We start from the raw sequence: 72,089 nt of genomic DNA on the forward strand, positions 1-72,089 counted from the left end.
GGTAGCATGCCGCGACAGCGTGGACGTGAACCGTATGTGCAGTTGACGGACTTTGAGCGAGAGCGTACAGTGGGCATGCGGGAGGCCGGGTGGACGTACCGCCGAATTGCTCAACACGTGGGGCGTGAGGTCTCCACAGTACATCGATGTTGTCGCCAGTGGTCGGCAGAAGGTGCACGTGCCTGTCGACCTGGGACCGGACCGCAGCGACACACGGATGCACGCCAAGACCGTAGGATCCTACGCAGTGCCGTAGGGGACCGCACCGCCACTTCCCAGCAAATTAGGGACACTGTTGCTCCTGGGGTATCGGCGAGGACCATTCGCAACCGTCTCCATGAAGCTGGGCTACGGTCCCGCACGCCGTTAGGCCGTCTTCCGCTCACGCCCCAACATCGTGCAGCCCGCCTCCAGCGGTGTCGCGACAGGCGTGAATGGAGGGACGAATGGAGACGTGTCGTCTTCAGCGATGAGAGTCGCATCTGCCTTGGTGCCAATGATGGTCGTATGCGTGTTTGGCGCCGTGCAGGTGGGCGCCACAATCAGGACTGCATACGACCGAGGCACACAGGGCCAACACCCGGCATCATGGTGTGGGGAGCGATCTCCTACACTGGCCGTACACCACTGGTGATCGTCGAGGGGACACTGAATAGTGCACGGTACATCCAAACCGTCATCGAACCCATCGTTCTACCATTCCTAGACCGGCAAGGGAACTTGCTGTTCCAACAGGACAATGCACGTCCGCATGTATCCCGTGCCACCCAACGTGCCAACGTGCTCTAGAAGTTGTAAGTCAACTACCCTGGCCAGCAAGATCTCCGGATCTGTCCCCCATTGAGCATGTTTGGGACTGGATGAAGCGTCGTCTCACGCGGTCTGCACGTCCAGCACGAACGCTGGTCCAACTGAGGCGCCAGGTGGAAATGGGATGGCAAGCCGTTCCACAGGACTACATCCAGCATCTCTACGATCGTCTCCATGGGAGAATAGCAGCCTGCATTGCTGCGAAAGGTGGATATACACTGTACTAGTGCCGACATTGTGCATGCTCTGTTGCCTGTGTCTATGTGCCTGTGGTTCTGTCAGTGTGATCATGTGATGTATCTGACCCCAGGAATGTGTCAATAAAGTTTCCCCTTCCTGGGACAATGAATTCACGGTGTTCTTATTTCAATTTCCAGGAGTGTATATTGGTGGGGAGAAAAATCTGTATTATTGTTAGATGCTTGGGGTGGTTGATGTAAACAGTTTACGGGATTATACCTAAACACAAGGAACTTGTTCATCTGGTGATCCCAAAGGACATTGGAGGGATATGGTTTTTGATGTTGGTAGAATTTTGTGAGAAGTTTTTCAGATGTAGTTCTGTTGAATGATTATCATGTTGATCTCCACTTGAGAAACAGTGTAATCAAGCTGCAGTCACTCGCACATAATCACATCTCTTCACTAAATCTTACCATTGTACTGAAACATGCCTGATACAAATAGGGATATTCAGAAGATCGCCCACAACAATCTGAAGTCCTGTTGAATTTTATTCAATATTGCATTCTCCATAATATGTATTACATGAAGAAATATCCTTTGTTATATGTGTACAGTGTAAAAAGACCTGATGTTGTAAGCATTTATTTGCAGATTATCATTACTGTAATGATTTTGCGTCATAGTAACCGGTTACTTACTATTTTCAGTTGACAAAGTACACATATGTGAAATGATAAACTAAAAAATAGTAATCGTGAATGTAAAATAATGGTTAAAACATAAAACAAATATAAGTGAATAATTAGAATATTAATGAATATTTAGATATATTCATTAGTTATTTTGTCAATACTCCAACAGCACATTGTATACAGTTTATTTTCCAAAAATGGTATTGCAGAAACCAGCTTTATTACACATGAATATGTAGCTTGAAAGCCTCTTTAATTTACATTGTAAATAAGAATTTCATTTTTCGAAATTAATCAGTGGTAATGGGTGTTCTTCAGTATTTCAAATTATTACAAAAGTTAATTATACAGTTTTCAAGAACATTAATTGCATATCAACTTTTAAACAGAAAAAAAATATTTAACATATCGCCATTTTGAAGTACTCACCCCCTCTAAACCTAATACATAAATTATCTTCTGCGGTGTGTTTTCTCCCCTTTAAAGTGAATCTGGAACACTAACAAAAATAAATATTTCATTGTTCTGACCCCTCTAAACACCTGCCAAGTTTCATCAGGAACATTTATTTACACTTGGGAATGTTCCATTGTGAGTACTGTACTGGAAATCAGCCTTTAGATTCATGAACAGTCTGGGGAAATATTCTGATAGAATTTGCGAATTCATCTTTCCAGATACAGTCTCCTGTTTGCGGCTACTTGCAGCACATTAGCTTGAAGGATATAGATTTGTAACCATTTCTTCATTTCATAATGTTAAGACTGTGTTGTCGCCAGCTGCAAGCGATTATATAATATTGGAATCCGTTATTTCAATGCAAATAGGCAATCCTCCTGCATTTCATAATCACATTTTCCCCAAGTGAGCTGCAGTTCCTTTTTACAAACCAAAAGCAATAACAAACAGTCCTGGACGAAAAGATCGTCTTAAAGCTCAGGTATCATGATTGTGATTTTTTTTAAACCAATAGAAGTTGTTATTAATCGATTATAGTCTCTATGTTAATATCACTGGTTCCATCAATTAATAAATTAACTTTCATTTATGGGCATTGTGCCAGTTCAATCAATTAATCACACTCTACTGCAGTCTTTTAGACATAAAGTGAAGCATATCCCAATCTTACTATTTCTTAAAGTCACTTCGAAATGTATTTATATGACACAGTTAGCCAGTGAGTGTGTTGACAGTCACTAACACCAGAACTCCTTTCTCCATAAATAGTTGTCATTCTCTCTACTGTTTAGCTATAAATGTTTACTAGGATTAATGAAATCGATAGTATATTGACAGCATCTTTTACTGAGGTCTCATCAAAGTGGCAACACTAAAACTCTGATCACCAATTTTGTAGCTATGTATTACTTGACAGCACAAATGAAATTCTCTCATACAGTCAACAGCATTGAATCATTATTACTCTAACACATCATCAAAACATTTCGTAAGTAGAGTAATCTCCAAAGTCACATGACAAGTTACATATCTTTCACAACAGCAAAATTCAGTAAATTCATAGATATTGCTTTATACTTCAAACTCAGAACTTGTGCCTAAGAATGTTCATATTACCTGTAAGATGTTAGTATGAGAATCTTCATTTAAATTTGCAAACTGTCCATCTTCCTTGTGAAAATTAACTCTTAAAGTCCTTTGAAACTAAATTTTTTTTCATTATTTCCGCTCCGTGCTTCGAATCTCCACATTACTTCTCTTCATAGCCCTCTCCAATCACTACTAGTTATAGGACAAAGAGTTTTTATGGAGAACAATTTTTAATGATGTCCTGACTGGCTTATACACAATAGTACCATATTAGTAGCATTTTTACATTTCATTTTATTCACTTTTAAGAAAGGACTAGCATGACAATGTTTCCAGCGTACTGTTAGTAGGAACTCCCTGGCCTCCTGTCAGACTGAAATATCGCCCAGCTTCCTCTGAACACAGTACCACACATAGCTGGCTGGAACAACTTATCGTCTGTCATGATGGATATGAAACAGATGAAGCAAATACACTAAACCAATTCACAAATTGCAGTAACACTAACAATGTAACTATGCAAACATACACAAATATCAATATTTAGCTGGTGGCACTCGGTGGAAATTGATTACTTAATGTGAGCCACGGATGTTTCATTAATTTTGTAAACATTACAAATTATATCACAAGTTACTCGTTGATGACAACATAACCTCTGCAATACTTTTGTAATTTTGAACACATCTTACACAGACACAAAATTTCAACAGATCTATTCAGATTACACTGAGGTGACAAAAATCATGGGACAGCGACATGCAGATATACTGATGGCTGAAGTATGTATACACAAGATATAAAACGGCATTGCATTGGCTGAGCTGTCACTTGTACTGAGGTGCTTCATGTGAAAGGATTTCCGACGTGATTATGGTCGTACAATGGGAATTAACAGATTTTGAACCCAGAATGGTAGTTTGAGCTAAACACATGGGACATTCCATTTCGAAAATCTTTAGACAATTCAATATTCTCAGATCCAAAGTGTCAAGAGTGTGCTGAAAATACCAAATTTCAAGCATAACCACTGACCACATACAACGAAGCGGCCGACGGGTTTCATTTAACGACCTAGAGCAGCAGCATTTTGCGTAGAGTTGTCAGTGCTAGCAAGCAAGCAACTCTTGGTGAAATAACTGCAGATGTCAATTTTGGATGTATGACGAACGTATCCATTAGGACAGTGCAGTGAAACTTGGCGTTAATGGGCTATGGCAGCAGACGACTGATGTGAGTGTCTTTGCTAACAGCATGACATCATCTGCAGCTCCTCTCAAGGGCTAATGACCATATAGTTTGGAACCTACATGACTGGAAAACTGTGGCCTGTTCAAATGAGCCCCGATTTCAGTTGGTAAGATCTGAGTGTAGTGTTCAAGTGTGGCTCAGACCCCAAGAAGCCATAGACCCAAGCTGTGAACAAGGTACTGCGCAAGCTGATGGTGGCTCCATAGTGATGTGGGCTGTGTTCACAATGAATGGAATGGGTTCAGCGGTCAAACTGAACCGGTCATTGACTGGAAATTGGTATTTTTGGCTACCTAGAGATCATTTTCAGCCACTCGTGGACTTCGCGTTTGCAGACATCAATATAATTTTTATGGATGACAGTGCTCCATCTAACTGGGTCACAATTGTTTGCAACTAGTTTGAAGAACATTCTGGACAATTTGAGGGAACAATTTGGCCGCCCACATCACCTGACATGGGATATTATAGAAATATCTGTTCGTGCACAAAACCCTACACTGGAAACACTCCCACAATTATGGACGGCTGTAAAGACAGTATGGCTCAGTATTTCTGCAGGAGACTACCAACGCCTTGTGGAGTCCATGCCATGTCGAGTTGCTGCACAATGCTGGACAAAAGGAGGTCTGACACAGTTGTGGGAGGTTTCTTAAGACTTTTGCACCTCAGTGAATAGTAAAATAGATGAATATATTGTAATGCACAAGTGTACTTGATTCTCAATAATAAATTTACGTATTAGACTGCTAAATACACTGGAGAGCCAAAGAAACTGGTACACCTACCTAATATCGTTTAGGGCCCCCATGAGCACACAGAAGTGCTGCAACACGATCTGGAATGGGCATGACTAATATCTGAAGTAGTGCTGGAGGCAACTGACACCACGACGCCTGCTCGGCTGTCCATAAATCCGTAAGAGTACTAGGGGGTGGTGATCTCTTCTGAACAGCATGTTGCAAGGCATCCCAGATATGCTCAATAATGTTGATGTCTGGGGTGTTTGGTGGCCAGCACAAGTGTTTAAACTCGGAAGAGTGTTCCTGAAGTCACTCTGTAGCATTTCTGGTCGTGAGGGATGTCGTATAGCCCTGATGGAAATCCTCAAGTCCGTTGGAATGTACAATGGACATGAATGGATGTAGGTGGTCAGACAGGATGCTAACGTACGTGTCACCTATCAGAGTAGTATTTAGATGTATCAGGAGTCCCATATCGCTCCAACTGCAAATGCTCCAAAACATTAAAGAGCCTCCAACAGCTTGATCAGTCCTCTGCTGATATGCAGGGTCCATAGACTCATGAGGTTTCTCTCTATACCCACACATGTCCATCCTCTCAATACCATTTGAAACGAAATTCATCCAGCCTTGCAACATCTTCCCAGTCATTGACAGTCCAATGCCAGTTTTAATAGACCCAGGTGAGGCATAAAGCTTTGTGTTGTGCAGTCATCAAGGGTACACAATTGGGTCTTCAGCTCCCAAAGCCAATATCAATGATGTTTCGTTGAATGGTTTGCATGCTGACACTTGTTGATGGCCCAGCATTGAAATCTGCAGCATTTTGTGGAGGGGTTGCACTTCGTCATACTGAACGATTCTCTTCAGTCTTTGTTGAGCCTGTTCTTGAAGGATCATTTTCCAGCCACAGTGACGCCGGAGATTCGATGTTTTACCGAATTCGGAATATTCTCGCTAGACTCGTGAAATTTTCATATGGTAAAATCCCCTCTTCATCGCTACCTCAGAGATGCTATCTCCCATCGCTCGTGCGCAAATTATAACACCATGTTCAAACTCATTTAAATCTTGATAACTTGGCATTGTAGCAGCACTAACCGATCTAACAACTGCATCAGACACTTGTTGTCTTATATAGACATTGTCAAGAGCAGCGCCGTATTCTGCCTGTTTACATATCTCTGTACTTGATTACGCATACCCATACCAGTTTCCTTGGCGCTTCAATGTATATGCAGATAATTATTGCAGTCTTTGGACAGAATATATTAAGAGAACCTACTTTCAGATGAGCCACATCAAGTCGTATTTTGCAAATGTATCAAAAATTTACAGCAAAAGATTTGCAGAGTGGAATAAGTTTATAGTCAAATTAAAACATTTCCCATTCAAAAGCATATTTAGCTTTAAATTGAAAAATTTGGTTCATGCTAATACTAACCCTATATATATATTTTGGTGGACATAGCTGTACACGTGCTCTATATATTGTTTAATCTGTGAAGTAAGTGTTGTTGCTGTGCCTATTTCAGATACATTAATATCGTCAGGAACATTCTCAGTACAGCAAGCAGAGACAGAGTTCTGACAGCTGCTCATTACTAGTATTTTATGATTACTAAAATTGAATCATTGGTAAAGTACTAACAGTAGTGTTTAATTATTCATTTTCTTAAAATTCTGTTCAGTGGAAGGGAGGAAGGAGGAAGGTCACGATTTAACATTCCACTCACAAAAAGAGATCAGTATACATTGTAGTTACACTTGGATCAGTTGGGAAAGAAATCAATTGTACCCTTTTCAAAGACATCACTCAGGCATTTAACATTTACAGAAAATACAGAAAACTAAGAATGAAAAGAGAGAAACATTCTACATAAAACTAAATAAATAAACAATTAAAAACTTCCAGAAAATGGCTGAAAAATTATATAGTTGTGACACTTCAAACTTTCCCAGCGAGTATGTTGTAAATAGCCTTCACGGGTTTGCCACCCGATCACATTGTGCGAATTCCATAATATTTAATTGGAACAACTGTCCGACATCTTCAGGTGGTTCAACCTAGCTGGTGGCTAGGTACGACTGATGGTATCCACAAGGCGATGGCCCATTTCTAGAACATGCGCGTGAAGAATGTGCAGGGGCGGAAATCGCGCATGAGCAAATGATTTGCAGATAGATGGTGCCATATTCAAACGCCCTCTGCCCAAAATCGCAGAGTGGCTCTCCTGCATGTGCGCTGTACGCTGCGTTTAATAACAGTGCGGCCAGATGTTACTCACCAAAGACCGTACTAGACAAATGTTATGACGGGTCTGTTATTGAAAAATCTTGATTTTCGCGTCGTGATTTAACAGCAGCCAATTAAGGGTTCCAGGCTGTGCACAGTTGAAATTCCATATCCCTGTTGATGAGAATGTTGGCTGCATGGATATGTATTGCTTCCTTAATGATGCAGTCCCAGAAACATCATGGGGATAAAACTTCCGTCTTTCCATAAATCATGCAATGTCCCATATTCAGTCAGTGTTCAGCAATTTCCGACTTTCTGGTTGACGGGGCGTGTATGGCGCTGATGTTCATCATAGCTTTCTTGTACTGTACAACATGTTTGGCCTACATATGCTGCCCCACACTGACAAGGAATCTTGTACACACCACATTTCCTGAGTCCAAGATCATCCTTAACCAAACCCAACAAGTTTCTCAGTTTTGCAGATGGTTGAAAAACACATTTACTGCGATATCTTCCTAGGACTCTTCCGACTCTTGACGACATGGTACCAAAATACGGAAAAAAGGCCAGAGTGGTGGGTGTCTTCGTATCTTCATTCTGTTCCAGATATTGAACTCGCCTGATCCTAAATGCATTGTGTATCTGTCTCTCAGAATAACCATTTTGTCTGAACACTGTCTGCAAATGTTGTATTTCATTCAGTAGGCCTACAGGATCTGTGTCCCAAGGTTCCATCTGCTTTGCTTCGTACCAAAACATCAAGAAAAGGTAAAGTACGTCTTTTTCCACTTGCATTGTGAATTTTATATTCGGATAGAGCGAATTTAGATGCTGATGAAATGTAGATAGAGTATCAGTCTATGTGGCCACACCACAAATGTGTCATCCACATACTCCAGAAAACATCGGCGTCATACACGCCTTCGTTAACTGGAAAAGTCGGCAGTTGCTGAACACTGTCTGAATACAGGACATCGCATGATTTATGAAAAGATGGAAGTTTTATCCCCAGCATCATCTTTCTGGGATTGCATCGTTAAGGAAGCAATACATATCCATACAGCAATTAATCTCATTAACAGGGATATGGAATTTCAACTGACACAGCCTAGAACCCTGCATAGGCAGCTATTAAATCACCACGCGAAAATCTAAATTTTTCGATAACAGCCCCTTCATAACATTGGTCTAGTATGGTATTTGGTGAGTAACGTCTGGCCACACTGTTAGTAAACACAGTGCACATGCAGGAGAGCCACTCTGTGATTTTCAGCAGAGGGCGTTTGAATATGGCACCATATACACTCCTGGAAATGGAAAAAAGAACACATTGACACCGGTGTGTCAGACCCACCATACTTGCTCCGGACACTGCGAGAGGGCTGTACAAGCAATGATCACACGCACAGCACAGCGGACACACCAGGAACCGCGGTGTTGGCCGTCGAATGGCGCTAGCTGCGCAGCATTTGTGCACCGCCGCCGTCAGTGTCAGCCAGTTTGCCGTGGCATACGGAGCTCCATCGCAGTCTTTAACACTGTTAGCATGCCGCGACAGCGTGGACGTGAACCGTATGTGCAGTTGACGGACTTTGAGCGAGAGCGTACAGTGGGCATGCGGGAGGCCGGGTGGACGTACCGCCGAATTGCTCAACACGTGGGGCGTGAGGTCTCCACAGTACATCGATGTTGTCGCCAGTGGTCGGCGGAAGGTGCACGTGCCCGTCGACCTGGGACCGGACCGCAGCGACGCACGGATGCACGCCAAGACCGTAGGATCCTACGCAGTGCCGTAGGGGACCGCACCGCCACTTCCCAGCAAATTAGGGACACTGTTGCTCCTGGGGTATCGGCGAGGACCATTCGCAACCGTCTCCATGAAGCTGGGCTACGGTCCCGCACACCGTTAGGCCGTCTTCCGCTCACGTCCCAACATCGTGCAGCCCGCCTCCAGTGGTGTCGCGACAGGCGTGAATGGAGGGACGAATGGAGACGTGTCGTCTTCAGCGATGAGAGTCGCTTCTGCCTTGGTGCCAATGATGGTCGTATGCGTGTTTGGCGCCGTGCAGGTGAGCGCCACAGTCAGGACTGCATACGACCAAGGCACACAGGGCCAACACCCGGCATCATGGTGTGGGGAGCGATCTCCTACACTGGCCGTACACCACTGGTGATCGTCGAGGGGACACTGAATAGTGCACGGTACATCCAAACCGTCATCGAACCCATCGTTCTACCATTCCTAGACCGGCAAGGGAACTTGCTGTTCCAACAGGACAATGCACGTCCGCATGTATCCCGTGCCACCCAACGTGCTCTAGAAGGTGTAAGTCAACTACCCTGGCCAGCAAGATCTCCGGATCTGTCCCCCATTGAGCATGTTTGGGACTGGATGAAGCGTCGTCTCACGCGGTCTGCACGTCCAGCACGAACACTGGTCCAACTGAGGCGCCAGGGGGAAATGGCGTGGCAAGCCGTTCCACAGGACAACATTCAGCATCTCTACGATCGTCTCCATGAGAGAATAGCAGCCTGCATTGCTGCGAAAGGTGGATATACACTGTACTAGTGCCGACATTGTGCATGCTCTGTTGCCTGTGTCTATGTGCCTGTGGTTCTGTCAGTGTGATCATGTGATGTATCTGACCCCAGGAATGTGTCAATAAAGTTTCCCCTTCCTGGGACAATGAATTCACGGTGTTCTTATTTCAATTTCCAGGAGTGTATCTGCAAATCATTTGCACATGCACGATTTCCGCGTCTGAGCATTCTTTGTGCGCATGTTCTAGAAATGGGATGTCGAAGTGCAGATACTATCAGTCAGCCAGCCCGCCAGATACAGTTAGTGTCAGTTGTTCTCATAGTGCACGAGACTGTTCAGACTTTGGCTCAGGTTTAATCCTTACTGCTATGTCATGTCCAATCCTTGGACTGCTCTCTTTTTTGGTTCCAGGAAACCAAACATAGAATAGATTTGGTGACACCTTCTCTGGTGGACTGTTTGAATTTGTGTGCACAATAATCTGATTGGCGAACTTCAGTGCTAATTAACTCAGAAACAGCATAACATAACTAATTTTTTGTTAACAATTATGTATCACCACAGCCTACACTGCAACATCCTTAGAGGCCTTTCAGACTGTTTCTGACTACCTTGTAAAACTTCATTTGGCCCTTCCAAGAGCATGTAGAACCATTACGTAGCTTTGGTCTTGTTGTTTTCCTATCTTACCATTATCATGTCAGTAGCTGTAGTTCCATGAAGTTGCTTTTTGATTCTGATATCTTCATTTCTTCAAATCGTGCTTCAGATTTAACAGATCTTAAGAATCTCACTGCAGACATGTGTATATGTTGTTACTTCTTTTTCATGACTTTACAAGTCCCATTTCCATAGTTGAATATCAATGTGCCTATTCTTTTGTAGACTTTTGTATTAAAGTGCTAGTCTTATTTTTATTTTACTTGGCCCTTTGAAGATTGATCCATTGGGTAGCTCAGGCTTCGTGGTCTTCTTATCTTCCCATATCTCAAATCTTCTTTATCTTGTCATTATGGACCTGTTGTCTTTATGTTACCCATGACTTTTTCACTTTCAGATGCCTTACTGCTTGTTGTTTTGATATGTGTTTCTTAAAGTTTTTATCTTGTCCACATAGTTTCCACTAGGTCAACAGCAACTTCTGTAAGATCATTTTTGGTCTTGGCTAGCCACTGTACTTCTGTGGTAGTGTTCCATTTAAGATAGCCAAGATTATCTGGGATAATCATGAGTCTTCCATTAGTGTTGTGTAAATGTATTTCCTGTGCAATGCAAACTAAATTATTCCATCAGGGAATACATCTCTTCTCAAATCTTCTGCAACCAGGCACCTTCTTCCATAGTTTCCATTCCATCTCATTTGAATTTCTTGATGGCATTGACACTGTGGTTAACAATCATGTCTCAGCTTCACAAGAGTTTCTTGTTATATTGTGTTGTATTGTATATATCAGATGACTGTGTGGACTCACAAAATATTACTGCATGAGTTTTATTTGTTGTCTTAGAATGTCACAATTGGTCTTTGCATTCATCTTGAGTGTTCAGCCAGGTGGCAGACATGTGTACTATGTGTTTTTTAGCTTGCTAGTTCACCCCTAAATTTCGCTTGTTCTGTTTGAAAGTTACTGTCGATTTCTTCCATTCTATTGGAGTAGTATATGTGTTTAATTTGTCTGGTTGTTTTGATTTTTTATGTTTTATTTTAAAAACTTTTGGGAGTTATTTCAGTTTTTTTCATGCTTGAATGTGGACTTCGAGGGCCCTATCATATGTATTTACAGTTTTGTAGAGAAACGCTACATTTCTTTGCTCATACTACAATGAGCTCGAAAAGAGCCTCTGATGTTTGCCTGTTTGTCTGAATTTATGGTATACATTCCTGAGCATGCTTTTTAAGCGCTCTGGATCACAAATGATATTTTATGTGCCTCATATTTTTCCAATTAGTTCTGTAACTAACATTGTGGAAGATGATGGTCAGACCCTTATGTACCCTTACATTCATGATTTATAGAGCGAGTTTTCTAGTGATTGGTGCATTGATGTGGTATTAGCCCATGTAGTTGATCGATAATTACTGTGTGAATATTTTCTATGGAAGTTTCTTATAGAGTGTGGGCAGTTTTGAATGATGACCATTCTACATGTATTTATTAGATGCTCTCTATTGGCATGTGCATTGAGAATTTTCTGATGATGTTGCCTATATTCCCATTATCTGTTGATTTGGGCTTCAAAGTCACCAAATCTTAAAATGGTACTGGTCTATCTTGAATGTATCAATTATTATTTTTCAGGTTCATTGCATCATGTGCTTTCATTAGCATACAGACACCATTTGTGGATTTAGCTATGAGAAAAGAGAGGTGCTCTGTAGGAGACGTCAAATGAGTTGTCGAGCACTAGACACTAGGCCTATTATGTTCCACAAATGCAAATTTGTAAATTATTGTTTTGAGTTTTACTGCAGGTCCTCATTCGAATATGCAATATCGACTTGAAGCGAACTGATCAGAATAACGAGAATGTCTTTATTGTACTGTTAGTATCAGAAACCCAAATCTATCATTAGTATCCATCAGTACTTTGAGTTTTCCTGTTTTAGTTAATGTCACTATATTAACAGTGTCAAGAAATTTGTTTCTTGTTTTTTGCAAAGTTTTAGGAAGTTCTGATTCTTCCTTGCATGATAATCTGGTCCCAAAATCTGAATGATGAGGTGCACTTTTGTTGAACTGTCATGTTTGACTGAGATCATAGTTCTGTTGCTTGTGTTTCCACTGTGCTAAGTTTATGGTCGATTTTAGCTGATGAGCATGAGCCCAGGGCTACTGAATCAGTGGCGTCCTATACACTCCTATTGTAAAGTACATGTGCCCTCTTATGATATAAATAGATGGAAATACTTCCAGATTCTACATGATATTTATGTAATAAGTTGAATTGAGTTGAAGTGAACACAAGTGAAACTGCACAGTTGCCATTCATATAAAGGATGTAAATATTTACATGTGATATTTAAAAAATATCATTGAAAAAAGAATAGAATATGTGTAGGCATATATACTAGACTTAAAAGAACAGTTTTAAATTTTATAGTACTATATGTTCATGTACTGCTAAAACTTTTTGATAGTTAATTTACGTTGTAAGTATCTAAAACAGAAGTTAAAAGTATAAAATTAACAACTGACAGAATAAAACTGGTATCTTGAGAACAATTCTGAACAAGGAAGGAAAACAGTATTGACTGTGAATTTACGATATCTATGTGTGTTTTATTAACTTCCTGTTTATGTTTGAATGAGTGTTACCCAAAAAAGATCAGAACTTGTTTATATGGCTGCCCTGATTTTAAACCTGAAAAATGACTGTAAATAAATTATAACGAATATTAATAAGCGATATTATACTTCGCAATTAAAATTTACAAATGTATGTGGATGTAAGAAAACTATAAGCACAGTGTGCTGAAGTAACAAGACATCTAACTTTCATTAAATGCTTCAGTAAACTAGGCGTAGGTATTTTCAGTCCGGCTAGCTTCGGCTCATACCGCTAATGTTTCGATACTTCGAGATGAACACAGTGGCCATCTCCAGTGTTTGTTCTTGTATAAGCTCTGTGGATACTCTTTGCATTTCATATGTTTTGATAGTAGTTGGTGTTTAGGTTAGAATTTTATCGTCATGGGAGACGGCGTGACTTGTAAAATAGGACCATCTGTCTTAAACGCTGATCTTGCGAAATTACATGATGAATCGAAGCGTCTTGTTGATGCTGGTGCAGATTATTTACATTTGGATGTTATGGACGGTCATTTTGTCCCCAACATAACCTTTGGTCATCCGGTAGTCAAATGCTTAAGGGCTAAGATTCCTAAAACATTTTTCGAAACACACATGATGGTTTCGAATCCTGACCAGGTGCGTTTGTTACTGATTTCCTCATTAATGTGCTTGCAGCTTTGTCTATTGGACATATCTCTGAAAGTTGAAGGTCCAAACTTTTTCAGTGGATAGATCCTATGGCAGATGCAGGAGTAAACCAGTACACATTTCATGTTGAGGCTTCGGAGGACGTAAATGAAACGTGCCGAAGGGTAAGAGAAGCAGGCATGAAGGTGAGCAACATAGGTGATAACTTACAAAATCAATGATACACAGAGCTTTCCGCTGTAGAAGTATTTAGCAGATGGTAATGCTGCAGTTAAACATGTCTAGGTTGGAGTAGCCCTGAAACCAGGCACGTCAGTTGAAGCTGTCAAGGAGTATGTTGATGTCGCAGACATGATTCTAGTGATGACTGTGGAACCAGGATTCGGTGGCCAAAAATTCATGTCTGATATGATGGAAAAAGTCAGATGGTTGCGTGAAAATTATCCTGCACTGGACATAGAGGTAGATGGTGGCGTGGGACCGTCTACAATACAGCAGTGTGCTGAGGTTTGTTGAATTAACGGTATTTGTTATAAATTTTACATTGTTTATTACGCAAAATAACATGAAATGCTATCAGAGAATCTGTTAATAAAAATTTTAACAGAACTTTGCATTTATGGAAATGTTTTCCAATGTAACTCACCCCAGCTAATAATAGAAATCTGTTGCCACTGCACACATTTTCGTAATTATGGAAAATAGCATTCTGTTCATGAACAGAGAAATGCAGTAATGCCTGAATTGCGGTATTTTTTGGGGTTTGAGAGATGCACTGTGGAATGAAAAAGGTCTTGAAAACAGTGCATTCTGTTTTAGAAAAAATGTCAGCAGTAATTTCTAGAAATGTTACCATGTGTCAAGTTCATACTGTAATGATCAAAAATGTTTATTTCTGGAACCTCCAAGGGAGGCTAATATCTGAACATTTTAATTGTAATTTCTTGCATGATTTATCCTGTTTGACCAGATATTTTCTTATGATATTTCTGAAATTGATCAACCTTGAAAGATAAAACTGGGAGAAGTTTATTTAAAATTTGCGGGGCAAGAGTGAGTGATATTCAAACATATTTTAAGCCAAGAAGATTGTCACATCGCAGGTTACTCAGATTTCAAATTTAAAATGAAATCTACCTGTATAGCTGTACATAGTAATATCTATACATTTCTAAGAAAACATACAATTTAGCTGAAAATTTTACATTATTGTAAGAGCAATGCTGAAAACTGTAGTGTGGTTGACTCAGTTCACATTCTGCACTTTTTCCAGCATGGCAGTACACTCTTGTGACAGTTTCTAGGAGTTTTTGATACAAAATATGCCACAGTTCCTTAATTGTTCATGATAATGTTAAGGAAGTGTTAGTAAATGAGGGAACAAATCTCAACAGGTTGAGAGATGCCACTTTTTGAAGCTGTGTGTTGGAGCATATAGTTGCTTGTGCTGCCTGTGAGCCTGACACGTCTGTGATAGACTTTGTTAGGCTGAAGAGGACACTATTTGCAGATGCACAGAGTAAAAAATGAATACAGAAAAGTATATTTCTGCTCAAACATGACAGTAAAGGACTTAATTTTTTTCTGATTGCAGTTATGGTATTTTTTGGCACAAATGGATATATCTTCCAAGTGAAGAGCATGCTGATTAAGCTGTTTGTGGAAGAGAGCACACATTTTCAGTGGGAAGGCTGATTGGCCTGTGGAACAGGTAGCTGCCTCCTTTAGGCATTACTCTAGCGAGTAAACTTCCATGGTTCCTTCACATACTGATAGATGTAATTTTTCATCACTGCCTTGCTTTATCAGACTCCTTTCCTGTGTTGATACGTGTTGCATGTTGTCACCCATCCCTCCTCCTCTTGTACAGTAACATGAAACAGGACTGCCGCACCGAATGGGGGACTTAGCTGTTGAGCATATGTTGAGATGTGCAGACATCACCTTGGAAAGAGCTGTAGCAACTACTGTTGTAAATGTAGTTGTATTGAGTACTATATTTGGGTACCAGTCCCAGAATCACTTTCATTTGAGATGACTCGTATATTCAATTTTAAATATATTACGTATTGGGCAACTTTTTGCAATATTTATTGCACCATTACAAGTTAAAATAGTTTTACTCTGACAAAGTATTTCAGCTACATGGTCGCCATTGGATGGTACTAAGGTGTCAAGAATTTATGAAGGGCCTTCATTACATAATTAAACACTTTTTCTCTTGGCCAATTTTGATTGAAAAAGTGCAGAATTTGCTGTAGGGCATTGTGGAGTATACCCGCTTCAACCCCCGTAGTTTCAAGAAGTTCCAGTAGGTGGCAGCATTATCCATAGGCTTAAAAATGCTGTCTCTAATAGAGATTATTCCAGGTAGAGCGCTGTCATTGAGTTTCTTTTGGCAGAAAACCAGAGCATTGTGGATATTCATAGGCATTCACAAAATATCTACGTATACCTGACAGTGAACAAAAGTGCAATAGGTCTTTGGGCAATGCATCTATCATCACAACAAGGTTCAAGGTTGCATAGACATGTCTCATCTCCAGCATTCTGGCCAGCTGTGATTCCTGCATTGCTGGAACATGCGGACACTTTAGTTTTGGATGATAGATGGATCACACTCAAACACCTCGCTAAACAGTTTGACATCTCTGTTGGCAATTCTAACTCCTTTGTCCACAAGTTGGGGTACTCAAAGGTGTACGACCACTTGGTTCCTATCCACTTAATAGAAGACCATAAAGAGCAACGAAGGACCATTTGTGTAGAACTCCTTACACACTGAGGCTAATCGTGACAATTTTTTGTCAAGTATAGTCACAGGTATGAAAGACGGGTTCATAAATTCCAACTGGAAACAAAACGGCAATCCATTGAGTAGCCCCACACCACCTCTCCTTGAAGAAATAGTTCAAAGCTTCATTCTCAGCTGGTGAAGTCATAGCAGTAGTCTTGTGGGACCCTGTAGAAGTTATTCTATTTAATGTCCTTCCTCATGGTTCAACGATCAACTTTGAAGTGTGTCGTGCTACCCTCAGAAAATTACGTAAATGACTTTAGTGTGTTCATCACCACAAAAATGCAAACAAAATACTCCTCCTCTATGACAACGCAAGGCCTTGCAAAAGTCCGCCCACCTGAGAGGAGATCACAAAACTTCATAGGACCATTCATCATCTCCCCTACAGCCCAGATCTTGCACCTTCTGAGTTCCATCTGTTTGGCCCAATGAAGGCTGGGATTATCGGGAGGCAATGTGTGGATGACGAGGAGGATATTGATATAGTAAGACGTTAGCTGTGATGTCAACCACTAGCGAGTCTGAGCATACAGGCCATCCCAGTAAGGTGGTATAAGGCTTCCACATTGAAGGAAATTATGTTGAAACTTGGGTTTTGTACCCAAAAGTATGGGGAATGATACAGTGTATTGGAGTCTTGAATAAAATTAACCTACTTTCAGAAGATAATGTGTTGCCAGAGTTACATCTCTCAAACTCTGTGCTTATACAGTGGTCAGTCACATCTCTGTGGGTCTTTCTCTATTCAGTACACTTGTTACCTGCATGCAATCCCTATACAGTTGTTCTCATTGGAACACCTGATGTTCTGTGCATGACTTGTTTCTTTGTGCACTCAGTTTGCTCTCGTAGCTGACAATGGTATCCCAGATATTCATATTTAAACCCACTGAGGAACTTCCGAGGGTTCTGTAGAAGTCTACTTCCATGAACATGCCCATGTCCAGTACTTTTAATCATTTCTTGTTTAGAATGGACTTTTGTTAGCATCTCACTGCAAATATTGAGTATTCACATCAGTAGCACTTTCTTCTTGATCTGTTTCTAATTTCTCCCAAGTCTCTTACCTTTTGCTTGAAATATCAGACTTCCATGCCTCTACTGTGGGTGGTCATTTAAGTTATTGCCTGCTGAACAACAGTTAACTCAGTTGTTAATTTTTCTTTACGTTCCTTTATCATCAGTCTTTGCACTGCTTTACTTTGCCATTTCCCTAGTTGTCTGTACTTGTGTGGTTTCTAGTGTGTGTAATCCTTTTAATATTTGGCATGCGCAGTTAAATTTTCTTTTGAAGTATCCACTTGCATAGTTTTTACTTTACTTGAAAGTTGTCACAAAATCATCAGTAATGACCTGTGAGGGGCATTGAAGTGAAACTGTTTGTGACCCACATACTGTTCAGCACTATCAGTCATTATGTACCATTGTTCATCACTTAGACTACTTCTTTGGTAGGTTGAGGAGGGAGAACATTGGTTCATATCCCTGCCTGGCCATACAAGTTTCCCATGTTGTAATTGACTTTGTATGAATATGAATATGCAATGTTGTTTGGATGAAACACTGATCTCTAGTGGAGCTTAAGCTGTAGGTCACATTCCAACCCAATATTTTGATTTAGTCGGCTAAGCCACAAAATATGACTAGAAAATGTCAGGTGTGGTGTCATAGCATAGCCTGAGGTCTGCATTAGGTTTAAAGGGGATAAAAATATTTGCCATGAACTACACAATTTTAGAAAGAATCTTTCACTCTGCTGCAGGGTGCACTCTCTTTTGAAAGTTCCAAACAGGTTAGTATCAGACCAGTACTTGAACTCAGAACCATTCCCTTTTCAGGCAGTGCTGTTACCAACTGAGCGATAGATGTGATTCACTATCCACCCTGACAGATATGACTTCCAGTACTTCTCTCGTACCTACATATTTTTGCTTACAAACAATACTTTTTCCCAGTCTGATTACTACTACTTTACATTACAAACTTGTGGGATGGGGCTTTGTCACTGGCCTCTGCTGTGTGTGTGTATTATTTTTGTTCATATAGACTGTCTGATTAAAAGTATCTGTACACCTAATGTAATGCAGAATATACTGCTAGATATTACAAGAGATGACCTGCCATTATAAAAGGAAGTGGAGAGAGTTATGTAGTTAGTGTAGAAGCAGTAATGTAACATTAAAATTGATCAGTCAGGAGGGCTCAGAGACTTGGAATGTGGATTAATCATTGGATGATGTCAAGTGACAAATCCATCAGGGACATCTAAACCCTTCTACAGCTGCCCCTGCTTACTGTTCATGTGACTGAAGTGGAAACTAGTAGGAATTAGATTTGGCAAATGCCTGTCATCATGTGTAGTACCAAGAATGAAGCATGGAGAAGGTGTTAAAGTATAGGAGTGTTTTTCATGATTCGAGCGTGGTCCCACTATTGCATTTAAGAGAACACACATGGGGTAGAATATGAACATATTTTATAGCAGTGTGTACTGCATATAGCAGGGGAATAATTCAAAGACGGTGATTGCATCAGCGTGACAATGCACCATGTCATAAAGCAACATTTGTGACACAGTGGCTTTTGGACAGTAAGATTTCTGAAATGGACTAGCTTGCCCAGAATCCTGATGTGAACTCGGAGGAACACCTTTGAGATGAGCTAGAATATTCCTTTACTCCAGACTCTAGTGTCCGACATCACTATATTATGTGGATTTGGCTCTTGAGGAAAAATGAGCAGCCATTCCTCCAGACATTCGGACACTTTGTTGCAAGTATCCCTAGCAGATCTCAAGCTGTCATAAGGACAAACAGTTAACACACCCCATTTTAATGTTCATTAATAGGTGTCCTGATACTTTTGATTATCTAGTGTATATCAATTCCCTGCTACTAAACATGACAGATGATTCAAAGAAGCCTGTCTTTGCAGATTATGCATGTGTTATTGAGTATAAACTGAAGAGCCAAAGAAACATACACATGCCTGATATCGTGTGGGGCCCACACCAGCATGCCGAAGTGCTGCAACATAACGTGACATGAACCCCGACTAATGACTGAAGTAGTGCTGGAGGGAACTGACACCATGAATCCTGCGAGCTGTCCATAAATCCGTAGAAGTAAGAGGGGACGGAGATTTCTTGTGAACAGCATATTGCAAGGCATCCCTAATATGCTCAATAATGTTCATGTCTGGGAAGTTTGGTGGCCAGCAGAAGTGTTTTAACTCAGAAGTGTGTTCTTGGAGCCACTCTGTAGCAGTTCTGGATGTGTGGGGTGTCGCGTTGTCCTGCTGGAATTGCCCAAGTCCGTTGGAATGCACAATGGACATGAATGGATGCAGGTGATCAGACAGGATGCTTATGTGCATATCACCTGTCAGTCATATCTAGATGTATTAGGGGTTCCATACCACTCCAACTGCACATGCCCCACACCATTACAGAGCCTCCAACAGCTTGAACAGTCCCCTGCTGACATGCAGGGTCCATGGCTTCATGAGGTGTCTCCATACTCATACACGTCCGTCCCCGCGATACAATTTGAAACAAGACTCACCTGACCAGGCAACATGTTTCCACTCATCAACAATCCAGTGTCGGTGTTGACACGCCTGTTTGAGGCATAAAGCTTTGTGTCGCGCAGTCATCAAGGATCTGCGCTTGCTCCACCTGGGGGGCGTCTCGGTGGCATTCCTCTGGCTCCCGGGACACGCTGATATCTGTGGGAATGAGGCGGCCGATATAGCGGCCAAGGCTGCAGTCTCTCTTCCTCGGCCAGCTATTCAGTTGCTTCCCTTCACCGATCTACGGAGCGGTTTATGTCGCAAAGTTGCTCATTTATGGCATGCGCATTGGTCTACACTTCCCCGTAATAAATTGCGGGAAGTGAAAGCCCTTCCTTGCGCTTGGACCTCTTCCTCCCGAACGCGTCGTCGGGAGGAGGTAATTTTAGCTAGACTCCGGATAGGGCACTGTCTTTTTAGCCATCAACATCTTTTAAGCGGTGATCCTCCCCCACTCTGTCCCCACTGCTCTCAGCTGTGGACGGTAAGACACCTTTTAATTGAATGCCCCTATTTTAATCCGTTACGCTCCCGTCTACAGCTATCGCCTGATCTATCGTTGATTTTAGCAGATGACACGCGTTCAGCCGACCGCGTTCTCCAGTTTATTAGTGACAGTGAAATGACGTCAGTCATTTGAAGCTTTTTTTGGGGACAACCACCCCCTTTCTTTAGTGGATTTTTAAGCATTATTTCTACTTTTAGTTTCTCCAATTTTATGACTTTGTTCCCATTGCTGCTGGTTTTCAATTTCGGATTTTTACTGTCTTAAGTCACGGGCTGGGCGCTAATGACCATAGAAGTTTTGTGCCCTAAAACCACAAAAAAAAAAAAAAAAAAAAAAAAAAAAGTAATCAAGGATACACGAATGGGCTTTCAGCACCGAAAGCCCGTCGATGATGTTTCGTTGAGTAGTTCACACAGTGACACTTGTGGATGGCCCAGCATTGAAATCTGCAGCAATTTGCGGAAGAGTTAAACTTCTGTCACATTGAACTATTGACATCGCTCATTGTCGGTCCCGTTCTTCCAGGATCTTTTTCCAGCCACAGTAATGTCGGAGAGTTGATGTTTTACCGGGTTCCTGATATTCATGGTAGACCTGTGAAATGGTCGTATGGGAAAAATCCCCACTTCATCACTACGTCGGAGATGTTGTCTCCCACTGCTTGTGCACCGACCATAACAACACTTTCAAACTTAGTTAAATCTTGATAACCTGCCATTGCCCCCCAGGGGGTCCACAACTCTTTTGTGGACACGTGCGTAGCGAGCACGGGACCCCGAGCCAATGTGGCCCTCCTTCCTTTCCGGGCTGCATCCCTTCCCTTTCCGCATCCTTCCCCGTCCCCCATCTTCGCCCCCCCCCCCCACCTCACCTCTGGCTCTTTCCTTCCCTTTCTCCCCCTCTGGGAGTATGGTTTGTGCCTACGTCCGGAGACGGACGCTCGAAACTGTTCCAAATTCCTTGCTTTCTACACTTGTAAGTCTTCGTCCTTCCTCTGTCCTTCTCTTTTCCTTCCCTCTTCTCTTTGCCCTTTTCTCCGCTGCGGCGTTTGAGACCCCTCTTCTCTTCTTTCCTTTCCCTTTCTCTTTTTTCCTCCCTGTGCGTGTCTGAAGGCCGACCCACGCACTTCCATGCGTAGCCGGTGACGGGGTAACGCGTAATTCCCCGCCCCGGGTAGACAGGTAGGACACGTACGTACCCCCTGGTAACGGCCAGGCCCAGGGAGGGGTGATTACCTGAGCTGATACCTTCCGAAAGTGCCAATTGGTCCCTCCGTCCGTTTGTCGGGAGGTGTGACCTGAGGTGTGAACAATCACCTAAGGCGGGAGTGCCCTCAGTGAGGGCCCCCACAAGGGAGGAGCGCGCCATCGGAGACACTGGTAATCATGGGGGATTCTTCTGCAATGGTTTCCTCACCTTCCACTATGTCTGCTCACAAACGTAAGTTCACTGAGTCTCAGCCACAGACAGTTCCTTGCTGTTTCTCGGTCTGACGAAGGTCACGACTTCTCCACGGTCAACCCTTTCATTATTCAGAAAGGTGTCGACGCAATTGCAGGTCCTGTAAAGTCTTGTTCCAGATTACGGAATGGTACCCTGTTGTTAGAAACAGTCAGTGCCCTCCAGGCACAAAAATTGCTGCGTACTTCTCTGCTCCACACCTTCCCTGTCCGGGTGGAACCGCACCGTACCTTAAATTCCTCGCGTGGGGTCGTTTATACACGCTCCCTCGATGGATTGTCTGACGAAGAAATTCAGCACTACCTGTCTGACCAGGGCGTAACGGCTGTTCATAGAGTTATGAAAAGGGTTGACACGAAAATCAAAGCAGGCTATGAGATAATTTCCGTTCGCCCTTACGTCCCAAACCCTACGCGTTGCTATCGGTGTCAGCGGTTCAATCACACCAGCCAGTCCTGTTCCAATCCGGCCAAATGTGTTACGTGTGGCAAGGATGCCCATGAGGGTGCTTGTCCACCTCCATCCCTTCGCTGCATCAACTGTATGGGTGACCACGCTGCTTCCTCTCGAGATTGCCCAATTTTTAAGGACGAAAAGCTCATCCAGGAAATAAGAGTGAAGGAAAAGGTGTCGACCTTTGCTGCTCGAAAATTATTCTCCAGTCGCCAGCCCACCGTGCCTCAGACAGGAAAATACAGCACTGTCCTTGCTTCTCCTCGGCCAACAAAGGAGGCGGCCACGCAGACTTGCGACCTCACCTATAGTGCCACGGTCGTCAGATCGGCCAGCGCAAAGATCGCCCGTTCAACCTCACCACTTTCTCCTGCCCACTCTATGGCTCACCCTTCATTGGGTTCTGCTAAATCTCGAGCCCCAAAGTCCGACACCAAGCCTTCCAAAAAAGAGCATACTCGTGAAGAGTTTTTACGTACCGCAACTTCCCAACCATCGGTTCCTCCTTCATCTAAACATCATACTTCTAAGAAGGCTACAAAGAAACCCAGTTCCTCTCCTTCTCCGCCAAGGCGTGTCCCATCTACAGCACCACCTGGCGGAAATCGCCCTCGGCCATCTTCTGTGTCGCCGAGGCGCACTGATGGTGGCCGGTCAACTGGCCGATCGCTGGTGGCAGGAGCTGCTCCTGACCAGCCTATGGATCAGGATCTTCTGCCTTCGGCTGACTGCCATTCCATGCTGTCGGTCGCTAGCTCCGAGCAGTCTTTGAGTTGACAGCAACTTTGGTCACATTCCTCCATTTTCTGTTCACCCCATGTCCATTATCCACTGGAATATCCGCGGCATTCGAGCCAATAGGGATGAATTGTCGATCCTCTTATGATCCTACTCGCCGGTCATCTTCTGTCTTCAGGAAACAAAGCTGCGTCCCCATGACCGCTTTGTTCTCCCTCATTTTCAGTCCGTCCGATATGATCTCCCCTCTGTTGAAGGCTCTCCAGCCCATGGAGGACTCATGATTCTTCTCCATGATACTCTCCATTATCACCCAATCCCCTTAAACACTTCCTTCCAATCTGTCGCCGTCCGTCTTTCCCTTTCCGGATACACGTTCTCTCTTTGTACTGTATACATTCCATCGTCCACACCAATGGCACGAGCTGATCTCCTTCATCTTCTTGGTCAGCTTCCACCCCCCTATTTGCTGGTTGGGGACTTCGGCACCACCCGCTTTGGGGATCTCCACATCCTTGTCCACGTGGCTCCATATTGCTAGACGTCTTCCACCAAGCGGATCTAGTTTGCCTCAACACTGGGGTCCCCACATTTTTGTCTGCCTCCACGACAAATTTATCTCATTTGGACCTTGCGGTCGGTACTGTTCCGCTAGCTCGGCGCTTCGAATGGTTCGCCCTTGATGATACACACTCGAGTGACCACTTTCCATGTGTCCTCAGACTGCAGCCTCAACTGCCATATATGCACCCGCGACGCTGGAAGTTTGCCCAAGCCGATTGGACCCTTTTTTCGTCTCTAGCGACATTCGATGACCGTCGCTTCCCCAGCGTCGACGATGATGTCACACATATTACCGACGTTATTCTTACAGCTGCGGAACGTTCAATAGCACGCACCTCCGAATTGCCCCGGTGCCCCCCAGTTCCTTGGTGGAACGAGGCATGCCGTGTCGCACTACGTGAGCGGCGACGTGCTCTTCGCCTTTTCCGTCACCATCCTACTTTGGCCAACTGTATCCGCTATAAGCAGCTCCGTGCGCGATGCCGTCGCGTCATCCGCGATAGCAAGAAGGCAAGCTGGAAATTCTTTATTAGCTCATTTAACACCTTCACTCCCTCCTCGGAAGTTTGGAGTCTGCTTCGACGGTTCTCAGGTGCGCCTAGTTTCTCCCCGGTCTCTGGGCTCACTGTTGCGCATGATACATTAGTGGACCCCGTCGCAATTACTAACTCATTGGGTCAGCACTTTGCTGAGATTTCGAGCTCTTCCAATTACCCGCCAGCGTTTCTCCCGAAGAAACGTGCAGCGGAAGCGCGACCTCTTGCTTTCTCCTTTCCAAATCGCGACAGCTACAATACTGTTTTCTCCATGCGGGAACTCCAACATGCACTCTCTTCTCCTCGCTCCTCCGCCCCAGGACCGGATGGTATCCACGTCCAAATGTTGCTGCAATTATCAACCCATAGTCTGCGTTACCTCCTTCGCCTTTATAATCGAATTTGGACCGACAGTACTTTTCCCCGACGATGGCGGGAAGCTGTCGTCGTTTCTGTTCCGAAACCTGGAAAGGACAAACATCTCCCCTCTAGCTATCGCCCCATTTCTCTCATGAGTAGTGTCTGTAAGGTTTTGGAGCGTATGGTGAATTACCGTTTAGCTTGGTGGCTGGAATCCCGCAGTCTTTTAACACCTGCCCAATGCGGATTCCGAAAGCATCGTTCTGGAGTTGACCATCTAGTTGCTCTCTCCACTTATATCATGAATAATTTTCTCCGGAAACGCCAAACAGTAGCAATATTTTTTGATCTGGAGAGAGCATACGATACCTGTTGGAGGACAGGTATCCTCCGCACACTGTTCTCTTGGGGCTTTCGAGGTCGGCTGCCCCTTTTTCTTCGCGAATTTATAGCAGAGCGCACATTTAGGGTGCGGGTGAACACTACTCTCTCCCGTACTTTCTCCCAAGAAAACGGGGTACTCCAGGGCTCCGTGCTGAGTGTTGTACTGTTTGCCATTGCCATCAATCCAATTATGGATTGTCTCTTTCCTGATGCCTCGGGCTCCCTCTTTGTGGACGATTTTGCGATCTACTACAGCTCTCAATGGACCAGCCTTCTTGAACGACGTCTTCAAGGATGTCTCGATCGCCTCCACTCTTGGAGCATCGAAACCGGCTTCCGTTTTTCTCCCAGTAAGACCGTTTGTGTTAATTTTTGGCGACGTAAGGAGTTTCTTCCACCCTCCTTACATGTAGGACCTGTCAACCTTCCGTTTTCAGACGTCGCTAAATTCTTGGGTCTTATGTTTGACAGAAAACTATGCTGGTCCTCCCACATTTCGTATCTTTCGGCTCGCTGTCTGCGATCCCTCAACACCCTCCGTGTCCTGAATGGTACCTCCTGGGGAGCGGACCGAGTGGTCCTTCTCCGTCTCTATCGCGCCTTAGTGCGCTCGAAATTGGACTATGGAAGCATAGTCTACTCCTCTGCTCGGCCGTCTATTCTTCGGTGTCTCGACTCTATCCAACACCGTGGATTACGTTTAGTGTCTGGAGCTTTTTACACCAGCCCTGTGGAAAGCCTTTATGCTGAGACTGCTGAACCTCCACTGTCCAATCGGCGAGCAGTCCTTCTGAGTCGTTATGCCAGCCATCTGTCTTCCATGCCTGCTAATCCAGCCCATGGTATATTTTTCGACGCCTCCTTTGATGTAGGGTATGCAGGCCGCCCCTCCTCCCTACTACCACCGGGAGTCCGCTTCCGTCAACTGCTCCATTCTCTTTCCTTCCGCTTTCCTAAAACCTTCTTGACAACTTGGGGTACAGCACCGCCTTGGCTCCGTCCCCGGATCTGCCTGCTCCGTGACCTTTGTCGATTTCCCAAGGATGGTACCCCTTCACTTGTTTATCGTCGGGCATTTGCTGCTCTATGTGCACAAATGACGGAAGCCACATTTATTTACACCGATGGCTCGAAAACATCGTTAGGTGTAGGGAGTGCCTATGTTGTTGGCGACACCCCAAATCACTTTCGGCTTCCTGACCAGTGTTCGGTCTATACTGCGGAGCTTTACACTCTAGTCCAGGCTGTCCACTACATCCGCCGCCATCAGCGGATACAGTATGTTATCTGTTCAGATTCTCTCAGCTCTCTCCTCAGTCTCCAAGCTCTTTACCCTGTGCACCCTCTGGTCCACCGGATTCAGGACTGTCTGCGCTTGCTCCACCTGGGGGGCGTCTCGGTGGCGTTCCTCTGGCTCCCGGGACACGTTGGTATCTGCGGAAATGAGGCGGCCGATATTGCAGCCAAGGCTGCAGTCTCTCTTCTTCGGCCAGCAATTCAATCGATTCCCGTCGCCGATCTCCGGAGCGTTTTATGTTGTCGTGTTGTTCATTTATGGCGCGCGCACTGGTCGACACTTCCCCACAATAAATTGCAGGATGTAAAAACTCTTCCTTGTGCTTGGACCTCTTCCTCCCGAACACGTCGTCAGGAGGAGATAATTTTAACTAGACTCCGGATAGGGCACTGTCTTTTTAGCCATCGACATCTTTTAAGCGGCGATCCTCCCCCACTCTGTCCCCACTGCTCTCAGTTGTGGACGGTAAGACACCTTTTAATTGAGTGCCCCTATTTTACTCCGTTACGCGCCCGTCTACAGCTGTCGCCTGATATATCGTCAATTTTAGCAGATGACACCCGATCGGCCGATCGCGTTCTAGAGTTCATTCGTGCCAGTGAAATGATGTCAGTCATTTGAAGTTTTTTTTTGGGACAACCTACCCCCTTCTGTAGTGAATTTTTAAGCCTTCCTTCTGCTTTTAGTTTCTCCAATTTTATGACTTTCGTTCCCATTGCTGCTGGTTTCCGTTTTCGGTTATTTACTGCTTCCTAAGTCACAGACCGGGCGCTAATGACCATAGCAGTTTTGCGCCCTAAAACCAAACAAAAAAAAACTGCCATTGTAGCAGCAGTAACCGATCAAACAACTGCACCAGACACTTGGTGTCTTATATAGGCGTTACTGATCGCAGCACAGTATTCTGCATGTTTACATATCTCTGTATTTGAATACGCATGCATATATCAATTTCTTTGGCGCTTCAGTGTATGTGATATAGCCAACAAGTTAGTCAGTATCATCATGTGGCCTTCAGAGAATTAAAGCTTAACTCCAACAAAACCCAGTGCATACAATTTCTGAATCAGAACTATCATGAAAGTTATGGTAGAAGCTAAAGAAATGAATTAAAATTTATACCGCAGCTGGGACTTGAACTTGGGTTGCCTGCATACTAAGCAGATGTGGTAACTATTACACTACCATAGCGGCATGGTTAACCTAACTGCACAGACTACTCCAGTCCATTCTTGTCCTTAGCATAAACTTCAGTTCACGACTTCAGCCCATTTTCCACTTCTTAAGTTGTCAGTTAGCCATGCTGCTATTGTGGTAATGGTTCGTACATCTGCCTAGTAAGCAGGAGACCTGGTTTCATGTCCCAGCCATGGCACAAATTTTAATGCTTTTCTTCAGCTTATATCATTATCAAAGATTAAGTTGAGACAAACGTCTAAAAGAAAATGTAATTCCATGAGATCTGAAACGTCTTGGCAGATTAAAACTATGTGCCAGACTGAGTGTCGAACTCATTCTGGATACATCCCCAGGCTGTAGCTAAGTCATGTCTCTGCAATATCCTTCTTCCAGGAGTGCTAGTTCTGCAAGGTCTACATGAGAGCTTCTGTGAAGTTTGGAAGGTAGGAGACGAGGTACTGGTTGAATTAAAGCTGTGAGGACAGATCATGAGTCATGCTTGGGTAGCTCAGATGGTAGAGCACTTGCCCACAAAAGGCAAAGGTCTCAAGTTCGAGTCTCGTTTCAGCACACAGTTTTAATCTGCCAGGAAGTTTCATATTAGTGCACATTCTGCTGCAGAGTGAAAATGTCATTCTGGCTCCATCAGATCTATTGTGAAAGTGGTATTCTATTGTCTTAATATGGAGTCACGTGTTCAGTTAATTTAACCATTTTAAATTCTTTGGGGTAAATGGAAGGCTTTGTTGTAAGTATCATGTTCAATGATTTGTAGAGAAACCGAATGCTGCTATCTTGACTATGCGTGATCTCAGCTGACAGTTACTGAAACATGAAGGCTTGTTTCCTTAACTTACTTTCACTTTATCTCTTCTGATTTTATACTTTGGAGCAAATCTGTGAACTAGTCAGGAATATTCTTGGCCCATAAAAGGTGATCAGACTGATATGTAGTGTCAATTCATGAGCTTTGTGTAAGTCACTGATCAAGTGCCTCAGATTCTAACTCCAACATTCTTGTTCCAATATTGTTAGTATTGACACATTTGTATGAAACTGCAATATTTATTCATTGATCACCAGATGGAAAAATGATACACATTTGAATAAGTTTTCCGTAAGCTTTGTACAGAATTGTGGAAAAATGATACACATTTGAATAAGGTTTCCATAAGCTTTGTACAGAATGGTGTGTATTAATCAACAGCTATTATTTTCAGAACTGAAAAGAAAGTATTCAAATCCTCATTGAAAGGTTTCCTTGTGCACATTTCTTGTACTGTGCACAACAGTTCTTCACAGTGGTCAAGAAATTTTCTTTGTAGTGTGTTATTTGTACACTATTACCATTTTTATTGTTCTGTTAATTCTCTGTTTATAAATATTGTAATCAGCATTCTGTAAATTATTTCGTTACTCATTCTGGGACTAAGTAGCTTTTTCTCGCATGATTCCACATTACCTGATGAATAAAAATTTTACAAGTTTGAACCTTGCTCAGAAGTTAATTATAGAATTGGTTACTGAGAATGGGCTCTGCCCCACCTTATTAATTGTTTGTTTGTGGCAACTAGTACCAATATTCATTTTATATGAAGTGCATGGATAGACTTCAGTGAAAGTTTACTGAAATCTCCTTCTCCTCAGCACTTTCCTTCATATATTGAAATCTTTCAAGCATTAACTTACACTTCCTGCCATTTGTCACTGTCACTGTCTGTCATGGTCGATAATACATCCCACAGTACGTAGGTGTGAGTTTGAGCATAGCTTTCTTGTGCTCCCAGTCCGCATTGGACACAGCTTTCATTTACTCATTGACTCATTCATTGCTGTTTATAGTGCCTGTTGATGAGATAGACATTTAGGGATTTGGAACCGGTCAAAATTTACTTCAACAAATAACAAGCATATCATAAAAATTTAATCTGTACACAGCATCAGCAGTAAGCTTACACTGTTGTGAGAGTACATGTGATTTCCACAAGAAGCTCTTGAGCCTTGTAGCGGTTTCCAGCCCGTGCTATCTGTAGCTTTCTGTTCAACTAGAATAAGTGAAAATGAAAAGCAGTAAAAATATCTCTGCGACCTGGCCTGTTACAAACCCAACAGAAAATATTAAATTAATTTTGCAGCTATTAGCTGGTTTACAGAGAATCGTTCGTGATGTTGGAGAGTGTTCAGAGGCCTACTATGAAAATAAAATAATGAACATTTATATTGTCATTAATTATGGAATGTGTATGTTTCACTTTAAAATGTACGCTGTGGCCATTATAACACCACCACCGTGGAGATGGCATGCAAGAAACATCAAACTGGCACGCAGTGTACTACATGCTCAGATATGCACATGATTACCATTTCAGTGCAGCTACAGAAAGTAGGTAGGAGACAGTGTTGCGGGTTTGTTGTTTAGAAATCCCATTAGAATGTTGTTTGTCAGTCAGATCATTTTGTGCCTTGCATAAGCAGGAGTTATGGCTTCCCATGACACTGTAGCAGAGGGTTGTAGGAACAGTGGTCCACCCAACAATGTTGGAATCAGGAGTGGTACTGCATAATCTTTTTCATGCAGTTCTCTGTGCACCACCACGATGGACATATCCATGTGTGAGAACTAATTCTGCCAGATTACATTTGTTTCTGATATAGGCCCATTGGGTAGACAGCACTGTCACCTCTGGCTCTCAGAGCTGGTAATGTGGACAGCAGGCATTACATTTTTAAGTGTGAAGGCCAGTGGTTGTGCCCTTTTGTAGTTATTTCCCTGACCAAGCTTTCAAGGAGAGGCCCCCAGGGGTGCGACAGTTTTTGAAACTATCTATACAGTGATGTAATTTGGGATTGCAGGTATCTCACCCTGCAGCCATTCACCATGGTAGGCCCCAGTTTGAGAGTAAGGGACAAAATAAAAATTTCATAATTTGGTGTGACTGTTCTGGAGATTTAAAATTAATAACAATAATTAGGTAGGTATTTTGGTGTAGTGGTTAGCATACAAGCTTAATGAGTAACATTTAGTGGCATTGAATCTTCTCAGATACTTCAAATTTTTTTTCCATTTTTGAATGTTTATCAAAATGACTTTGATCGTTATTTTTATTCAATTAGTTGGTTTAAATGTATTTTTTATTTCTAATTGGCATGTCATTTTAATCACCGTATCAACTTTTTCCTTTGTTCTTATTTTGTTTTCCATTTTTCAGTTAGTATATTTATGCATGTTATTTTAATTATTTTTAAAAAAACTGACTTATATTTAATTTTGTCCAATTCGCAGTCATATATTTCTGTCCATATTATTGCAGTCATTAATTCTACTCCTGACATTCCTTGAATATTGTTTTATTTACAATTCCTTCTTTCATTTACATCTTCATCTGCATTTTCGTCCTTAGTGGAACAAGAATTTGTTTTAATTTTTTGTATGACACCATACAAAATACATCTTGTTTGTAACAAAAAATAATTTTTGACACTGTAGCACACCGAATACAAAGATTATTTCGTTTTCTGTTTTTTGACTGATATATTGACATTTTCAAGTGTTTAAATATTATATAGGTAAATATAAATAAGTAAAATCATGTGCACAAAGATTTCAAATGAGAAAAGAAAGATAGGAAGAAGAAAAAATTGCAAATGAAAAAGTTAGTATTCTGATTAAAATGATGTGGCAAAGGATTAGAAATTAAAAAATAAATGTAAGCTAATTAATTGAATATAACTGTCATTTCTATAAAGATTTAAAAATAAATTTTGAGGCACCAAGCAAGATTTGAAACAACAATCTTCACATCAGACTAGGATGGTAACCATTACACCAGTGCTTAGATGATGATTGTGTTCAATTTTAAAGTTCTGGAACAAGCAAAATTTAAAAAAAAAATTGTCGATTATTTGCAAACTAGAACCCATGAGGATGAATGGCCACAGGGTAAGATACCAGGGACTCTAACCCACATGGGCGTATAGATGATTTCAAAAAGTCGATCCCACCACTAAGAACCTCTTCTTGTCAGTACAGACAGTGCTAGACTGTTGTCCTGGCCAGCTTCAGATATCTTGCTCAGTGAAGACACCTGGTCGTGGCTTTGTTAAGAGATGGCATGGCACCACTCACCAGCAATTGCTTTTTATGAACTCTGGCAAAAAGTTGAAACAGCATGGAGTGAGTTATCAGTACCTGTCATCCAAGTTCAACTCTGTGCACAGCTGGGTTAACCTGATTGCTGCTGTCAAAGTGGAAGCTCTGTGTATTAAATATCATACCTGTAGAACCCCAAATCCCTTAAAAATTTAATAACATGTTCTTCCACCTACACTGTATATGCACAGTAACTAAAATTTCGTTACTTGCTACCTACTGTGGCGTTATTTTGACGGCTAGCAGTGTTTTGAGCGTTAGTTTGGAATTTTGTGTGCTTTATTCTCATTTTGGAAATATAAATTACATTCCTGCATGTGTACATGATTTACTAGTGTATCACATTCATAACTGGTTAATTCTGTGTTTGTTAAGAATGTTTACATGAATGAAATTGGGTTAACTCTTTCCAAACAACTTGAGATATAAATCGTAGCTGTCAGCTGTCATGGTATTTCCACCCAGTTTTTACAATTTAATGACAGTTTCTAACATTGACTAATATTCTGGAACTTTCCTTTTACTTTTGCAGGCAGGAGCCAATATGATAGTCTCTGGAACTGCAATAACAAGTGCTCCAGATCCAAAGGACATAATATCAACAATGAGAAGTCAAGTGCAAGCATCCATTGATAAGTTGAGGGTGCAAGTGGAAGTGTAAGGATGAAGGAATAGAGGAGTGTGCGCATGCAATAACACCTGAGACCCAAAAGCACACACAACTTTCCATTACTAGATGTAGTGTCAGTTGGTGGATTCAGTAGCAGATGAAAACTGCTTACATTTGGAAGTAATGCGAGGGTATACTTCCAAAAGAATGATGTGGCAGCCATTCTTTTAAGAGGATGAGTAATGGTGTTTTGTCACACCGAATAATGGGTTTTAATGTTGAAGTCATATGTAAACATTGTTTGGTACCTATAGACTGGGTTGTTACTATAATATGTAAAGATTATTTTTGTACGAATAAATTTTATAGGGATTCTTAAAGATTCTCTGTTTTAATATCCTTTTGTGTGAATAAATGAAAATTTTCACTGCTCACCCATTCCTATTCATAGTTTTTCTGAGCATTGCAATTTTAAAATTAACTAAATACAGTATTGAGCTGTTTTGAACATCAAAAGGCCTTTCTTCTGAATGTTAAGAAAGGAACAGGGACTGAACACACAAGTGCAGTGACATTTGAATACTTAAATGAGCACTGAAATATACAGTAAAAGTAGTCTAACAAATGGGTACACAGCTAGATACACCATTTTCACGATCTGTTGGTAAATTGCGGCAGCTGCATGAAGCTGTTTGGTAGTTATATTTTCATATGTATGAAAGTTACGATGCCAGAAAACTGTAACTAAAGTATGGGTGACTCTGAGGTCCAGTGGTTGGTAAAGTGAGAATATTACTTGTTAGATATGAATAGATGAAAAGACAAATCATTATGATACTGAAAAGCACTGAATGGAAGATATATGTACCTCAAACAGAATAACAAAGTGATTGACAGTTGGACATGTGCTGGGCAGTGTTGGCTCATGTTCCTCCCCACACACAATATAGCTGTGTTAGCAACAGCTAGGCTTTCCATTCTGGAGGTATTCACAAGCAATGACATATATCTGATTTGCTTAACAACATGGTAATAGTTATCACTTTTCTATGCAATTTTGCAGCTACTTTAAGGCATTATCGCATAAAATAAACATGTTGCACAGAGAAACAATGTAAACAGTGAAAACAATTGTTATATTACCAGCTGTGACATCGGGACTGACTGGTTACTGATACCTGAAGTAGCAAAGCAATATGACAATAGTGAACAAAATACAAGGTGTGACCAAGTTCGTTCTTTGATTGGTTGTTGCTAGGATAGTTGTCCTTAAACAACTAGCCATGAATCACGGAGCTGTCAACAGGCACATAAAGTGTGAAATTGTCTTTTTGGGTAGTCTTATGTGCCTTCGGTCTGTGCTGGACTGTATAATGGCGCTGGATACAATAAAAAATACACACACACAAATAAAAGAAAGTTAAGTACCCGGAGGAGGAGGAGGCGGCGGCAATGGTATGAACCTTCACTAGTGAGAGCTATGCAATTTTATTCAGGGATTACAAAACTGAATCAATCAGGTTTACAAAAAAAAATTGGCATTGTAAGACGTCTTAAAAGTGTGAGGTCAAACCCCACTCTGGCATTGATTTATGCACTGATGCAAGTGAGAAGGGTGTCATAAAATAGTACTATCGTCTTCAAGGCAAGCTAGCCCACAGCTGTTGTAACTGTTTTTGATGTACTGGCACTGGGACAGAATTGACATCTGAAATTAGGACAGAGCTAAGGCTCTTGCTGGGCATAGGAGTATCTTAAAATCATCCCATGTACAGATGAGCATTGTCCTGTCGAAAAATGGGACCATGATAGCGTCATGTGAAAGGTAACATAGAATATACGAAGTCTGATGTACTGTTGTGCTATCAGAATTTCCCCAGTCATTACCAGCCACAACCTGAAGTCACTCACATCAGGCGTAACACCAGTGTGCCTCTCTAAAGTATTGAAAGAATGGAAGCTCTCATCAGCATACTCGTTGACAGTGGTATCTGAGATATTGCTGGACCGTGATTCAATACCAAATACAGTGCGCGGTACCATTCCTTGGCAGTCCATTCTTGCTGGTTACAGCACCACTCCAAACGCAGCTGTGTAGTACTTTTTAATTTCAGCCTATGTGTGGAACGCTGATTTCCTAATCTGGCTGTTTGTAGTCTCTGACCGATGGTGCAGGATGACACAATGTCACAGGGAGTCCACGTACTTGTTCATGGGGTGGGGGGGGACCGCTGGCACAGATGTGAAGCAGTTGTGATGTACTTGATAAACAGTACAGTGTTTATCTCCTGTGATGGTCAGACATGGTTGAAAGGGAACCTTCATGAGAAGTATGTCTCCCATCATGTTCCCGTGCAGTCAAACATCGGCCCACTGTCGCAGCTGAATGCTCCACAAATCCGGATGTTACATGATTTGACTAGCCAGCCAAATAGAGACCAACAGTGAGGTCCCTTTCAAACTCTGTAGGGTGCTGATAATGCTGTCTCACATGTAGTTGCAGCATCTCTGTGTCCCTTAGTGATTACTCAATATCATATCATGTTCATGTCCCTTATGCACCCTACCTGGCATGGTAATAACACTAATCGCTAATGCAGTCTCGTAGTGTACAGGGTGATTATAATTAGGCTTTTGTTACTTGAGCTGGTGTAGACGGAAAACTATTAACCGTATGGGTACCCAACTTTATACGATCAAGGCATGCAGTGTGAATGGCACATGTTATTGTATCTGCTTTACCAACATGTGATCCATGTTCTATGGGAGGCAGGTGCTTTGGACTCAACTGTTTTGGTGCACAATGGAGCTGCACTGACTAGAATTGGTCTTGAGGTTATGGGGTTACTCCATATCACATTTGGAGAAAACCGAATCATTGGCCAATCATTTCAAACTGTGTGGCCACCATCACCTGATTTGAGCCTGTGAGATTTCTGGCTGCAGGTTCACCTGAAGGACAGGTTTTATCGACAGGACACTTAACATGTATTGGAGGCTGAAGGTGAATATAGTGAGGGAGGAAGGCAACATCCCACCTGGAATGTTACTGGCAGCAGTAGAGCAATCTATCGTGCAGTTCCGGGCTGTCATGGATCAAGACCACCTACAATAAATCAGACCTTAAGGCAGATATCGATAGTTGACAATATGGCGGCAATCGTGGGGGAAACAAACCAGCGTGCTTGTGTTTCCATAACGCGTGTGTGTAACATTGTATACGTGACGTTCAGGAGAAGCGAAAGCATTTATTACTAGCTGTTATTTATGCTATATGCTGTGAATGTCGTCAAAAGTGCTACGCTAGTATTTATTTTCTATATTCAGTAGTAAGTTCGGCATAATTTCAAGTGTAAACTGTTCTTGCGATGGGTCGTAGTTGTTGTGTACCAGGATGTAAATCCAATTACGGCAAAACATACGATACCTCAACATTTAAGTTTCCCAAGGAAACAGCATTGAGGAACAAATGGATGAAACTAATTCATAGAGATAATTTTGAAGTGAACGATAAAGCTGTGGTGTGCATTAAGCATTTTGAACCTAAGTTTGTGGTTAGGGAAGACATTTTTCCTGTGGAAAATAGTGAACCAATACGTGTGCCACGAAAAATACCAAAACTAACAAATGATGCAATCCCAACTATCTTTCCTAATCAACCTTCATATCACACAGTACCAGTTCCTAAGCAAAGGAATAATCCTGAAGATCGTGTTCAACAGCTACTGGAACGTGATGAATGTAGTTTCAGTAAGTGGTGCCAAAATGACAATATACCTGACTTTCAGCATTTTAAAAGTGAAGTGCAGAAAAGGAATGTTTGTCCATTTACAATTTTAGTAAAGGATGACTACATATCTTTCATTAAATTAAAGGATGATTCAGTCAGTGATGTGCCAGTAGTTTCAGTGTGCTTCAAAATATCAAGTTCCTTGGAAGTAAAAGTGTTTCACAAAAATGTGTGTTTGCCTACGGAAACCTTGAAATGGATACTACAGTCTGGGGAGGAAGAGAACTTGAAATGTGACAAGTGGACGAAATTTGATAATCTGGTGAGTCACCTAAATGGTTTCACAGATAACTCTACTGGCACCACTGACAAGATTGTAATTTTAGTCAACGTTCTCAAACAAGCACTAAAAGCTGGTAGTGATTTTGACGCTGAAATACCACCTAAAATAGAATTTGTTTTGGAGCAATTACAACTCGCAATAACAAAGCAAAGCAGATATTCTCCTGAGCTTTTGATATGGGCAGCAACCATTTGCTTTTCATTTCCTGGTGCCTACCATCACTTGAGAAAAACAAATGTATTAACATTACCTCATCCTGTCTATTTAAGGCATTTTCTATGCAAAATGGGTCCAAATAAACCTTGTATTGGTCCATCACAGGTTGCTTTTTTGAGGGAAAAAAGTAAATTTCTTCAGGGAAGTGACAAGGTAATTTCAGTGATGCTAGATGAAGTTTATGTTAATTCAAAATTCTCTTATAAGGCAGGAAAGATACTTGGTGTTGCTGAGAATACTTCAGATACTACAAGAGCAGGTACAATGCAGGTTTTCATGGCATCATCTTTACATTCTCATTATAAAGAAGTGATAGCTCTCTTTCCTGTAAAAAATGTTAATTCTGATACTCTACTGAAAATGACAATTGATGTATTGAAGTTAATGCATGAGCTGCAGTATGATGTTATATGCCTGGTAACAGATAACCATAGCACTAATAGAAAAATGTATCAGCTTATGTGTGGTGGCACTTTACAGCCGTGTATTACAAATCCAGTCGCTCCATCCAAATTTCTCTTTCTTCTGTTTGACAATGTGCACTTGCTTAAGTGTATCAGAAATAACTGGTTGAATGCAAAAAATGAATCCTTCATAATGCCAAATATTGAGGATACATTTGCTTTCATCAATACCTTTCTACACAGTGATGAAGGGAATGCTGCATGTGAATATACTGTCAGTGAAGCAAAGTTTTCAGATTTGAGGAACCTGTTTCATTCTGAGAAAAATAAACTGTTGAAACTTGCCCCAAAGCTAGTGAGAAAAGCAGTATATCCAACTTCTATTGAGAGACAGAATGTTACCCTTGCTCTCAGTGTTTTTGATTCCAAAAATGTGGCAGCACTAGAAATTTTGAAAAGTCAGGGGATTGAGATTTCTGATGGCACTATTCAGTTTTTGAAATTAATCATTAAATGGTGGACAGTTTCTAATGTACAGCATCCCATGAAAGGCAAATACACATCAGATGATAATTCTAGCCCAATCACTGGACCTACTGACTCCAAACTTGTGTTTCTTGAAAATTTGAAAACATTTCTTGATATCTGGCATGCATTGCCTACTCATGGAAAATTAACCAATGAAACATATACTGCTTTCTCTCACACACTTGCAGCAACAGTTCAGTTATGCAGATACATTTTTAACACTTATAACTGGTCCTATATTCTTACAGCAAAATTACAAACTGATGCTTTGGAAGCAAGATTTGGAGCTTACAGAAGGCTAAGTGGCTGCACATATAATGTTTCAGTTGAGCAAATCTTGGAATCTGAGAGGAAACTGAAAGTAATAAGTCTACTAAAGCTCAGATCTACTAAACATGGTGAATTTACATTAAATGATTTTGCAGCAAAAGTAAATTACAGCATAAAAAACCAAAAGTATGAAAATTTGGATAAATTAGAACCTGCTCTAGAGGAACTAGCAAACATTCCCATGATGGATGAAGACTTGAAAGTCTTGGTCTGTATTGCTAGCTACACCAGCAAAACAGTGCTTGAGAAGCTGCAAAAAAGTGGAAAATGTTCAGGCTGTGAAGAAATGTTGCAGACACAGGATGAAATTTTGTTGCAGTGTGAAACCAAAGAACTCCTTTCCTATTTCAACCAATTGAATCGTGGGGGATTGAAGTGTCCTTCTTCTATAATGATTTCCTTGTGTTGTAACATATATAAACTTTTTCAAGTTCTGATTAGCAGCACATATGAACCAGAATTCCTAAAACTTGAAAATCAGAGAGATGCAGTACTTGCCTTAGGAACTGAATTGTGTGAAAATGCCGTTAGTAACCTCAGTGATGTGTGCAAATGTGGCATTCCTTTAAAGACAATAATCAAGAAAAGTATTAAAGTGCTTTCAAATATTTTTATTAATAATTACACAAAACTGTTGAATGAAAAGTGTGTTTCAAAGGAAATTGCTCGAACACTAGTCAAACAAAAAAGAGGAACTCATGAAGACATTGCAGCAAAAATAACAAAACGCAAAGTGGCCAAGCTGAGCAGCAAATAAATCCAACAGGTACTCAAAATCAAACACTTCTAACGTATTACGTAATGACAGTGACTAGAATTAACTGCATATTGTTTAATACAATTTTGTGCTTTAGTTACACGCTTCATTTATTATTGCTATGTAGCTTCTATTGTGCAAATTATTATTAGGGTCCAAATATGCCATTTACATGTGTTTTGTAGTAGTTTTTTGGATTTGATTTTCAGTTGCATCTCATAATTTTACTTCGTCATAGTTCTTATTACGTGATTTGTGGCTTTAGTGTCAACTTTATATTTAAGTTTAAAGATAGAAAAATACATAACAATACATTTCTTACGCAATTTAGAATCTACTTTCCATTTATGAAGTCTGTAAATTATTCGTATTACGGTAGCGCTGAAATACTTGGCCTAAGACGGGCGCCATCTTGGTTTCTGTGTTGTGGTCTGATGTATTGTAGGTGGTCTTGCATGGATGCAGATGGTTGTCAGATTGAGTAACATTCATAACCTAGAATGTAAACATGCTACACAATTAACAAATATAACCATCTCGTGTAGAAATTAAAATGCTTTTCTTTCAGTGGTTTACTCATTTCTTTTCTGCATGTCCTTACAAATTTTTTTGCAAGATTTCATTGCCATCCAGTCACTTGTTTTTCATGGAGGCCCTCTCAAGAAGTGTGAATTTAAATATAATCATCTGGAGGAAGCTATGGCAATTAGCCTACATACAAACTCATAGGAAAAGTGTGTGCCAAATTAATACATTTGAGAAAATTGTAAGGTATCAGAATCCACCCACAAATGAGCTAGATTACCAAATTATTATTTTCAAACAATGGAAATTCCAAGATATGAAAGGATAGATTACTACTCGCCACAGAGGAGGCATTGAGTTGCAGGCAGGGCCAAGGTGCAGACAGGCTCAGTATTTTTGATTGAGCCTGTTTATGACTCAGTGCCATCTCTATGTGGTGAGTAGCTATGTATCTTTTTCATATTATTGTTAAAATTATTCTTTTGTCCCTTTTAGAGCACTGCTACTCAGTTTGGGGCCCATAGCAAGTAGGAATAGTAGAGAATATCCAAAAGAGACCAATGTATTAGGTCACATGTTTCACTTTGGAATTGTGTGAGCATCAGAGGTTATTATGTAACTCTAGAGGTGTACATCAAATAAAATCTTTCTGTTAATATTCAGAGTGCATTAAGTTTCTAGAAAAGTGAAGCAACACATTACTTCCTGTCAGTTCTCCCATATGACCATGGGTTATGCAGATGTTTTTCAACAATAATTTTGGAACATTCCTTTGCTTAATTCACAGAAATTTCCTAGTCACTCAGAAACCATGGTCTTTTAGAGATGTGCAACATCTTAGACCAGCTATATAAGATATTCCACTACTGATTAATAAGGAAATGTTTATATGTAAACAAAGATCGATCAGTTCTCACACTGTCAACACTTGCAAATAAAAGTTGCAAGCCTCATTTTGACCTGTGAGACAAGGTTAATTGGCACACCAAACATATATACCCTGCAACAATGTAATTGCATTCAGAAAGATTCAGAGAGCCAGCCACTGTACTGGCAAATGTACACTGCTAACAGTCATTGGTCCTTTGCAAGTCCTGCAGATAACCTCTGCAAAGACAAACCAAAGTAACAGTTTAAAGCTGCACAAAAAGAACATTTAAAAGCTTCCACTGAAATAAATGCCATTTATTAGCGTTACTTAATTCTTGCAAGTCCATCTTTTTTATCCAGTTTTTCCTCCAGTTACATAAAAGGCCTGCAGTCTGATACCCATCACACGCCTACCCGCTAAGCCACAACACTGCCATAAAAAAAATGTAAAATGATTAACCAGGAACATCCCAGGGAATTCTTCAAAGCTTTCCATACTAGTGGAATAAGTTAGAGGTTTCTGCAGATCAGTAATTCCTAATTCAGGAATATGATACATTGTTCCAGAAGAGCTTGTTGCATGCTTATTTCGGCACTGTGTCAGTTTCGCCTAACGCATCTACACTTGGGCTAAGTAGATTGCATTCAGTCTCCTATCTGTATTGTAGTTATCTGAGTGGTCTTCCTTGCACTGTGCTGAGTATTTCTGGAGTGTTTTCTGTGATGTCACTTTGTGTCACACCAGGATTTGCCACTACTGAGATGATCCTTATTGTTGGTGCAAAAATTACTTTATGACTTCAAAGCTTCTCTGCAAATCTACAGTTGTTAAAAATCTGCAGAGATTTGGAGATGGTTTTTCCTTCAGTGGTTTTTGATCCAGGTTTGGCAACACATTCTGGAAGTTACAGTCACTTTCAGAAACCGAAGAACTGTCAATCAGTTCTTTTGTTGAAACATAAGACTGTGGTGTAACACCTGTCCCATAGACAGCTTAGAACTGTCACTTTCAGAATTTGTGGAGGAATTATCAGTTAGATCAAGACTGAATAATTCATCCTCACTGTTGCTCTTAGTGTCACCATGGTCTCTTCATTGGTGTAACCACAACCCCTTGAACAGTAAGACATAAAGTGAAGCTGAATGATGCAAATGAAGATTGCACCAGACAAAGAACGTGAACACAACTCTGCAGCCAGAACTGTGAAAAGCTACTGATGTATGGGGCAGAAATTCAGCTGTATGTTTAAACTCAATGGCACTCTGGTGCATGAGTGGTGGTGTGTCTACTCAGTATCAGTGCACAGGGGACAGCAAAATATTAAATTATATTCAGTAGCAATCAAAGGATTAAACATCACCTCCATACCTAGAGGGCCCACATCCATCTTCTATTCCCAGAAGGACTGCCAGACAACTCCTAGATCTGGCTCTAGCACCCCTAAAATTCTTTAAATATTCTTGGCATTCCCTTCTTCCATTAAAAGCACTCCTGGAAAGTGCTGCTTCTCATTGAGATCTGGTGCTTTTTTAAGGAGCTAGAAAAATCAGTAGGCTTTAAGCCAGCTACCAGCCTAGTAGGTTCCAACCACAAAACTCATCTTGTAGTGTGAATCTTCACTTCAGCTCAGTTTAAGTGGATGAGGGAAAATCAGGTCCAGATTGGGCAAAACCCAATTCCACAGGGTGGCAGATTGTGTACGCAAAACAGCCAAGAAGATGAGCCCACAGCATGTCAGGGAACACTTTGTTACAATTCTTTATACCTTGTCATGTGCAAATGGAACAAGAAAGATAATAATGAAAATTTCATGTAGCTCACTGCCATGGTGAAAGTCTTTCACTTGGACCCCACTTCAGTGACTAGCATGTCCCTAAGATATCCTATCAGGAAAAAGGGGACCTACAGTTTCACATGGAATGCAAACCAAGATTTGTTCCTGGTGAATCTTCACATCATTGAGAGGTGAAGGCTAGGTTAAAGGCAGACTGAAAACTTTCAGCCATTTGACTGGTATTTGATCCCACAACCTCTCAGTTACCAGTAGACCACAGGGCCGGACAACAAGAAAGAGAGGAAATTACAGTAGCATTGAAATATCCAACACGACAACAGACGTAAATGTATCAATATGTTTTATAAAAGATACAAAGATATCTACCGCGTGTTAGAACTACCCTTTAACATACAACATACATCGAGTAATAGCTACTGTTCCTCAGCAGTTTCTTTTATTTCAATTGATGGAAGTCATCACAAGTCTTGCCTTGTTAATAATAAAACCATGAAATATAAGTTCACTGTAAAATTAGCTTGAATATTGAAATAAACGTATGTTAATATCAGCCTGTGCTGTTGATGTAGATAACTGTGAAATTTCTAGTATTAAAAGAAACTGCCATAAGGGCAATGTGAAAAGTTCTTGGCCAAGTGATGATAGACTGCTTGTTATCAGCACTGCTCAGATTCTGCAAGGCCTGGAAAAATACATGTTTACAGCTGCCATAAGTTACTCATTGGACTGAAATTGTTTTCAAGCCACAAATACCTTTAGATTTGCGAACTGGTGGACATGGTTATTCCAAAAATTTGTATTCAGTTCCCTCAGTTTTCCTGTTGCTGAATGTTGTAGTGTACTGACAAGAGACCCTCCCCTTTGCAGTCCAGGCTTCACCTCAGGTATATTTTCCAGACCATTCGATTCAGGAGAGACAAGTGTCAAGGGTGGTCATAACGTTTTATTTATCACTTCATAAAAATAGTGTTACATAATTAATTTTTTGTTTGTGGGAATGTGTGTGTAGTCCTGGTACACACTGAAATCCCACACCACATACCATAGTGCCCTGCTACAAGAGCCAAAACAAAAATGTGCAACCCATTGATAAAGTGGAGACTGACTGTGGCATTTGTTTTAGTTCCTGTATGTGTGCACTATGGTACTGTGTAGTGGCATTTCTGTGTGTACCAGGACTGCATACACATTCCTGCAAAGAAATAACTTTATGGCTAGCCCTCATTGTCTTAAGTTGTGCCCCACAGCTTTCACAGAAGACTCTTTTTTTTTATATACCAGCAAAAAGCCGCTTCAAAACTTTTATGTTGCTGCAACTATTGTAGACCATTCCATCATCATCTGGCTGACATTAAATGGTCAAAATAGTATTACCACATGTCGATGATTGTGAAACAGGTTATAAGGAGTAATCAAAAGCTTTCAATTCAAAGGCTATAATGTCGAGAAACCCAAATCAAGCAAACATGCCATGAGCATTGAGACAATCATCCCACTGTTGCATCAGGTCGAAGATACCCTTTTGGTAAAACACTGTGTCCTGCTGCGTGCCTGTTACACATCCTTGTCTGATAGGAATCATCCACCCTTCGACGCCTATCCGTAAATCAGGACTGTAGGGTGGGTATTCAAGTGTCTCCCACTTGAGTTTGTGTAACTTCTGTCTTATGGCATTTGTGATATGGGGACGTGTGTTATTATGGAGCAGCTGCCCCCCTTGTCACACTTTTCCAGGATCACGACAGTGGTTTTTGATAGGCATACTGCCCCCTACACATTCTTCATTCTCCAATGGATGTCTGCCAGTGTTTGTCCTTTGGCATCTGAGAAAAGAATAACAGCACATTGGTCCTTTAGGATACATCTGGTAATAAGTTAAATATAGTTCACATTTCACTTTTGCATGTCGGTGCTTAGATACCCATACCAGAGTCATGCTACATCGAATATATGCTGCAGCAGCACAGAAACTTTTTGATCACCCTTAACAAATACAAGAGCTGTTCAAACAGTACCCAACTTTTATTTATAAAATAAATATTTATTCAGTACAATTTTTTGACACTAGTCATCTTCAAAGTAGCCCCCTTCAATTTCTACACACCTCTCCCAATGCTGCTGTCATTGCTGGAAGCATCACTGGAAAGCCTCTTTCGGAATGGTGCTGCTCCATTGAATTTTGCATAATGTCTTCCCCCGTTCAGAAATATGCTTCCCTTCAGAGTCTTTTTCAGTTTAGAGAGAAGTCAGAAATCACAAAATGCTAGGTCAAATGAATAGGGAGGCTGACAAAACGCAGCCATGTTGTGTTTGGCCAAAAAACTTTGAATTAAGTGAGAATGATGAGAGGGTGTATTATCGTGGTGAAGGCACTATCTACCCACTACCCACAAATCTGGCCATTTGCATCTCACTGTTTCACGAATGGGACACATAACCTCTTGATAATACTTGTTATTGACATTAGCACCTTCCAGAGCATACTCATGATGTATTGCACTATTAGAGTTAAAAATATAGTCAGCACAACTTTCACATTGCTGTGGACCTGCCTCACATTTTTGGGTTTCTCTTGTCAGGGATGATGGATGCTTCCATTGCAATGGCTGGAATTTTGTTTCTGGATGGACCCATAAACCCAGGACTCATCACAAGAGGCAACTATGTTAAGAAACTTGAGATTACTGTTCACAGTATACTGCATGCCTTTTGTGATCTCAAAATCAAGTTGTTTCTGCTCAGTTGTTAGCAGCTTTGGCACAGATTTCACTGAGATCCTCCTTGGGTCCAAATGTTCCATTAAAATGGAACGAATGGATCCAGTACTAATTTTAATCTTGTCTGCAAGATCACTGATTGAGATGTGTCTATCCTGCATCACCAGTTTCCTCATATAATCAATAACAACCTCATTTGCAGATACTGAGGCTCTACCTGAATGCGCTTCACTCTTCACTGAAGAATCACCACCTTTGGAGTGGTTGTACCTCTCCTTTATCTGTAAGGGTCCTATTTCTTTGTCTCCAAACACTTGTTGAATCTTGCGGATTGTTTCAACTTGAGAACTGTCGAGCAGAAACCAAAATTTGATGCAATAATGTTGTTTCACTTTTTCTGTCATTTTGCCCACAACACTAAACCCAACAACCACCACTTTCATGTGTTCACTTGTCAACAGCTAGGCAATGACTGGTTGTTTCTGAAGTCATGAAAGTAATCACGCTTGTGCACTACCCTTGCCTACAGACATAGAGAGCATGCGTGCCTCAATACCGTGTAACGCCGGAAATGCATATCCTCCTATTTCCATCTATTGTACTATAATTTTTTTCCTTGTTTTGTTACCTCAAGATATGACATTTCTGTGTCTTTACATATTGTAATTGTTTTACTATTTGTATATATATATATCTATGCATTTATGTCGATGTATAATTGGTTTGTTTTGTAAATACTATTTGTATTTTTACGCTGGGTCTTGCCTAGGGAAAACTATGCTATCGAACGAATACATCGATAGGTCGTATGGAGAACAAAAGTGTTTAGGATCTTTGGTAGTGTTAACTCTGTCACGTGGAGTGCGGAGAGAGAGAGTCTGGCTGGAGTAGCGAGCGGAGCAGGTGTGTTGTGTGAAGCTCCCGCGAGTTGCCGCGCTTTCGGGGTTTGGCAGCATGTAATTGCGCTCGACTTGCGATTATAGTTTCTGACATGGTGTCACGGACGGGAAACATTAGCTAGTGCACATCAAGAGCCCGTTTCGTCTGGTGACCATGTCGAGAAGAAGGCGCGCCAACATCCAGCTTCTGCAACAGCGACGGCCGACAATGAGTGACTGTCGCCACCTCCTCGATCGACGGCTTCAAACCTTCAATCAACCGACAAGGAAGACTGCAAGCACGTAAAGTTTTAGAACTGTATGGCAGACCTCAGCTTTTAAAACTGTTCAAATCACAAAATTACAGCAACTTAGCATGAACCTTTGTTGCTCATTGTCCCAATTGCGTTGCCAACCAGGGTCCCTACCTTTTCCGAAATGAACCCGAGTGTCGTTGAAATTCAAACACCAGCATTAACGTAATATAATTCAATTTCGCTGCTCTAATTTCAAAGTTCAGTTAAAGTATTCATAGCTGGCTACAATATTTAGATTACACAAGCACGAATTAAGAGTGCGAGTTTTGTTACCGTATTTTAGCTTACCTGTGACTGCAGCTCAGCTTGGTACGTACTAAATTTTACTATTGTTAATTGTTCAGAATCATTTAATTCAAGTTCAAAGTTAAATCTCTTCTTTCTAAATTGCGTAGATTCAAGTAGCTTTTGAAATGATTGTTGAGGTAGTCCAAGACTAACCGTATTTTACTGAATTTCGATGTGCTTCAGAAAGAAAGCTCACTATTAACTTCAGTCACTAAATTAACTTTCGATTTTCCTGTTTTATTAATTCTTTTGCTAAATTAAGTCAGAGTGTAGCGAAATTTATTACTTCTGACAAACTATCATTTTTCACACTACACATGTCAACCTTCAGTTGCCACGCTTCTAGTGCTAATTATATGTGTAATAACCTTTCTTTTTCAGCTACTATAGTAATTGTCTTTAGGACTGGCGACCGTAATTTCCCCCAAATCTCAAATATCTAATTACCGCTAGTTAATTGTTAATGTAATGGCCGCGCATTTACTTCCTTTATTAACTTTACCCCTTTTCAAAATTAATTTCCACCAGTTTCATTTGCATTTTTCCTTTCATTTAGATGTAACCCTTTCCTCCCTCTTTACCGACAGATTAACTTCGGTAACGATTGCTTTTCCCAAATTTCCATTAGGTACACGCGGTTTAATTTTTCACTGTCATTAAGGTCGATAAATGAGGGGGAGGTTACAACCGTTGTTGGTTACAACAATAAAAAATAAGGTCAGATACTTCCTGACCAGCCCTTGCACAGGGTTGTTCAAAAAGAAGGAGCAGGTTTCAAGAATTTACCTCTCACAACCCACAAAAGGTAGAAAACAACTTCAACATTCCTAGGCGAAGAAATGTTGAAAGTTTTCAAACAGTGTGCACAGAAGTTCAGTTCAAAGTTACCATTGTGCTGTTGGTTGAATGTAGGGAAATGATGACACTGCAAGAAAGACGTGAGCTGTAATGCATTTGTATTGGTCACAAATATAATCTTTTCTCAATAGCTGTTACCCACATGATTGCACTCACATATCAGTAATTTTCTTAAGATGAGATGGTAAGAAAGTAAGTTGGGCACTAAAACAAAATGTGGACTTCTTAAAGTTGTTAAATAGCATTAAACTGTTGAACAAAGAAAATAAATAATTAGTAGATTGATGCAGAACATATTTTATAGTATTTGTACATGCAGTAACATTAGCTGCCCACATGTATCTGTCTGTTGAGTTAAACATCACTACTGGCCAGTGTGGGTGGAGGAGCATGGGCAGGAGCGAGCATCTATTCACTTTGTCAATGAAGTAGCTATACATTACACAGCATGTACATTATGCAATAAATATAATAATTTTTAACTTGGATTATGGTCACTGGTGTAAGAAAACAATGTTCCATTCTCAACTTCACCCTCTTAGTAATAGATTTTTCTTACTTTCTAAAGTACCCTATGGTCACTCTTAATGTTCAAGCTGTCTCCATTCCAAATTACATCAAAATCAGTTCAGCAGTTTAGTGATGGAAAAGTAACAGACTTACTTTCACATTTATAATACAAGTAAGTAAATATGGAAAGTATGGATTACATGTTTCGTCAAGCATACCACAGGTCTGATCATGGTGTTTCCTGAAACACGCCACGCCACGAGATGATGAATAAAAAATCATGTTGGTGACAGAGGCTGGTGTATTGCCATTCAGTGCTAAAATGGTCACAGATTTCCAGACTGACTTCTTGTGGAAAGTGGTAAAATATGGAAAGGTCACATTGTGTGCTGCAGTAGCAAAATTTGACTCCATTGTTAATGTGCAACGTGCAGTTCACTGACAATTCCACAAAGAGATGAGGTGGCTCATTGTAAATATGTTTATGAGTGGCATCAAAATTTCATATATGATGGTTGCATCCACAAACAGAGAAGCACAGGTCATTCACAGATGAAAATGTTAAGCATATCTGTGGAACTTACAAAAGGTGCCCTAAGAAATACACGACACACGCAAGCAATGAACTTAAAATCCTTCAACCATCAATAATGTGAGATGGTAATTATTGAGCACATCAGTGGCCTTGTCACAGTGGTAACAATGGTACCTATCAGATCGTTGAAGTTAAGAGCTGTTTTGCAATTGGGGGACCTTCTGAGTCTGTTGAGCACTTTTGGCAAGAGGGGTGCATTCAGGGCTTGTGAAGCTAACTGAGGAGCTACTTCATCAAGAAGTAGCAGCTCCAGTGACAAACACTGACATCAGCCGGGAGAGCAGTGTGCTGACCCCACAACCCTCTGTTTCTGCATCTAGTCATGCCTAACAGCTGATGATGACATAGCAGTTGATCGGTATCATTGTGCCTTCTGGGGACACAAAAGAGATTCACTTAAGGTCAGCACTTCTGTGCCATTCCTATAAACAAACAATGGAAAATCTGGAATAGAGAGTAACAAAATTATGAAAAGGATAGTTGGGACTCACCATATAGTGAAGATTCTGAGTCACGAAAGACTGGTCTCCCTCTACGATTTTTACCTTCCATGCTGTCCTCCAATTCTAAATTGGTGATCCCTTGATGCCTCAGAACATATCCTACCAACCAATCCTTTCTTCTAGTCAAGTTGTGCCACAAACTCCTCTTCTCCCCAATTCTGTTCAATACCTCCTCATTAGTTGTGTGATCTACCCATCTAATCTCAGCATTCTTCTGTAGCACCACATTTCGAAAGCTTCTATTCTCTTCTTGTCCAAAGTATTTATCGTCCATGTTTCACTTCCATACATGGCTACACTCCATACAAATACTTTCAAAAATGACTTCCAGACACTTAAATCTATCTATACTCAATGTTAACAAATTTTTCTTCTTCAGAAACGCTTCCCTTGCCATTGCCAGTATCCATTTTATATCCTCTCCACTTCGACCATCATCAGTTATTTTGCTCCCCAAATAGCAAAACTCCTTTACTACTTTAAGTGACTCATTTCCTAATCTAATTCCCTCAGCATCACCCGACTTCATTCGACTACATTGCATTATCCTCTTTTTGCTTTTGTTGATGTTCATCTTATATCCTCCTTTCAAGACACTGTCCATTCTGTTCAACTGCTGTTCCAAGTCCTTTGCTGTCTCTGACAGAATTACAATATCATCAGCCAACCTTAAAGTTTTTAATTCTTCTCCGTGGATTTTAATACCTACTCCGAATTTTTCTTTTGTTTCCTTTACTGCTTGCGCAGTACACAGATTGAATAACATCGGGGAGAGACTACAACCCTGTCTCACTCCCTTCCCAACCATTGCTTCCGTTTCATGCCCCTCGACTCTTACTAAGTGCCATCTGCTTTCTGTACAAATTGTAAATAGCCTTTCGCTCCCTGTATTTTACCCCTGCCACCTTCAGAATTTGAAAGAGAGTATTCCAGTCAACATTGTCAAAAGCTTTCTCTAAGTCTACAAATGCTAGAAGTGTAGGTTTGCCTTTCCTTAATCTAGCTTCTGAGATAAGCCATAGGGTTAGTATTGCCTCACGTGTTCCAACATTTCTATGGAATCCAAACTGATCTTCCCCAAGGTTGGCTTCTACCAGTTTTTCCATTTATCTGTAAAGAATTCGTGTTAGTATTTTGCAGCCATGACTGATTAAACTGATAGTTCAGTAATTTTCACATCTGTCAACACCTGCTTTCTTTGGGATTGGAATTATTATATTCTTCTTGAAATCTGAGGGTATTTCATATGTTTCATACATTTTGCTCACCAGATGGTAGAGTTTTGTCAGGACTGGCTCTCCCAAGGCTGTCAGTAGTTCTAATGGAATGTTGTCTACTCCCGGGGCCTTGTTTCGACTTAGGTCTTTCAGTGTCTGTCAAACTCTTCACGTAGTATCATATCTCCTATTCCATATTTATCTACATCCTCTTTCATTTCCATAATATTGCCCTCAAGTACATCGCCCTTGTATAGACCCTCTATATACTCCTTCCACCTTTCTGCTTTCCCTTCTTTGCTTAGAAATAGGTTTCCATCTGAGCTCTTGATATTCATACAAGTGGTTCTCTTTTCTCCAAAGGTCTCTTTAATTTTCCTGTATACAGTATATATATTACCCCTAGTGAGATAAGCCTCTACATCCTTAATTTGTCCTCTAGCCATCCCTGCTTAGCCATTTTGTACTTCCTGTCAATCTCATTTTTGAGACGTTTGTATTCCTTTTTGCCTGCTTCATTTACTGAATTTTTATATTTTCACCTTTCATCAATTAAATTCAATCTTTCTTCTATTACCCAAGGATTTCTACTAGCCCTCATCTTTTTACCTAATTGATTCTCTGCTGCCTTCACTACTTCATCCCTCAAAGCTACCCATTCTTCTTCTACTGTATTTATTGCCCCTTTCTTGTCAATTGTTCCCTTATGCTCTCCCTGAAACGCTGTACAACCTCTGGTTTAGTCAGTTTATCCAGGTCCCATCTCCATAAATTGCCACCTTTTTGCAGTTTCTTCAGTTTTAATCTACAGTTCATAACCAACAGATTGTGGCCAGAGTCCACATCTGCCCCTGGAAATGTCTTGCAATTTAAGACCTGGTTCCTAAATCTCTGTCTTACCATTATATAATCTACCTGAAACCTGTCAGTATCTCCAGGCTTCTTCCATGTATACAACCTTCTTTTATGGTTCTTGAACCAAGTGTTAGCTATGATCAAGTTATGCTCTGTGCAAAATTCTACCAGGTGGCTTCCTCTTTCATTTCTTACCCCCAATCCATATTCACCTACTACGTTTCCTTCTCTCCCTTTTCCTACTATCGAATTCCAGTCACCCAAGACTATTAAATTTTCGTCTCCCTTCACTAACTGAATAATTTCTTTCATCTCATCATACATTTCTTCAATTTCTTCGTCATCTGTGGAGATACTTGGCATATAAACTTGTACTACTGTAGTAGGCATGGGCTTCATATCTGTCTTGGCCACAATAATGCGTTCACTATGCTGTTTGTAGTAGCTTACCCGCACTCCTATTTTTTAATTCATTATTAAACCTACTCCTGCATTACCCCTATTTGATTTTACTTACATTGAAGAGCGAGAGAGAAAGTCAACACCTAATTATGTTTCAACATTCATTAGTCTGTGGGAAATTCTCCATTACTTGGAAAAAGAACTCAAATGCACATTCAGTAGTACAACTGCTATCATAATCTTAAGAAACAAAACACAACACATGAGTCCAGTTTGAATCAGTACAAACCAAGCCATTACACTAGTAACAACTTATGAGGGCCACATTCCCTAAGAATGTGACAGCTGACATATTTGGCAGCACTGAAATAAGTTTGATGTAATGCTGTATCCTGTTTTGCTAGATAAAGGGGCTTCACCTGGTATCACTTGAAATTGGTCCTCTATCACCAAATTGCCTGGTCATGATGCAACTAAAAATCTTAGTTTCTTACAAAAAAGTAACAATCCCAGCAGAACCCTGGACAGGGGAGACTTACTGGATGAGATGAGGCGAAAAGACTGATTCTTGGGGACTGCACCAGACAAGATTTGAAAACCTGAGAGCTTAAAGATGAAAGACAGAATAATATGCAAGTCAGAAATTATTACTAAATCATCATGAATGAGTTAATAAGAGTAAAAAGCTAAGTGCATTGTATGTAACAGAGGTGGGAGGGGGTATGGAGAGAAAAAGACAAGTTAGAAAATGAAAGATGTAGAAAAATGAAATGGATTAGTTACTGTGAATAAATGCTGAGAAGTAACATAAATTAAGGCTAGGTGGATGGCATATTGTAGTGCTAGTTCCCACCTGTGGAGTTCTAAGAAACTGGTGTCTGGTAGAAGAATCCAGATGGAGCGTGTGGTGAAACTGGCATTGACATGACTGTCATGTTGTACAACATTCTGTGCAACAGGATATTGTGTGTTGCCTGTATACACCCTCTGCCTATGCCCATTCATCCGGACTGATAACTGGGTGGTAATCATGCTGATGTAAAACGCTGAACAGTGTTTACGTAACAGCTGGTATATGACATATGTCGTTTCACAGGTGGCTCTCCCTTTGATAGTATATGTTATGCCAGTTACAGGGTTGGGATAGACAGTGGTAGGAGAGTGCATAGGGCAAGTCTTATACTAGGGATGGTCACAGGACTAGGAGCCATAGGGTAGTGAGATGAGTGCAGAAGGAGAATAGGGTCTGACAAGGATGTTGCTGAGACTGGGAGGGTGATGAAAAGCTATTCCAGGTGCGATGGACAAAATCTCAGACAGAATGGATCTCATTTCAGGGCACGATTTTAGGAAGTCATGGCCTTGTCGAAGTAGCTGATTGATACATTCAACACCAGGATAATGTTGGGTGACAAGTGGTGTGCTCCAAAGTTGTTTTTTGGAGGGATCAGCAGCACCAGGATTGGATGTGATGGCCCAGGAAATCTGCTTTTGAAATAGGCTGTTGGGGTAATTGCAACCAGTGAAGGCTGAAGTGAGAGTGGTGGTGTATTGCTGTAAAGAGTCTGTATCTGAACAAATACATTTGCCTCAAATTCCAAAGCTGTATGGGAGGGGATATTTGACATGGAAAGGATGGCAACTGTCATAGTGTAAGTACTGTTGTTTCTTAGTAGGTTTAATGTGGACAGAAGTGTATAGCAGGTCTTCAGTGAGGATGACATCAACATCAAGGAAAGTGGTATGAGATTCAGAATAGGACCATGTGAAATTTAATTGAGAGAATTTATTTAGAGATTCCAGGAATTTTAACAGGTCAGCCCCACACAGTTATCAGTCAGGATGAATGGGCATAGAAAGAGGGTGTATATAGGCAACACACAATATTCTGATGCGGAGCATGCTGTACAACATTACAGTCATGACCTCAGTGCCTGTTTTACCATGCAACATCTGGATTCTTCCCCCAGGCACCAGTTTCTCAGAACTCTGCAGGTGGGAACTAGCACTACAACATGCCATTGGTTCTCACCACCCACCTGGCCTTAATTTATGTTAATTTCTCCCATCTCAGCATTTATACACAATAAATACTCCTTTCTTCACTCCATTTTTGGTTTTCTACATCTTTAATTTTCTAACTCGCCCATTTTCCACTGTCCCCCCCACCTCTGTTACACACAATGCACTTAGGTTTTCACTTTTATTAAGTTGTGCATGATGTTTTATTAGTAATCTCTGTCTTCCATATTATCCTGTCTTTCACCTCTAAACATTTAGGTTTTCAAATCTCATCCAGTACAGTCCCGAACAATCAGTCTTTCCTTCTCATCCCATCCAGTAAGTCTCCCCTGCCCCGGGCTTCTGGGTGACTTTTCTGAACTGTATCCCTTTCGCTAACCCTCTCCAGTCCTTTTCCTTTGTCCCTTTTCCTTCCACTTCAACTCTTTTGCCAGACGAAGGAGCCACTGGCCCCAAAAGCTTGTAAAAGTTAAATCCTTTCGTGTGTGCGTTCCCCTGCTGCTGCTGCTTGGTTAGTAGATTTCTCATCTATCCATTTACATTATAGTAACACACTTTTGTAAGCCTGCCTCCCATCAGTGTCACTACAAACAGAGCACAAGCTTGGAAAGGAAACGGAAATAGATTATGTGCTTTCCAGAGGAAAGGGAGCCAAAGCACACCTATTAGTGCAGCTGGATGGCTGTACAGAAATTTGGACCTCATTCCTCCCGAATGCAAGTCCAGTTCTTGTATACTCAGGTGATTCATGTGAACAGGTTTCCGATGTGGTTATGGCCACACATTGGGAATAACATACCTTGAAAGCAAAATGGTAGTTGGTGATAGATGCATGGAACATTCCATTTCAGAAATCATTAGGGAATTGAATATTTTGAGATTCACAGTGTCAAGAGTGTACCAAGAATACCAAATTTCAGGTATTATCTCTCACTACTAACAGTGCAGTGGCCAACAGCCTTCATTTAATAACTGAGAGCAGCGATGTTTTAGCAGAGTTGTCAGTGCTAACAGACAAGCAACACTGCATGCAATAACTGCAGAAATAGATGTAAGATGTAGAACAAATGTATTCACTAGGATAGTGCAGTGAAATTTGGTGTTAAGGTGCTGTGGCAGCAAACAACCGACGCGAGTGCCTTTGCTAACAGCACAACATTTCATGCAGCGCATCTCCTGGGCTCACGACCATATCAGTTGGAAGATATGGTCGGGTCAGATGACTCCCAATTTTCCCTTGGAAAGACCTGATGGTAGTGTTCGAGTGTGACACAGACCCCACAAAGCCATGGACCCAAATTGGAAATAAGGCATTGTGCAAGCTTGTGGTACACCCATAAAGGTGTGGGCTGTCTTGACATGGAATGAGCTGGGTCCTCTGACAGGAATTAGTTATGTTCAGTTACTTGGAGCCCACCTGCAGCCATTCATGGACTTCATGTTCCCAAACAATTTTTACGGATGACAATTTGCCATGTCATCAGACCACAGTTGTTCGTGATTGGTTTGAAGAACATTCTAGACAATTCAAGCAAAATTTGGCCACCCAGATTACTCAATATAAATCCTATTGAACAGTTATGGGATATAATTGTGAGGTCACTTTGTGCACAAAATCCTGCACCAGCAACACATTCGCAATTACGGACAGCTCCACAGGTAGTGTGGCTCAGTATTTATGGAGGGGCCTTCCAATGAAATGCTGAGTCCATACCGTGCCGAGCTGCTGCACTATGCTGGGCGGAAGGAGGTCTGACATGAAATTAGGGGCTATTCCACGACTTTTGTCACGTCAGTGTATAATGAGGAATTGACCACTAGACGTCACAATTGGAGGACATATCAGTACAGAAAGAGGCAGGGAGTATTGTGTTGTCAGTAGATGTAAATGGAAATGAGCGTTTGGCGTCACTGGCCGGGGAGGTCCCTTGCGGGGCAGGTCTTATTACATCCCATGCCACATTGGATGACCTGCACGCCACATGGGGAGGAAATGATGATGAAGACAGCACAACACCCATCCCTGAGAGGAGAAAATGCCCGACCCAGCCGGGAATTGAGCCTTGGCCTGTACGACAGCAATCTGTCATGCTGACCACTCAGCTATCGTGGCGGACATTGTCAGTAGATGAAGAGTAACAGCAGAATTGATCAGTCAGGAGAGCTCAGTGACAACGAACCTGGAATGGTCATGGATGTCATCTGAGTAATAATTACACCAGGAACATTTCAGTCATTCTACATCCACCCAAGTGAACTGCTGGTGACGTGACTGTGAAGTGCAAATGTGGAGGAACAACCACAGATAAACCAAGACTAGGCACACCACATGCGGCATTCTAATGGACAGAGACCATTCAGTACTGCGTTGCAAGTCAGCAGAAGGAATCCCTCATGAGTTCCAGAATGGTACCAGCAGCCCAACTAGAACAATGATTGTGTGTAGAGAGTTTTAAAAAAAGTGCGGTACAATGGTCAACAGCTTCTCATGAGCCACACATTTCTGTAGTCAGTGGTGAGCCATGCTTGACACGAAGTAAAGAGGAAACGGCTGCAAACAAGTAATTTTGAGTGATGAAACACACTGTACCCTGTCTGATAGAAGGGCTTAGGTTTGGCTAATGCTTTGAGAACATTACTAGCCTTCAGTTGTAGTGTCAACAGTAAACCACAGAGGAGTTGGTTTTGCAATGTGGTGGTGTTTTTTGTGGTCACAGTGTGGTTACCATACTGTGTTTAAGAAAATGCTAAATGGGGAAGGATATGAACACATTTTACAGCACTGTGCTGTGTACAGTAGAGGAACAGTTCTGAGATGATAATAGTTTGTATCAGCAAGACAATGCACCCTGTCATAAAGCAGCATCTGTGAGGCAATGGATTATAGATAATAACAATCCCAAAGTGGACTGACCTGCCCAGAGTCTTGACCTTTGGGATGAGTTAGCATGTCAATTTGGCTCCAGACCACAGTGTCTATCATCACTACTTTCCCTGGTTTTGATTCTTGAGGAAGACTGTGCTGCCATTCCTCCCCATAGATTTAGACACATGATTGAAATTTCAGTCTGTCATAAAGGTGAAGGGTGGATACTCCCCATATAAATGCTCTCTGATGTAAGTCTGTATAGTTTTGTAACAATATTGTGACAAGGAATGTTGCTACTCAGCATATAGCGGAGATGCTGAGTCACAGACAGTCACAATATAAAGACTGTCTGAAGTATAGCCTTCGACCAGTAAGGTCTTTGTCAAAATTAGACAACAAACACACACATACAAACTCATACAAATGCTACTCACACACACGTGACTGCAGTCTCAGGCAACTTAGGCCACAGTTGCCTGAGACTACCGTCACGTGTGTGTCTGTGAATGAGAGTTGTGTTTGCATGAGTATGAATGTGTGTGTTAGTTGTCTAATTTTGACAAAGGCCTTACTGCCCGAAAGCTGTATTTGTGACAGTCTCAGCATCTCCACTATATGGTGAGTAGCAACTTACCTTTTCACAATATTGTTACATTCCATCCTGGTTTTTCCGTTTTTTGATCTGTATAGTTTTGATCAGATAGTGCATGCTTATGACCTGTCTCTGCAGCTGAGCTCACTAACTCACACTTATCTGGTTGTGCTTAACTCAGAAAAAGCCAGTTAGACTCCTAGTGTAGGAGAACTTTTTACTGCAACTACCATGTGGTTGTAAGTAAAGGGCAGCTATTCACAGAGGTCCAATGTGGGCTGTAATTACTGTATGTCACTCAAACTTGGTAGATAATGAAGAACCAATTTACACTGGAAAAAATTAGTTCAAATTTTGGTCAGTAGGTGCAAATCTGGTGCTGTTAATGCAAGAAAGGTGTACAGAGATGTTTCCATATGTAGTGGACATTGAAAGAAAAAATCAAACAAGTGAGAAAGGCAAAATGCTGATTTTCTTATTAAATACTGCTTACACAATTTGTTCAGTATGACACTGATGGGATACTGCATCCATAAAATAAGATGATCAACAGTTGCTTGCAGCAGTTCTTGTGGAATCTGAGCAATTTGTTCCCATATACTGGCCTCCAAGAAGGGCTCGGTTGGTAGGACATGTTCTACGGCATCAAGGGATCACCAATTTAGTATTGGAGGGCAGCTTGGAGGGTAAAAATCGTAGAGGGAGACCAAGAGATGAATACACTAAGCAGATTCAGAAGGATGTAGGCTGCAGTAGGTACTGGGAGGTGAAAAAGCCTGCACAGGATAGAGTAGCATGGAGAGCTGCATCAGACCAGTCTCAGGACTGAAGACCACAACAACAACAACATACTGGCCTCCAGGTCAGGTAGAGACTGAAAGCATCCCTGGTAAACACATTATTTTAAATATCCCCAGGGCTAAACGTCACATGGATTCAAATCTGGTGACGTCGCAGGCCATATATCTGGAAAACACCTGGGGATAACACATTCCTGGAAGGTTGCATTAAGTAGATCTCTAGTGGGCTAGCAACATGAGGTGTTGTCCCAACTTGCATGAAAACAGTGGTTTCCACACAGTTATGCTCTTCCAAAGTGGGTATCACATGATGTACAAGGAAGTTTTGATAATGTCCAGACATCAAACTACACCTGACAGGCCCACTGGGTGTATTCTTTTCAAAGAATAATGGACCAAGAATAAAGGTGCTTGTGAATCCACACCAAACAGTCACATATGGTGTGTGTAACTGCTCTTTGTGCACAACACATGTGCATTTAACAGTACCTGAAATTTGGCAGTTCTGTGTATTCATTGCACCCTGTAATATAAAATGGGCCTTGTCACTCCACAGGACATTGTCTGGTCACATTTCATCATCTTCAATCTGTGCCAGAAACCAAAGAGCAGGGGACATGTCTCTTTCATGTTCAGCAAATGCAAATGCAGTATTTTAATCTTGTAAGAAACCCATAGAGGACCCACTAGCTTCAGAATGACCCCATGAACAATTCGGGAGTACAATATTCAGAAAAGCAGGCATTATGGTTCAATCATCAGTGATGACACATATAGATATTGTATTCCCGAATTATTCATGGGGTCATTCTGAAGCTAATATCATGACTTTGATTTTTGGTCTGTGGCTAGTGGGTTCTCTATGGGTTTCTTGCAAGATTAAAATACTGCATTTGCATATTGAAATTGAAGACCTGCACAGTGACCGCCATATACAACCCACCTGGGGCAGATTTCAAGTTCAGGGAACCAACTAACTTTTGAAACCAGTCAATCAAGTTCATAACTGGAGATTTCAATAGTTGCAGCACAACATGAGTCTACCAACAGAGAGAGTTCAATGGGGAAGAAGTTGAAATATGGGCAGAGACATCTGGAGTCAATCTTAGACACAATCCCAAATTATCAGCATCTTTCAACTGCAGATGATGGGGACATGGAAACAACACTGACAACTTATTTGATACAGATTTGATAACTCAGCAATCAGTTAAGTCAGCAGAAGATGCGATACCGAGGTCTCAGCATAGACTCATCACACTGACTGTAAAAGTTGTAGCGTGCCCAGACATCATCTCATTTAAAAGGCAGTTCTTTTTCAAGACGATGTGTTGGAGATTTTTGGCAGAAGAACTGGATACCAGTATTGTTGGATACCTCCAGTCACATTTATACAGCTCACCAGCTGCTGGAAGGAATATCTAGCTGTGCTTGATGGTAACATATAGATGACCCCAGAAAAGTATAAGCAACTTTACAATACCTTCCATCCCCCAAAGACACCTTGTAGACTGGAAAGGAACTGCTGCAAGCCTTAACCACTAATAGGAGGGTGAAGATGTGAGGCTTAGTCACATCACTGGATATGAAACAGAACAGCAGGCAAGCCTGGAGTCTACTCAGGAACCTCAGCAATAACTCAACAAGCTCCAAAACACTTCAACTGGTGTTTTGCCAGACCAAATTGCCCATCAGCTTCTATTCTATGGAAAATCCACCAGCTGATTGCTCCAGCTTTCTATCATAAGAGACCTGGGAAATTAATGATGTTCATTTTCCAGGTCTCTTATGATAGAAAGCTGGGGCAATCAGTGGGTACCATTCACATGTGATTACTGTGGATGGTAAAAGACAAAATGAAAAATTATAAGGCAGCGGCCAAGATGATTTAAGGCTCAAACAAATTGAACACTTTGGGCCAAGAACTCTTAGCCATCTAATGGACCTAATGAACAACGGCATCACCACTGAGCTATGCCATTATGCATCGATCAATGCTAGATCATGGTAGTGGGGCATGTTCTTTGGCGTTTCTCTGTGGGTGGAACTTTGACTGGCATGCAGGAGGACAGTTAGAACTGACGGGCAGAACTGGAAGGAGCACTTGCGGGGCATGGGGCCGGTATACCTATGCTGTCGGGAGCCATTAGTAAATGGGTTTTGCAGAGCACAGACCTCATCCCACAAAGACAGCATTTTTGGTTGGCTGTGATGGGAATTTGCCTGTGCCAAGCATGTGAAGATTTTGTTACTGATTTTCAGATATTTCTGGTAAGACTCTTTCTGTGGCTTTTGCATCTTGTTTTGTTAAAGTCATAGTGCTGCGACTATTTTCTCCTTCCTGGAAGGTCTGCTGTTTGCTGTTTTATGGGGTTCACTCAGGTAGACCTGAAGTTTATCTTAATTGAAGCAATTGTTTTATTACAGATGTTAATTTCAACTGTTTGTGAAATGTGTTAAAGTCATGTGGTCTGTGTTGCAGAGTTACACTAATCGTAACTGCCTGTTTAAAATGGTCATATTTCAAGTGGCTTACCTTGAACCATGTTGAGGGCTGAACTTTGTTGTTCTTCCTCTTAAATACAGTGAAGTCTAATTTAATCAGAGTGCCTTTTCACTGTAATCATTTTAATTATGCATTTGCAAAATATTTTAGTGGGGTTAGTCTAATATAATCAAAGTGCTACCCAGTTAAGTGCTTTTATTACTGATCACCATATTCACTGACTATGGAGATGTTTGTTTATTTATGTTTTGTTCTTAAATGGTAATATAATGAATCATGTATTGACCTTTGTAAACAGTGCAGTGTTACTAGTTTTCTAAGATTAGTTCTTAGTCTGTTGTAGTTCACATTGTATGGGACTGTCCCATCAGCCAGCACACCCGTGGGTGGAGAGATCGCACCACCCACCTGTCCATCAGGTTATCTTGCCTGTTGCAGCGTTGAGCTGTATCTGTATAACTTGTCCTTGTTCTGAACTTATGTCACCAATGGACATGATGAATTGCTTATGTTGCCACTGTTGTTACCAAAGTTGCTGCAGTCATCTAAAATATTATATTTAAAATCCAATTGAAAAATTTTATAAACGTTATTTTGCAGACATCTGTGATCATTCTGCTGAGTATTACAGGCACTACTCTGTTTAAATATTTGCTTGCCATCCTTTCCGAGGAAGTTTTCACTCAGAAATTCGTTCGGGTCTATGAAAACAGCTCATTATGGGACTCCCTTTGACTATATGCAAATTAAAATTAAATATCTCTCATGGAAATTGCAATTTCTGAAAATGATGGAGTGAAATGAAACAATTTTTTCATACAGGTTACTTAATTGGAATAGTACACTCTATTTTCAGCACTAATTGTTTAGCTGCTAGGGATCCATTAACCAGAATGACTGCCTTTCTTGTAACTTTGTTTGTTACAAAGGTATGAACAGCAGTATCTCTTTTTAAACAAAACCCTACGTTTTTTATTCATTAGTTCACTTCCTCTCCTCAAGACCTGTTCAAAAAGTCTAAAAACGTAACACAAAGCAGACTTTCATTGTCCTGCACTAGGGTCCAGTACAGATATCCAGAGTATACCTACATCTACATTTACATACATACTCCACATGCTACCATGCAGTGCATGACAGAGGGCACCTAGTACCACTACGAGTCAATTCCTTTCCTGTTCTGCTCAACATAGGAAAAGCAACCATCTAGATGCCTCCATCCAAGCCCTAATTTCTCTTTTCTCATTTTTGTGATCCTTACGTGAAATGTACTTTAGTGGCAGTAGAAATATTCAGCAGACAGCTTCAAATGCTGGTTCTCTAAATTTTCTTGATATTGCTCCTCGAAAAGAATATCACCTTCCCTTCAGGAATTCCCATTTGAGTTGCCAAAGCATCCCTGTAGTACTTGTGTGTAGATCAAACCTACCAGTAACAAATGTAGCAACTTCCCTCTGAACTGAAACTTCCTGGCAGATTAAAACTGTGTGCCCGACCGAGACTTGAACTCGGGACCTTTGCCTTTCGCGGGCAAGCGCTCTACCGCGAAAGGCAAAGGTCCCGAGTTCGAGTCTCGGTCGGGCACACAGTTTTAATCTGCCAGGAAGTTTCATATCAGCGCACACTCCGCTGCAGAGTGAAAATCTCATTCTGGTTCTCTCTGAACTGTTTCATTGTCTTCCTTTTACCTGACCTAGTGGGAATCCCATACACATGAACAGTACTCTAAAAGGGGTCACACTGGGGTTCTATATGTGGTCTCCTTGATAGATGAACCACACTTTCCTAAAATTTCCCCAATAAACCAAAGTCAACCATTCACCTTCAGTACCACGATCCTAACATGTTCAGTTTATTTCATATTGCTCTGCAATGTTACACCTAGATATTTAATTGAAGTGACTCTGTCAAGCAGCACATTACTAATATTGCAATCAAACATTAGGAGATTCTTTTCCTTACTCATCTCCATTAACTTACATTTTTCTACATTTAGAGCTGTCTGCCATACATCAAACCAACTAGAAATTTTGTCTAAGTCATCTTGCATCCTCCTACAGTCACTCAGCAGTGATACCTTCCCAGACACTACAGCATCTTCAGCAAACAGCCATACATTGCTGCTCACACTGTTCATAAGATCATTTATGTTTATAGGAAACAAGAGCAGTTCTATCACACTCCTACATTTTCCTGGAGCACTCCTGATGATACCCTTCTGTCTGGTGAACACTCATCACTGAGAACAACATACTGGGTTCTATTACTTAAGAAATCTTTGAGCCAGTAATATATCTGGGAATCTACACCATAGTCTCATACCTTCATTAACACTATGCAGTTGAGCATCATGTCAAAAGAGTTTCAGAAATCTAGGAATATCAAATCTGCCTATTGCCCTTCCTCCATGGTTCACAAGAGATCATGTAAGAAAAGAGGAAGCTGAGTTTCCCATGAGCAATGCCTTCTACATCTGTATTGATTTGTGGACAAAAGCTTTCCCACCTCAAAGAAATTTGTTACATCTGAACTGAGAATATATTTAAGAATTCTGCAGCAAACAGGATGTTGAACTGTCATTTTTGGGTCCATTCTTTTACCTGTATTATATACAGAAGTTACCTGCACTTTTTCTGGTCACTTGGGACTTTGTGCTCAGTGAGAGAGTTGCAATAAATGCATCTAAGTAGGGAACCAGTGCCATAGAGTACTCTTTTTAAAACTGGATTGGGATATCTTTCAGACCTGCTGATTTACTTGTTTTCAACTCTTTCAGTTGCTTCTCTCTGCCAGGGATACCTATTAATATGTCCTTCATACAGGAGTCTGCTTGATGGTCAGATGATGGTATACTTGTACAATCCTCCTGTGTAAATGATTTCTTAAACAAAAAATTTAAAACCTCAGTTTTGCTTTTGCTGTCTTTTGTTGCCACACCAGAGTGTCAACAAGAGACTGTATGGAAGCCTTTGACCCACTAGCAATTTTACATAGTACCAGAATTTCCTCAAGTTCTTAGCAAGATCTTTTGCTAAGGAATGATGATGGTAGTTGTTATACACTCCACACATCAACCTTTTACAGATGCACAAATCTCTAAATACTTCTCCAGAGACTAATTTACAATCTGTTTAAACTTTTTCCATACTTCATATACGTCTATCTTACTGGAAATAAATGATGTCCATTCACTGTCTCAGAGAGCTGCTAACTGGTTATCTCTCTTTCTAGCAAAAATAGGCTTATAGCCTTCTTGATTGATTTATTAACTTAAGTAACTGTTGTCACTATGATGATATGATGATCACTAATCCCTTTTTCTATACTGACACCATCAATAAGGTCAGGCCTGCTCGCAGCTACAAGGTCTAAAATATTCCTCTTGCACGTGGGTTGTCTAACTTTCTGTTCAACACAGTTTTTGGAAAATAGCTTCCAAAGTGCTTCACAATATTACTTGTTGGTATCTCCTGCAATGAATCCACTGGTGTCCCAGCCTAGATATAGTAGGTTAAAATCACCTCCAACTAATATTGCACGGTCTGTGTATTGCCATGCTGCTGAGCACAGTCTTTCTTTGAACAGCTCTAAAACTACCACAATGGAATTGGGTGGCCAATAAAAACAGTCAACAATTAACTTGATTTCACCTAGACCTAGTATATGCATTCTGATTGTTTCATAGTTACCTTCAAATTCAATCTCTATAGAGACAATATTTTTGTTGATTGCAATGAAAACTACTCCTATGGCATCTGATCTGTCTTTCCGATATGCATTCCATGACTTTCTAAGTATTTCAGAGCTTTATAGTTCATATTTCAGCCAGCTCTTTGTCCAAAGAATAATTTGAGTGTGACAAATTTCCTGGTGGGCAGTAAATTTGAGAACTTTGTTTGACTGCTTCAACAGTTCACTGATAAAATTTTGACAGTCAATGTGTCTTTACTCTCAGTGCAGTCTGATTTCACTATCTGTGTGCTGACTAGCCATTTAGAGTACCTCAAACTACCATCTATCCTAACAAATCCCCAAGTGCATTTCACAATTACTCTGTTATCCAAATAGCTGCTTCCTTCAAGCAGTGTACCCCTGGCCTATCGAGGGGAGTCCTACAATTCTCCACTGAATAATTCATGCCCATAAATCTGCAACCACAACCATCATAGCGGGGATGAAGCCTTTGGCTGAGACCTTCCACTCAGCTCCAAACCAAAGGACACAACCAACTCTGGGCACAACGCTGAAAATTGCAAGTTCTGCTTACACACCATGAGTGAGGTCAGTTGCCTTCACCACTTCTGCCATCCTCCTGTATGAACTGAGGATGGCCTCAGAACCCAAGTGACATGCTACATTGGTGCTGACATGAGCCACAACTTGCACCCTGCCTGTTCAGTAGCCACAGACAAGGCCTCCTCCATATATCAGATGAGGCTTCCCATCAGACATACCTTATGGACATTGGCATTCTTTCATGCCCAAAATGCCATTCCCCTAAAGGGCTCCATAACATGCCTAACACTGGAGCTCCCCACAACTATCAGCCCCTCACCCTGTGTGCCTGCCAGGAATCTGCTGAAGCAGTGGCCACTTGTCCACTCATAGGGCAAATGGGCGAGGCCAGATGATAAGACTCCACACTGATCCTCTGCCTCGAGCAACCTGAACATGTTGCCACTCACCACTCACCCTGTGGTGAGAACGGATCCACCACATTGAATACACTGGGAGGTGGCTTAGCAGCAGAGCCCATGTGTGTAATAAGTGACCCCTGAGATGTCCCGTGTGATGTGCCAGATTTTCCGTCACCATTACCCCCCCCCCCCCCCCCCAGGCAGCTCTTCCTGCATTTTCGCACAGCATGTACAAATCCTACCCAGCCTAACATGACTATCTTAAGAAGTGCACTATAAAAGCACAGACAGAAACCTAAATATGCAACTTGCTACTGCCCTAAGTGTCAACAAAGGAGGCTGACTCCTACGGAGCTGTGTAGCTGGCCATTCAAAAGAAATGACAACTGTACAACAGACTGCATGAATCTACTCTTTACATTTACAAAAATGTGAGATTACACTTCTTAAGTAAGAAAACTTGCTCGGAATATAAGAATTAATCTACACTCCTGGAAATTGAAATAAGAACCGTGAATTCATTGTCCTAGGAAGGGGAAACTTTATTGACACATTTCTGGGGTCAGATACATCACATGATCACACTGACAGAACCACAGGCACATAGACACAGGCAACAGAGCATGCACAATGTCGGCACTAGTACAGTGTATATCCACCTTTCGCAGCAATGCAGGCTGCTATTCTCCCATGGAGACGATCGTAGAGATGCTGGATGTAGTCCTGTGGAACGGCTTGCCATGCCATTTCCACCTGGCGCCTCAGTTGGACCAGCGTTCGTGCTGGACGTGCAGACCGCGTGAGACGATGCTTCATCCAGTCCCAAACATGCTCAATGGGGGACAGATCCGGAGATCTTGCTGGCCAGGGTAGTTGACTTACACCTTCTAGAGCACGTTGGGTGGCACGGGATACATGCGGACGTGCATTGTCCTGTTGGAACAGCAAGTTCCCTTGCCGGTCTAGGAATGGTAGAACGATGGGTTCGATGACGGTTTGGATGTACCGTGCACTATTCAGTGTCCCCTCGACGAACACCAGTGGTGTACGGCCAGTGTAGGAGATCGCTCCCCACACCATGATGCTGGGTGTTGGCCCTGTGTGCCTCGGTCGTATGCAGTCCTGATCGTGGCGCTCACCTGCACGGCGCCAAACACGCATTCGACCATCATTGGCACCAAGGCAGAAGTGACTCTCATCGCTGAAGACGACACGTCTCCATTCGTCCCTCCATTTACGCCTGTCGCGACACCACTGGAGGCGGGCTGCACGATGTTGCGGCGTGAGCGGAAGACGGCCTAACCGTGTGCGGGACCGTAGCCCAGCTTCATGGAGACGGTTGCGAATGGTCCTCGCCGATACCCCAGGAGCAACAGTGTCCCTAATTTGCTGGGAAGTGGCTGTGCGGTCCCCTACGGCACTGCGTAGGATCCTACGGTCTTGGCGTGCATCCGTGCGTCGCTGCGGTCCAGTCCCAGGTCGACGGGCACGTGCACCTTCCGCCGACCACTGGTGACAACATCGATGTACTGTGGAGACTTCACGCCCCACGTGTTGAGCAATTCGGCGGTACGTCCACCCGGCCTCCCGCATGCCCACTATACGCCCTCGCTCAAAGTCCTTCAACTGCACATACGGTTCACGTCCACGCTGTCGCGTCATGCTACCAGTGTTAAAGACTGCGCTGGAGCTCCATATGCCATGGCAAACTGGCTGACACTGACAGCGGCAGTGCACAAATGCTGCGCAGCTAGCGCCATTCGACGGCCAACACCGCGGTTCCTGGTGTGTCCGCTGTGCCGTGCGTGTGATCATTGCTTGTACAGCCCTCTCGCAGTGTCCAGAGCAAGTATGGTGGGTCTGACACACCGGTGTCAATGTGTTCTTTTTTCCATTTCCAGGAGTGTATAAAGACAACAAAGACTTGCTGCTTGTCTACTCGTGCATGACAGGCGAAAGCTGAAGCCAGGCTGTAATCTAATTGTCCCCTTGCTGGAGTTGACAAACAAATGGAAACACAAGGAAAAGGGAAACCACTCATTCATTCTACCTCTTTAGTAGAATACTTGTGTGAGTACAATGCAACACATCAAGAGAAGACAGAAATGCTACTCTTTGATGGAGAATGTCTGTTAGCACCACAGTAATTGCAATAATGTTTTCTTATCTACAATACATGTACATGTGGTACTTCTGATCAATACGATGTGTATAGTAATGTGTAGTATTTTCCTTGTGTTTCTTTTTTTTTACTGTCAACTACAGCAAGTTGACAATTTATGTTACCCTAGCTACTTGTGCTGAGTGCTGTTACAGCAGAGTCAACATCATTATTGTGCTATGGTTTTGATGATATCACGTTTGCATGAATGATACATTGTGATATGTTTTTGAACAGATCTTGAGAAATGGAAGAGACTTACAAATAAAAATTATAGTGTGCTATTTATAAAATATGTACTGTTTTTCATATCTTTGTAACGAACAATGCTGCAATAAAGGCAGTCACGCTTTTTAATGTCCCCCCGGTAGCTAAACAACATTTGTTTGATACATATTTAATTTTGCTTCTGGGTGAAGAGTAGTGCAGCATATGAACTGAAGGGCTTAATAATGGCAAGAAATTACAGAGAATCACAGCATTCTTTAACACAGAAAAATTTACAATCACTTTCCTGAGTGGTATCCCATGTGGTCTGACCAGTTAGCTTAAGGCACCCATGAGTGTATCTGCTGCCAACTACATATCTGGCATATTAGTGAATCCAAAGAAGCTGCATGGGACAAGACATGAGCAAAAGACTCTTACACTAAGAGAAATAAGTGACAGAAAGATAAACCATTCATAAATGTCAGTGAAAATGATCAAAACAAATATTGCCCCACCTACAGTGATACACTGATAAAAATGTGCAACAAATTTTCAATTCATTGAAAATGTGCAACAAATTTTCAATTCATTGAAAATGTGTGTGTTACATGATTTAAGATTTCTACATTTGCTTGTTAGACATAATACAATAAAAATTAGCCATTAAAAGAAATACTTACCTCCAGCTTCAGAAATGTGTGTCCTGTTTTATACAACAATGTACATATTTATTTCAATAACAATGTACCCTAGACACATTTAGTATAAGAAATTTGTTAATAATTACCAATCCCTGAGGTGAAAGATCCTTCAAATAATATGTAATCACTTGCACTGATACAATTCAATCAACATACAGTAATAAGCTAAAACATTCCCGTCACAATGTTGGATGACACCTGCTGGTGTTGCGGGAATGTGATGCAGTAACAAAAGTATGTAAGCAGAGCAGACATGTGTGGTGGATCATCCTAACAAATATATGGGCTGCAAATGGGAAAATCCATTGAAATAAGCTACTCTGACAAAGGGCAGATTATTATTACACAGAGCCTGCGAACAGGTATCACCAGAATAGTGAAGATGGTTGAATGTTCATGTGCTACTGTTGTGAGCATCTGTGGAAAGAGGTAGGAGGACAGTGAAACTATCACTGGCGCTAAATGGTTGGACGTCCAAAACTCTTCACAGAACATGAGGTTTGGAGGCTTGTCTGCTCTGTAAAGTTGGATAGATAGTAATCTGTGTCATCTCTGCCAAAAGATCACAGTGCTGGTGCACGCAACAAGTGTTTCAGCGCACACTGTTCATCATACATTGTTGAGCAGATCACCCTTTCATATTCACATGCTGACCCAACAAAATTGTCAATTATGATTGCAGTGGGCAGAGGGCCATCAAGATTTGACCGTTGATCAATGCAAATGTGTCAGCTCTTTGGGTGAATCACATTTTTGCTACACTAGCTCGATGGTCATGTCTACAAATGACATTATGAAAGTGAAAGGTGGCTTGAAATGTGCCACACACCACAGATGCAGGCTGGTAAGAGAAGTATTATGCTATGGGAGACATTTCCTGTGCTGGCACGGGACATGTGATAGTAATCAAAGACACACTGACAGCTGTGTACCACCTGTATCCCGTCACACTTGATGTCTTCCCCAACAGCGATTTCACATTTCAGAAGTATAATTGTCTATGTCTCTGAAACAGAACTGTACTACAGTGGTTTAAGGAGTGTTATAATAAACTCACATTGATGTCTCGGTGACGAAATTCACCTGATGTAAATCTTACGGATACCATCGGGCTTGCTATTGGATGTCATCTCCGCGTATGCAAAACAATGGACCATTATTTATGCGAATTACATGACCTGTGTATAGACATCTAATGCAACATAGCTCCACAAATCTACCAACAAACTGTTGGGTCCCTGATATGAAGAATCAGTAATGTACAAGAGTACGTCGATTATTATCCGCAATTTTGTTATATTTTTGTTTATTTTGGTAGTACTGTCATTTTATGTTGATGATACATACTTTGTTTATTTGTTGTTATATCTATGCAATTTTCAAGCTACTAGGTTAGTTTCATTATCACTGCCGTGCTGTTAATCATGGCTGCTTCGCTGTCTATTTGCACCAAAGAAGAGCAACATTCAGTGATCCATTTTTTGTGGTCGGAAGGAGCATTTCTGACATTAGTGTTGCAAATTACATGTCTGCTCAGATTTTATCCTGATCTCCTATTATAAAGCTAAAATATCCATTTATGGCTTTTTTACTTAATTGTGTAATTTTTTGTTTTTGAAAGGCCACAGTCACTTCCCAACATATATAGCAAAAATTGTTAGTGCTGTTAACATAGTTTCATGGCAGTTTTTTTATTTGTTTATTACACAAACTGTGATATATACTGTTAATTCAAAAACTGTCACACAAGCACGTTTCACATTCACCTCTGATTAAAAACAAATTTTAAAAACTTGGTATGCCCTTGATTCTTTGTCTTAAAGCCCACCAGTTTTGAAATATAGCACTTCTGAACTGCTAGAAACTCAAAGAAATAAGCTTTATTATTACTATCTTTTGAATCAGTGCTGTGTTCTGTCAGTGGTTTGCTACAGATAGCCGTTCTCATAGTGGAATTGGATGCATGCCAGACAGAATACTAGGGTAAGTTACAAACAGTATCTCTTTCTTTAAAATTCCTTGCTTAAGAGGTGAAGGCCTGCAGAAATTAAAATCTGTTATGTGATCTGCAGGCTCCATCCATACCACAGAAACAGTAAACAGCACATGTGTTGCAAGCTATGTGCGGTGTCCAGCTTTCATCCCAGACTCTGACTGTGAAGCTAAAATATCTGTTTCAGGCTTCTTTAAATAATGATGTAATGTTTTGTTTTTTACAAAGCAAGTGTCACTTCCCCACTGATGCAACAAAAAGTTTTCAGCATGGTGTCATGGCTTTTGTTTTATTCTTCATTTGATATGGAAGCTGTCATTTTCCAATATACACTTCGAATGCAAAAACTGTTACACTAGCACTTTTACATTATGTGATGAAGGTTTTTTTTAATGCATTGCTCCAGGCATCTAGTTCTAAGGCTTCTCAGTTCTGAAATCTGGCTCTTTTGAAGTGCTAGGCCTAAAAGAATGAGCTGCTTCATTACTACCTTCAGAATCAGTATTATATTTTAATAGTAGTTCAGCCTCAGCCAAATGAAATTCCTTATGACGTAGTTGCCATGTAGTGAAACTGAAGGAAATCTTGATTTTCAATTGTACGACAAAAAAGGGTAGCACTCTCAGTAGTTAGTAAGGTCAATGATAGAATTAAACTACACCCATAATACTAATGGCTATCACTCATTTCTTTTTTTTTTTTTTAGCCAAAACCAACTACTGTACATGGTATTCCTTACTTGAGCACAGTTGTTGTTTTTTGTTAATCAGTTCAACTCTTATTTGCAGCTGAATTTAATGTAAGTGCTACCATTTACTGTTTCTGTGCTGTGTGCTGTTGTGATCGTTTCTGATTATGGATAAGTGTGTAACAAGAAAGAAGAGGAAAACTGATTCTGATTTGTCCACTAGTATTATGGCAAGTTCAAAATATGTATGCACTGCTGTGATACCCTATTACCTATCTATAGCAGTTTAATGTTAACACTGAACAGATAACTAAACTGCTGAATCTGGCATGGTTAGTGAAGTTAAGCAGAGAATAAGTTTTGACAATGGCAGGAATAGTTATAGAATTAGTGATGGCAAAATTGTTTCTTAAAATAAGGAAGGAGAAGAAACTGGGAATCATACAAATTATATGGAAGATGATTCTAAATTTATATTAAAATGTCACGCTAGTATTTTTCAGTCTCATGCTTGAGAAACTGGAATGTATTAATGATGCGTGAAATTATTTCCTAACATAATACTTTTTGCTTGTAATAGACCTAATAGGCACCTGATATGGGTACTTTGCGAATTATATTCTTTTGTGTTATTTATGTAAATTAAGTAGATAAAAATGTCTGTTTGTGCCAAAACAGTATCACTTATTTGGCATGTGTTACAACTGCTGCAATGTTAGAAAAGCCTATTTCGTTTTATCTAGCAGACAGTGACAAAATAGACATAATCAGATTGATAAACCACATCAGTCTTGGGTACTGTTTGTGTTAACAGCTTCTTCAGTATTAAACAATGACAGTTTGATTTTTCAGGTAGAAAAATGTTTGGCGAACTTTGATGATGTAATATATTCTTTCACAGAAAGAAACATATGCCATGTAAAACTGTAGCAAGATTAGAGAGAAAAAAATACTGGGACCTAAGGGTTGAAGAAATGTGTACTGTTTTGCTTTGTCTCTTATTTTTACTGGTTTTATGTTTCCTATATTTAATTTAATGTCACAAAAAAGCAAAAGTTATATCTAACAGGCAATAAAGAGTGCAAATTTTCTGAAGAATTCTTATTCTCTAGGTCACAAATAATCCCATTCAATATTAATTGTGAGTCTTTTTTTTAAGGGGTAAGATGCCAAACTGGCTGACTGGGAGCAGGAGAGGCACCACAGGACATTTTAATTTCCACTGCCATGAATATAGTTTTGATGGCACCCGTTACAAAATATACACGTTTGAATTCTACAGAGCAAAACACAGTGATGTACGATAGAAGAATGCTGCACTTTGGCACACTTAAAACCAAATAAAATGTCTTACATTTTCTGAACATATATGTTTTATTTATTAAATTCTTCAGAGAGATGTGCACTAAAAATGAACATATTTTTGAAAAATCAATTTTTTAAAATTTGTATCACACATGCTCAAATTTTTGCACCGGTTTGGAAATATGATAGCTCCAGGGCTGCCACCAGCATTCAATTATTGGCAACAAGTGAGTCTGGTATCAAATTTCAAAGGGATGCCTCAACCTAATGCTTCATTTGTGGAGTATTAGCATGTCTTCAGACCTCTGCGCCTCTCTCCTGATGTGCGTGGTAATACGCAAAGCAGCTGGCAGTGCACTGGCCAACAGTAGTCACGGGTCCGTGTGGATGTAGTGTGGTCT

At 41.2% G+C, this 72,089-nt stretch overlaps 1 protein-coding gene across 1 annotated transcript; it reads left to right on the forward strand.

The window, feature by feature from the left end:
- Positions 1–13,643: 13,643 nt before the first annotated feature.
- Positions 13,644–32,945, forward strand: LOC126106414 (ribulose-phosphate 3-epimerase). Its single transcript, XM_049912690.1, has 4 exons — positions 13,644–13,943; positions 14,033–14,140; positions 14,241–14,462; positions 32,488–32,945. The coding sequence occupies exons 1-4, from the start codon at positions 13,707–13,709 to the stop codon at positions 32,614–32,616; spliced, it is 696 nt and encodes a 231-aa protein (XP_049768647.1). The 5' UTR covers positions 13,644–13,706; the 3' UTR covers positions 32,617–32,945.
- Positions 32,946–72,089: the final 39,144 nt, after the last annotated feature.

Source organism: Schistocerca cancellata, chromosome 10, assembly GCF_023864275.1.
Source record: "Schistocerca cancellata isolate TAMUIC-IGC-003103 chromosome 10, iqSchCanc2.1, whole genome shotgun sequence".
In the NCBI taxonomy this organism is placed as follows: Eukaryota; Metazoa; Arthropoda; class Insecta; order Orthoptera; family Acrididae; genus Schistocerca; species Schistocerca cancellata.

What these genes read in the sequence shown, in the direction of transcription:
- LOC126106414 (XM_049912690.1), top strand. Translation starts at nt 13,707, where the DNA reads ATGGGAGACGGCGTGACTTGTAAAATAGGACCATCTGTCTTAAACGCT. An exon ending in TGGTTTCGAATCCTGACCAG is followed by an intron (nt 13,944 to 14,032) that starts GTGCGTTTGTTA and finishes AAACTTTTTCAG; the next exon opens with TGGATAGATCCTATGGCAGA. An exon ending in CAATACAGCAGTGTGCTGAG is followed by an intron (nt 14,463 to 32,487) that starts GTTTGTTGAATT and finishes TTACTTTTGCAG; the next exon opens with GCAGGAGCCAATATGATAGT.